The 72,089-nt window shown below is 33.2% G+C and overlaps 1 protein-coding gene across 1 annotated transcript; it reads right to left on the reverse strand.

Moving 5' to 3' along the window:
- Positions 1-18,134: 18,134 nt before the first annotated feature.
- LOC127734138 (uncharacterized) lies at positions 18,135-29,449 on the reverse strand. The gene is made up of 3 exons (XM_052243820.1): positions 29,386-29,449; positions 21,533-21,826; positions 18,135-18,515 (listed from the first exon to the last, which is right to left on the reverse strand). Coding segments are annotated over exons 1-3 (531 nt in total). The 5' UTR covers positions 29,387-29,449; the 3' UTR covers positions 18,135-18,279.
- Between the last annotated feature and the right edge of the window lie 42,640 nt (positions 29,450-72,089).

Here is a 72,089-nt window from a genome sequence, read left to right on the forward strand (position 1 = left end):
CCGAAATGTTGAATCGACGTTTAGTTATATTAGAAAATGACCATACATTGTTATATATATATATATACAACTCGTCTAAACATCAGCCCAACAATGTTATATCTGTAGATTTGTACACAGCCATGTTTCACCATCACTGCTGGTGATCCGATGGAGAAATCTGTTGTAGAGTTGTCACTGGTTCAGATGTACTTATATATATATACAAGTCTAAATTGAAAACAACGTTCAAACCTATGATTGCATTGGATAAAAACCGCAATTTTTTATACGTGTGTATGCAAAACAAATTTTCCAATAGACCAAATGAGTGAAAAAGTATATTTTAACAAAACGCATTTGACTAGCAGATCGAACAACTGATGTTCTTAAAGCCTGCTGACTGCCATTGGCGATTACCAAATAAATTTGTACACCATATCCGGATTATATACAAGTCTTAATTGAAAACAACGTTCAAACCTATGATTGCGTTGGATAAAAACCGCAATTTTTATACGTGTGCATGCAAAACAAATTTCTTGGTAGAGGGGTCTAAATACAGCACAAACAACATTTTCCAAAAGACCAAATGAGTGAAAAAGTATATTTTAACAAAACGCATTTGACTAGCAGGTCGAACAACTGATGTTCTTAAACCCTGCTGACTGCCATTGGCGATTGCCAAATAAACGGATCACAAGATGTAACAAAATAGATCTTATTATTAATTTATAACCAAACAGAAAACAATAAACTTGCGGAAAAAGATGGTATACCACAAACATGAGGTGCAAAAATTTGTACACCATATTCGGATTTCGACAATTAATGTCTCTTCAGTGATGCGAGGAATCGAAACGGTATTTGGAAGGCCATATATTTTACCTCAATTTAGGATAGACTCTTGAATTTTGAAGTGTCGAAATAGGATGAACGGATCATATAAACCCGAAGGCAAATATAATACAAGCCCAAACGAAAATATATAAACAAGTCTAAATTGAAAACAACGTTCAAACCTATGATTGCGTTGGGTAAAAACCGCAATTTTTATACGTGTGCATGCAAAACAAATTTCTTGGTAGAGGGGTCTAAAAACAGCACAAACAACATTTTCCAAAAGAATAAAAAAGTGAAAAAGTATATTTTAACAAAACGCATTTTACTAGCAGGTCGAACAACGGATGTTCTTAAACCCTGCTGACTGCCATTGGCGATTGCCAAATAAACGGATCACCAGATGTAACAAAATGGATCTTAACTATTAATTTAATACCAAACAGAAAACAATAAACTTGCGGAAAAGATGGTATACCGCAAACAAAAGGTGCAAAAATTAGTACATTATATCCGGATTTCGACAAATAATGTCTCTTCAGTGATGTTAGGAATCGAAACGGTATTTGGAAAGCCATATAATTTACCTCAATTTAGGATAGGCTCTTGAATTTTGAAGAGTCGAAATAGGATGAACGGATCATATAAACCCGAAGGCAAATATGATACAAGCCCAAACAAAAAAATATAAACAAGTCTAAATTGAAAACAACGTTCAAACCTATGATATATATATATATACTATTAGTTTATTTATTTAATCTGTTTATTAGAAGAAATGTATGTTTCTTCTGATCAAGGAGCAACTGCAATCTTCTTTGTCCGATTCAGCTGCCGTACAAACATCAAATTCTATTTGTTGCTATGCTTGCAAAGTTGCAATATAAAATTAAGAAGATGTGGTGTGATTACCAATGAGACAACTCTCCACAAGAGACCAAATCGGACACAGAAGTTAACAACTATAGGTCACCATACGACCTTCAACAACGAACAAAGCCCATACCGTATAGTCAGCTATAAATGGCCCCGAAATGACAAATGTATTTTAAACAATTCAAAAGAGAAAACTAACGGCCTACTTTATGTACAAAATAATGAACGATAACAAATATGTTACACAGCTACAAACGACAATCACTGAATTACAGGCTCCTGACTTGGGACAGTGGTGTAACAGCACAACACAAGAACAGACTAAGCAACACAATAATCGAATAACAACTATAAAAAACAGCAATAAACGACAACCACACAATTACAGGCTCCTGACTTGGGACAGGCACATATAAAATGTGGCGGGGTTAAACTAGTTTGAAGGCGCCATCCCCCCTAACCTGGGACAGTGGTATAACAGGTCAACATAAGAACGAACTGTAAAAATCAGTTGACAAAGGCTTAACTCATCAGATGGATACAAATACAAATACATGTAACAAAAAGACCGAGTGGACTTGGCAGGGTACTTATACATCCCCACAACAAAAAGACACTAAGTACAGATCTGAGAGTACTCGAAATTACTGACAGCTAGTTCAAAGCCAATAACAACTAATAAAAAGCATGCATCTAAGACTAAAATATCAATCAGTTCACATCCAACATCCAATAGATTAAGTGTAAAGATGTCATAAACAGTCAGAGAAAAACATGACCTTGTGCAATGCCAAGATACAGGTATTGACAGATTGTAGAGCCACGAACGTGTATATGTATATAAAAATAATATTTAGATAACAAAATCAATATTAATACCAATAAAAACAATATTCAAAGATCTAATTACAGTGTTGAATTGGTAACCTTTTAGAATAAGTTTATTTAAGGATATACACCTCTGAGGAGCCAAAAATTTCTAGAATTACACGTTTTTTCTTAACCTGATTTTTGGGTTTATATGACTGTAAGAAAGTAACTGATGAAGAAAATTTCATATGATGGTGCACTTTTCTTTTTTTTTTTGCTACAGCCATTTGAAAGTACCCATTTTTTTTTAAAGATTTTCCTATTTTTCATAAATTTTTACCCATTTTTGAGCTATTATCATGAAAAAAAATCACAATTTTACAATTAAACTTTAATTTTTTCATACTTTCACTAAAGATGAAGTGGACCAATCTGAATTTTAATAAAAAAAAAACTATAGGTTGGTGTTAATATTAGAAAGTTTTATAAAATTTTGTTTGCTTTTTCGTGTCAAATTGACCATGTTGTTAATTTTGTAAATTTGGAATTTTTCTCTTTTTTTTTAGAACAAAAAGCATGTTATTTCAACTTCTTTGTTATAAATAATTGAAAAATACATATCTAAGAATTTTGAAAAGAAAAAAATTGATATGGGATGTACATATTTTTGGTAAAATCATTTCTTTATACCCTAACCTATTTTCTCAACATTTTGGCTGATGACACTGACCAGATTGGTTATAAAATTTGAAAATTTTATTACTCAAAAACTACTTATTGTAAGTACACATTTTTTTCAAAGGGTTTAGTTTGATTATAAGATTTTTTTATATTCATTGATATTTTCCACTTGTATCACATATCTTGGAAATAATCCCCAAACGAGATTTCAACGAGACTGAAACCTCAGAAGAATACATCCTTAAAGGATCGTTAAGTTTACCCGGATCGTTTTTAAATTGCCGAGCTCGGTAAACAACATCTTCGTAAAAATTAGGATCTGCTATTCCGTTTGAAATAAGTTTTCTACAGGTACAACCAAACTTCAAAACCAAATCTTTATATCTATGGAAGAATTTGGTAAAGGTTTTAAGTAATTTGTGGTAACGAAATCCCTGACTTAATAATTTACCAGTAATACATAGATTACGTTCATTGGAATCCAAAACGTCACAACAGACACGTGCATAGCGAACGAGTTGTGATATATAACACCGTGAGATGGTGCCAAAGGAACATCACCGTCCAAAAAAAGGAAAATTAACAATAGAGAACGAAAATTCGTCCCTTTTGTCGTAAATTTCAGTGTAGAGTTTCCCGTGTAAAACTGAAATATCTAAATCTAGGAAAGGACAGTTTAACCGTTTATATTTGATTTATTTAAAGTAAGTTCCTTTGGGTAAATTTCGGCAGTATATTTAGAAAATTCTTAAAATAAAATTGAGAATGGAAATGGGGAATATGTCAAAGAGACAACAACCCGACCAAAGCAGATAACAGCCGAAGGCCACCAATGGGTCTTCAACGCAGCGACAAAATCCCGCACCCGGAGGTGGTCCACATCTGGCCCCTAAATAAAATTGTGTACTGGTTCAGTGAAAATGGACGTCACACTAAACTCCAAAACATATAAAGGAACTTAAATTAAAAAAACATAAAAGACTAACAAAGGCCAGAGGCTCCTGACTTGGGACAGGCGCAAAAATGCGGCGGGGTTAAACATGTTTTGTGAGATCTCAACCCTCCCCGTATACCTCTAGCCAATGTAGATTATTTAACGAAAAAATATCATCAAGATAACGGTAAGTGTTGTTGAATTTATCAATTAAATGCAATTTAGACGGGTCTTTACTGAGTTTGGTCATAAACTGTGATTCATAACATTAAACTATAACATTCATAACTATTAAAGGGGCGCAATTGGTGCCCATAGGAATACATACAACCTGTCGATAAACTTTATTGCTGAAACGTACCGGCAAATATTATCAAGGAGAAAATTAACAGCTTCAATCATCTCATCACACCTCCAGTAAGTATATCTAGCATCTTTACCTTTCTCATTAGAGAAGCAGGCTTTAAATGAGTTGCAGCAAATATATTTGCATTCAGATTTACCAAACGACCATTTAATTAAATAGGAAAACTTTTGTTTGTTAAGATTATGTGGAAGTGTAGTGTAAAGAGTTGAAAAGTCAAAACTGTCAACAGAATCAAAAGGACCATCAAAAGCACGTAATTTATCTAAAACATCCAAGGAATTTTCTCCTGAATTTTTCTATACAAATAAGAAAAAAGATGATATAATGGACAGATCAATATTGTTGTTCCATCTAGGAAGATTCATAATAGAAGAGAAATGAATCTGCATTTACAGGTTCGCAGTTAGTACCCATATGAATTTCGATAACTTGACGATATAAAATCTTGCCTGTTCTGAATTTATTACTTGTAGCTGTTTTATCATATTTACTGAGAATATGCTGTTAGGTGTCAGTAACGGGATTACATCAGTTGAACCAATTAATACATTTGCCTTTATTCGAAAGTTTTGAGATATTCACGCAGTGTTAGTGCTTATCTATTGTCAGAGGACCTATTATGTTGCCTTTACGAGTACTGTTTTGTTGACGTCTATTAATACATACCCAATTTGGTAATATCCGGTCCTAACAATAAATCGTTACAAATAAAGCAAGATTTGCTTGCTTTAATATTTAGATTTGGACAAGTATCATGTGTATGTTGAATTGTTCATGAGATGGATAAGAAAAATGGCTAAACCATGATATGACAACCAACCCACCAAACCAACAAATAATTTATAATGAAGATGTCCAAAAATTGCTCCAGCTTTGTTTAAATTACGTAGTTTTTAATTTTATTGTTTTTATTATTCCCGAGACCGACCTATTACAGTAACTGTTCATTTGGTACAATGAATGATTATTCTAAATCTACTCTGTAAAGTTGTTTTATAATTATTTTTTTTTCATCACCTCATACAATAATCATATGCATTCTTTCTATTAAAGTAGGCTACAATACATGAATGTATTATACACATGATCTACTTGCTACTTTGTAAAGTTTTCACTGTAAAATTCTGCAACACTCATCCCTTTTCGAAACTATGCTCGCAGGCTGTTATATGTGATCATATGTAGCAGATTGTTATGTGCGGTCGGTTTTGTCACAGTCATGCATTACGGAACATTCTCATTATGACCTTAGATTAAACTCTTTTCAGAAGCATGTGCGATTTACGTTCATCGTTGAAAAACGAATGTAGTGATCAAATATGGAGAAGTTTCCTCATCCCATACTTAACACACACACAATCATGTATCTTTTTTTGCAATAGTTTTAGTTGCTGATAAATTTGCTCACCGAATGCTGCCTATTTGATTGGGGACGCTTAACCTGTCAACCTCTCACTCCTTCGTATGTTCGGGAGATCAGGTTTTCTTATCACCACGATTTTGCCATTTCTTCTTCTTCGTATATATTTGGGTTATAAATATGACATATATATTTGGGTTATAAATATGACAGACTTTTTATGCAGCTAACTTGAATGTTTTGATCTTTGAAATAACTATATAGGTATTTAAATATGTACCACACATTTATTTGTATAAATTAATTCCACCAAAAAAGTAAGATTTGTGAATTGACGAACAAGAATTGTCATCTGCTCTATTCATCATGGGATTCAATGATAAAGACTTTCCGAAACATTATCTGTGATGCTCAATGTTCTCTCAATGTTTAAATTCTTGGATAAATCTGATTTTTCCTTATTAATTGTTTTCTTTCTAGAACTACTTAAAGTTACACTTACATGTAATTAAGTAATGAATGTCTTCAATTTTAGTTTCAGAAGAATTTTATACCGAACAAACTAAGTCCTGACAGAGATTCGAACCCAAGAATATGATCTGTAATCCATAGAGCTCTAACTACTTCAGCGTACAACTGCAAATTAGGAACAATGTACCGTATTGGTCTTTGATATTATGAATTCATAAATAACTATATGCACTCATGAATATCATTTTATCAATTTTTGGTTAAAGTGATTTTAACACAATGGTAAAATTTATATCTATTTAACATTACATTACTGGGGACAAAAACATTATGGTCAGATCATATGTTTTCGTACGCCATATGAATTCGTACTATGCATGCTTTTTCAATAAAATTGTGACATCACAATGCATTCTTAATAGCACGGCGAAAACCCATGAGACGAGGATAATCTGGACCAATCGAAGGATTGTATTGAAGGACAATAAAATCAGCAAAAACTAATGTAAATACATTTGTTCAAATGTCTTCACCAGTGGCGTAGCTTGAACCTCATTTCTAGTGAGGCAAATGAAGTTTAGGCCTCAGTGCGGGTCAATGAACGCAATGCTGCTTATTCTGCAGTCACAAATAAAAGAGGCTATGTGTTTTTAAATTTGATTATCGTCGAGTTGGAAATATACATGTACCATGGATACTGTAAACCAACCTATTTTCGCGGATACTTCATTTCGCGTTTCGCCCTTTCTAGCCCACTTCGCGGCGATTAAAGTTCGCGATTCTCAAATTTTCTTGATGTAGTTAAATACAGAAATATTCGAATTTTATATATTTGCGACGTTTTATATTCGCGTTATTTTTCTACTAGCTAAAGTCGCGAAAATAAATCGATTGCGAAAATTAGGTGGTTTGCAGTATTAAGAACTAGAAAGAAAAAAAAATCCAAATGGTAGGTTCTAAAAAAATGGATAAGCTGGTAGGGATGAAGGACTACTGCTGAAAAGATCTTATGTTGGATAGGGGTCCAATTATTGTCCTTCAACATGCCACATAGGGACTCCACAATGATCTATTGTAAGACTTCTTTAACGTGGAGAGAGCATGGCACACATTCCCTACACGAGGCATCGGATGTAATCTCTCCATTCTGACGAGGCGTATCTGCATATTTATGATTTCATTCCTCATAGCAAAGCAGATTCCACCCCTCGGTAAAGGTTTACTGCCGCACGGGAGCATTAAAAGAAATAAAAACACTGTCTTTATTATTAATTTCTTGCGTCCGAAGCGCATTTTGGATTTACCTTTATCAGGAACGCTAAAACCCGAAAATTTGAAAGCTAAGGATGTATATGACCAAAGTTGCCTTATATCTATACCGTACTCCACCCTTGGCGCCATTCTTATTCTGGATAAAAGTATGTTATCTAGTTATTTTATCATGAAAAACTGCATTTTTAAAAAATTAAAAAAAAGTTTAAAAAATAATTTATTTATGAGGAGGATTTTTCAACCTTTAACCTAGTGCAAAAAAAACTCATCTATATGCATTTTGAATCCTGATTTCCATCTTAAATTTTTTTGTCATGTTGTTTTCTCTATCTTTTTGCCTCTTTGATTTGCTACCCTTGTAACATAATTATAAGTACTTTTCTATGAAATCCAGATTTCAGAAATTTTATCATGAATTAATGTTATTTTTCAATGCGCATTATGTTGCATTTGAATGTATCATGAATTCTTGCAGCACAATAGTTGCCGATAACGTTTCATCGACCTTTCTTTCTAGAAAAATGAATGCTTTCAATTTTGAAGAAAGGTTCTACTATAATGACGACAGGTAGTGTTTTTTTTTGTCTTTTTAGGACATTACCGAAGGTGAAAGCATGCCTAATTACCACTAGACTGCGTCTGTCTGTCTGTCTGTCTGTTTGGGCTTCTATGAAAAGAAAAGATTTTACATTTCGTCTTCCGCTTCATAATGTTGGCTTGAAGTTGTAACGGGCAGGCAATTTTTACATCTGCCGTGCAATCACTTCCTCTTTGTCGATAGTTTATAGATTTCACAACATCTATTGTACAAGGAAAACTTTAATCAAACATGTCTTGACTTCCATGGAAGGAAACGATTTTATATTTGGTCTCCAGATTGATAATTATGAGTTGTAGCCTGTAATAGATTTTAACATCTGCAGAGCAGGAACTTCCTGTTGGTCTATAGTTTGAAATTTTACAAAACTCATTGTGCAAGGAAAATTTTCCTCAAGCTTTTCGTGGCTTTTATGGTAAGGAATGATTTTGTATTCGTTATGCAGCTTGATAATGATCAGTTGTAGCGTGTAAGCAATTTTAATATCTGCAGTTCAGCCACTTCTTGTCTGCCTGTTTGCACATTCATTATTCAAGGAAAATCTTCCTCACAGTTTTCTTGGCCTCAATGAAAGGGAATGATCACTGTTACCGCAATCAATTGCACGCAGCGACGCAGGACCAGACGTGGTGTTGGTTTTGTTATTAAAAAGGATATGCAGTAGTTCTTTACTCATGTTAAATAATAAGGATTTGAAATGTCGTGTATCACAAATAAAAAAGGAGGGACGATACCAACAACAAGATACCACCAACGACGTGGAACAGACAAATAATTATCCACCAAACAGTACATTTTCCCATTTTTGAAGACTGTATGGTGACATATATTTTAAATTTCTTACATATACGTCATTTGGTCTCTGTCGGATAGGTGTCTCATTGGCAATCATATCATATTGTCATATTTTTATAAGAAAGGTGAAAATTGAGCACGTCAAAACAAAAAAACACCAACAAAAAAAACAACAAAAAATAAAACAACCACGGGACTCTAAGTAGGTTCATCGGCAAGCGGGGTTGTGGCTACAACTAAAACACAATTGGCCATTTGGACACATATTCCATAAAGGTTTATCAAATCATGATGGCGTCAGTAACACGTGATGACTACAACTTTACCTTTAAGAACCACGGAAAGCAGCTCCATTGAAAGGAGCAATTCTCTATCTCGAAAATCACAATAAAAAAATGTGGAATATCTTATTAACTGGAGATACATACTCCATATTTAGGTACATGACGAATGTTTAATAATAAAAATAGTAAGATAACAGTCGGAAAATCGAAATCACCTCTTTTGTAGTAGGTTTAATTCTCAACCGTTCTGTCAATTTTTAGAAGTCAAGATAAGAAACAGACCTTACTGTTTATATGGTATCCCTTATTTAAATGCATAGCAATGGGTGCGATGAACATAGTCACCAAACTTTAGTTATTCAGTGAGAGAACAGCTAGTAAATATATATCTTTAAAGGGAAACGTGAGGGTAAATGTTAATGCTATTTACATTTACATTCTATTTTATTAGACTCTATATGAAGTCTGCGCCATACGACACATCAACCAAACGTCACTTTGATGTCAATGAAAAACAAGCATCTTTATGATGTCAGTTTTAAAGAACCTCTTGTTGAAGTGGTATTTGTTAGGTATCTTCCTTGCTAAAAGAAAACTAGATGCTCTAAAGAGCCTGTGTCGCTCACCTAGGTCTATGTACATATTCAACAAAGGACACTCTCATTGTAGACGAGAATAGAATTCATGACAAAAATCTCTTTTCAATATGTTGATCTTGTATTGCTGATTGTTTTGTCTGTTTAATTTCTCTCTGTCTTCTTTAGTTTTTGCTCAAAACACAAAAGAGGGTAATAAAATCCTCATTTAAGGACAATCACTCCAATGAAGAGTGGCAGTCTATATCGGCAAAATTTGACTTCTTTTTAGATCTTGACTTGCTGATCATTTTTGTTATTTAAAATATTGGTAAAAATTGATATTAAAGGGCAATAACTCCTATAAGGAGTCGTTGGACAATTTTCTCCATCAATCTTAATTGTAGATCTTGTTTTGCTGATCATTTTTGCTTATTCAAGTTTCTATCTATCTAATATAATTTTTAAGATATAAGGCAAAAACGCAAAAAAAAATTGGTAATAAACGTCATCAAAGGGCAAAAACTCTAATAACGAGTCGACTGAGGATTTCGATCATGGAACCTTATCTGTAGATCTTGTCTTGCTGATCATTTTTGCAACTAAAAATCTATATATCTATTATAGTTTTCAAGATAAAAGGCAAAAATGAAAAAAAAGTAAAATTTGTCATTTAAGGGCAATAACTCCTATAAGAAGTCCCCTAACAGTTTTGACGTAACTAGACAATTGGTAAAGCTCAACATACTGAACATTTCTATTTATTACGGTTTTCAAAATATGAGACAAAACTTACATTGTACCCCTATGTTCTATTTTTGGCCATGGCGGCCATCTTGGATGGCAGGCGGGGTCACCGGACACATTTTTTTAAAGAAGATACCCTAATGATGATTGTGGCCAAATTTAGTTAAATTTGGTCCAGTAGTTTCAGAGGAGAAGATTTTTGTAAAAGTTAACGGACGACGGACGACGGACGACAGACGACAGACGACGGATGCCAAGTGATGAGAAAAGCTCACTTAGCTCTTTGGGCAAGGTGAGCTAAAAACAGGATATTTGTATCTACGTTGACTCTTTTTTTTTTAAGTTGAACTAATTCAAAGTTTAGAAGAAAAAAACTTGTATAAACGGTAGAGAAGTCAAATGTTTAGAACCATCATATACTACGACGGTATTTTACGAAATTTACTCTTAATGGTAAAATGCCTGGACAGTTTAGCGATATATAAAATGCAGATAATTATCTCTATTAAAGAGTGCTGTGGTATTTTTTGTTTGGTAGACCTACAAGCCTTAAACGAAAGTAAATCATTAGAACTGTACAGATACATTGTATATGAACAATAATTTTTGCTATATATTTCATATAAAATAGATATAAGAAGATGTGATATGAGTGCCAATGAGACAACTCTCCATCCAAGTCACAATTTGTAAAAGTAAACCATTATAGGTCAAAGTACGGCCTTCAACACGGAGCCTTGGCTCACATCGGACAACAAGCTATAAAGGACTAGTGTAAAACCATCCAAACAGGAAAAACTAACGGTATAATTTATATAAAAAACGAAAAACACTTATAAACCACATCAACAAACGACAACCACTGAACATCAGGTTTCTGACTTAGGACAGGTGCAAACAAATGCAGCGGGTTTAAACGTTTTAATAGGCGCCAATCTTCACCCTAACCTGAAACAATAGTGTAATATCACAACATAGAAAGACACACTATAAAATATCAGTTGAAATGGCTTAACTCAATCAAAAGACGTATTAACAAAAACAAGTGAACATACACTGAACGAATAAATTTGATCTATGACACAATTTAAATACAAAATTAATAAAACAAAGGGGTTAGATGTAAATCAATATCAGAAAGACAACCATAACCTTGGACAAAATACCGCCAAATAAAATAACGTACACAAGTAAATAAACATAATTTTGTTGTAAGGTATACATGGAGTACGGAAATATTTTGTATACAAAATAAATAATTTTGTTGTTCATAGTACGAGAACAGAAGTGAAAATTTATCGTCATACCAAACACTTATCAAAGGTGGTATATATTAAAAATAGTGAGACGAGATATAACACTATTAAGTAAACATTAAATAACAAAAATGCATTACAAATTGTATCAACAGGTCAAATGAACACGAAAGTACGATTCGAGAGTACTCGCAGTTACCGAAAGCTAGTTAAAAGCCAAAAAACAATTAATAATAAAAAATCATGCATCAGAGACTAAAATCAACTAAAACACATCCCAGGGATTTAGTGTTTTAACGTCATGGACAGTCAAAGAAGACATGACTTGTGCAATGCCAAAATAAAAGTATCGACAGGCAGTAGGATAGTTAGGAGTTAACCTTTTAATAAATATGTATAATGTTATATATAGATAGAGTAATCTCTATATAGAAAATGAAAGTGGTTGTGTATTTATTTTGAAGGCATTTATAGTTGGATTTTTACAAATAAGGTGTTGAAAGACACAGAATTGTCTAAAAAAAGATTTGTTTATTTGGTCATTGTTTTATCTTCAGTTGTTTTTGTTTTCTCTTTATGTGAACACGTATACTATTTTTTCTCAATTTAATTTGGTTGAAATATATATATAGTAAATTTCTGAAAAGAAAATAATATTTGTGTTTATCATGAGAAAAATGAAAATGTTCTACAACAATTATACAACCAAAAAAACATATAAACCTGTGACATTTCCTCTTCTATTGGTACCAAGTTGCTTAAAATCAAACTTTAAAAAATAATTTCGTAGTTTTATATGAAATATATAGTGAAATATCCAAAGTGACGAATACTTATGACCACACTCTGTAGATCTATCGGACAGTACCTTATAATCTCAAACAACAAGATTAATAATAAAATTGCAAAAAATCGAACAAAAAGAATTAAAAAAAAAAACAAGATGAAACAGAACATTTTACATCATATATCAAATACTTTGTTTGAACCATTTTTGGTTCTTTCCAATGATTAAAACATTTGCAAGTATCCTTTTACGTAAAGTAAATTTTTACTATATTTATATTTTCAATTGTTTACTAAGTTTATATTTTCAGTTGCACGGAATTACAAAAACGTGTTGGTCATCAACATGCTGAAAGTCCCGTAGCACCAAAGTAATACATCATGGACTTACCCGCCAGAAGTTATATATTTTTACCGGGATTTCCACATATTGGTAAACCAAAATTGGAGGTATGGCGGTGTTCAAATCAACACCTTATTACAAATTTTCAAGTACAGTATAGTACAGCTGTACTTGAGAAGAATATTTTTGAACGATTGATGTTTATTGATATTGTTTTGCATATCAGCAACAAAAGATGTTGTATGAGACGATGAGTATATGATATAATATAAAATGAACATGAAATGGATATTAAGAAATGGATGATATAAAATGAACATGAAATGGATGATATAAAATGAACATGAAATTTATGATATAAAATGAACATGAACATTTTAGTCTTAGATGCATGTTTTTTTATTAGTGGTGAATGGCTTTGAACTAGCTTTCAGTAACTGCGAGTATCGTTAGATGTATTTCTATTTGTATCCATCGGATGAGTTAAGCCTTTTTCAACTGATTTTTACTGTTTGTTCTTATGTTGTACTGTTACACCACTGTCCCAGGTTAGGGGGAGGGTTGGCGCCTTCAAACTAGTTTAACCCCACTACATTCTGTATGTAGAGGCAACAGTAGTATACCGCTGTTCAAAAGTCATAAATCGATTGAGAGAAAACAAATCCGGGTTACAAACGAAAACCGAGGGAAACACATCAACTATAAGAGGTAAACAAAGGAACAACAGAAACACTGCAGTGCAACAAAAACAAACGCCAACATACATAGAAACAAACTATTTGATAACAACTGCCATATTCCTGACTTGATACAGGACGTTTTAAGAAAAAATGGTGGGTTGAACCTGGTTTTATGGCTAGCCAAACCTCGCGCTTATATGGCAATGTTAAAAAATATCGCTAAAATGACAACACTACGTGACAGAAATACAGCACAGACACACGCAAAAACACTTATGTGCCTGTCCCAAGTCAGGAGCCTGTAATTCAGTGGTTGTCATTTGTTGCTGTGTAACATATTTGTTTTTCGTTCATCATTTTGTACATAAATTAGGCCGTTAGTTTTCTCGTTTGAATTGTTTTACATTTGTCATTTCGGGGCCTTTTATAGCTGACTATGCGGTATGGGCTTTGCTAATTGTTGAAGGTCGTATGCATGTCATATATTCATCATTCCATGTGTAAAGATGGCCTCTTGGGAAAAGTACTTGAGAAATATTTATTACAATCCAGCTAAACCAGCGAGTTTTTCAGGGCCTGATAAACTTTACAGATTTGTTCGAAAAGATGGAAAATTCGTTCTCAGTAAATACAGGATAAGAAAATGGCTACAACGGCAAGAGCCATACAGCTTGCAAAGACCCTTAAACAGGTCGTTTAAGCGGAACAGAGTTATCGTAATTGGAATAGACGACCAATGGGATGTCGATTTAATGGACATGTCAAAATTTTCGAAATTTAACAGTGAAATTAATTTCGTATTGGTGGTGATTGATATATTCTCCAAATATGTATGGCTAAGACCTATAAAGGATAAAAAGGTGAATCCTTGGCGAATGCTTTGAAACATGTTTTTGTCAGAAGGAAGATCGTCAAGCAGAATAAGAACAGATAAAGGACAAGAATTTAGGTCTAGATGGGCAGAATCTCTCCTAAAACAGAGAAATATTCAACATTTATTTGCACAAAATACGAAAATTAAACTAATTACGTTGAAAGAGTGATCAAGACTATTAAATAAAAAATCATGAGATTTATCACCAGTAAGTAGTCTTATGACTATGTGGATAACTTACAGAATTTTACTAACAGCTACAACAAGACCTTTCATAGAACGATTGGCATTGCGCCAGATAAAGCCACCCTATCTAAAGAGACAAACCTGTGGTGGAAAATGTATTGACCAAAAAGAGTAAAACCTAAGACAAAGAATGTACGAAAACCTTTCCGTTTCAAAATCGGTGATAAAGTTCTGATTACATACATAAGAAATCCATTTACAAGGGAATACGATGAGAGGTGGAGCAGAGAGATATTTAAAATATCTCAAAGAATATTACGAGGTGGGCTTCCAATTTATAGACTTATTGATTTTCAAGACGAAGAAATATCAGGAACCTTCTACCAATCAGAAGTGCAGAAAGTGGATGTTTGGGAAGACGATATGTGGAAAGTTGAAAATATCCTCAAAACCAGAAGCAAAGGACCCAACAAGCAATACTATGTGAAATGGTTACACTGGCCAAAGAAATTCAACTCTTGGATTAAAGCTCGCGATTTATTTGATATTTGAGAGAGGTAACTATCCCGGAAAGACTAACTTGAAGTCTCGACAGTTTACACCCCTGCACGAAAGATAGCATACTGTTAATTGGCCTTTTCGTCACAGTGAGGTTCAATATACTGTTGAGTGATTATATGACTCTCTACTTCTTTTATCTCGATGTATAAAATGGTTAAGGTAATTTTGTTATGTAAAGACAACATGTGGATGGCTCTCCGACCCATGTCTGTCTAAATTGACGGGGATATTAAATAGTGTACATAGTATTGTTGTTATTATTACTAGTGTGGTACTGAAAAGCAGAATAAATATCATTAGGGATACAAAAACATAGAAGGAAAAAAAAATTTCTTCAAACACATACACTTAAGTCATGTATTAATATGCTATACATACAACTAAACGCGATAATCAAAATATATCTTCATGCCATAAAATATCATGTACTGTGTTACAACTCTAGATTCTACTGACGAGGAAAGGTAACACTAGGCCAGCGAAAGCTGAATTATTAGTTCAGTCTAGGTGGCCGAGTGGTCTAGAGCGCTGGACACAGTGCAGGCGGTTTTGTCTCGATATCCCAATAGCATGAGTTCGAAACTAAAAATTCAGCTTTCGGTGGCCTAGTGTTACCTTTCCTCCTCAGTAGAATCTAAGAGTTGTAACCAGTACATGATATATAAGGCATGAAGATGGAATTGATTGCAGATTAGCTAAGTATCTATCGTAAAGGATCGTAAGATGTAGTCACAGAAATAATTATTTTGATAGGTATATAATTTTGATTTAGACTTATTTATATATTATATATATAAATAAGTCTAAATTAAAAACAACGTTCAAACCTATGATTGCGTTGGATAAAAACCGCAATTTTTATACGTGTGCATGCAAAACAAATTTCTTGGTAGAGGGGTCTAAATACAGCACAAACAACATTTTCCAAATGACCAAAAAAGTGAAAAAGTATATTTTAACAAAACGCATTTGACTAACAGGTCGAACAACGGATGTTCTTAAACCCTGCTTACTGCCATTGGCGATTGCCAAATAAACGGATCACAAGATGTAACAAAATGGATCTTTATTATATATATATATATATATATATATATATATATATATATATATATATATATATATATATATATACACACTCAATGATTACGCCACGGACAGCAGCATATAACACGACAGATTACAAAGGGTAAAATAGGTATTTAAAAAATATCTGCACCTTGTTACTTAATGACCCATAAGACCTTGATAATCATACTCCTACACAATTAAAATATAATTTGCTTTTTGATGAACTAAATTTAATTACCGTAAATAATTAATTAACAAATAATTAGTGATGCAACACTGCATCATGACGTCATTATTAGGGAGTTTAACTCTGGGAGGTTAACTTCACTCCCATAGGGTTTGCATTGATAATTTTGCGCCAGAACCGGTAGGTAGGTAACTACTACCCCTTTTATGTTGAAAATCATAAAGCTATACAAATGTTTGCTTTTATTTTAGCCTTTTCGCAATTAGGTAGCTATGTAGTCTGCAGTAAAATATCTTAAATGTCTTAAAATCTATTTGAAGTTGGAATTTGGAGAGTGTATGTAATAAGATCTTTTTTTTGTACAATTTTACATATTTCCATAAATGAAAATGTTATTCTGCATTATTATATTGCTGTTTGAGCCATTTTGATACGTATGTTTCTCCGCCTCACTATTTTTTATATGTACCACCTTTGATAAGTATCTAGTATGACGATAAATTTTCACTTCTGTACACGTACTCTGAACAACAAATTTATTAATTTTGTAAAAAACGTTTACTTCCGTACTCCTAACAACAAATTTATTATATTTAAATTTACCTGTAAACTTTGTTTTATTTACGCCATTTTGTCCCAGGTAAGAGTTGTCTTCTTGACACTCATCTTACATCTTTTTTTATTACTACCTGTAACGTCTATGTTATATAGGCGCCTACGTTTTAATATTGTATTTATATTGTGTCATAGATCAAAATTATTCGTTCAGTGTATGTTTACTTGTTTTTGTTTAATTGTCTTTTTGATCGAGTTAAGCCATTTCAATTGATATTATATAGTGTGTCTTTTTATGTTGTAATGTTGCACTATTGTCTCAGGTTAGGGTGAAGGTTGGCGCCTGTTAAAACGTTTAAACCCGCTGCATTTTTATGCACCTGTCCTAAGTCAGGAGCTTGTTGTTCAGTGGTTGTCGTTTGTTGGTGTGGTTCATAGGTGTTTCTCGTTTCTCGTTTTTTTTTAATTTAAATTAGACCGTTGGTTTTCCTGTTCGAATTGTTTTACACTAGTCATTTTGGGCCCTTTATAGCTTGCTTTTCGGTGTGAACCAAGGCTCCGTGTTGAAGGCCGTACTTTGACCTATAATTGTTAACTTTTTATACATTGTGATTTGGATGGAGAGTTGTTTCATTGGCACTCATACCACATCTTCTTATTTATTATAACATTTGCATCGACGGACGTATTTAACCAAAAAATAATTAATATGTATCCGAAAAGCAATTTTAATTTTACTTCCTGTAATTTTTTTGATTTTTTGGACAAATACCAACAATTAACCAAAATTTTTCAAAAATGTGGTTCACTGAGAAGTTTATAATTTTTCATCCATTATATTGTTTTAACTGTCAAGTAAACACATCTTATGATATAGTTAATTTTTTGTAAAGATTAAAATGCTTTTGGAAAATGGCCCTAATAGTGTGAAGTAAATTCAGTAGAAATTGGACTTACTATTTACTAGAATGTAAGAAAAGATTTAATTGAATTCGATGAAACAAAAACAAATTAAGAAAATTTAAGTAATTTACTGTACGAATGGCATTAATTTAAAACATTTATTGTCTTTGTGCGTAAAGACACTTGTTACTAAAGGACACCTATTAAACAATACAATAAAAACTCATCTTTAGTTACTAGTTATACTGTTTGGTGAAATTCTTGTAAGCAACGTTGTTCGTTCATATATCATAGTTGTTTGTTGTTCACTGTTGTTCCGCTCTCATGTTTTTTTGCTTGCAATGCTACCTGGGCCATATTTGAGACAATCTCTCGACATTTTTGTTCTTCGTCTATTTCTAATACATATTTATTCACTACATCACCAACAATTTTTGAACAATCAATCTTTTTTCTATACAATGTACTATTAAATTCCCTTTTATCTACTAAGCTATCATGTCTTTGTTCAGAAATTTGTTGTCCTAAAATATAAATACAAATGCATTTATCTAAAAACATAAAGATGTTTATCTTGATGTGAATAGACAGTCTTTCGTTTTTATACCTCAGTGAAGCCAAATATGACACAGTATTGTTTACCACTAACGAATATCACAGGCAAAATTTGCTCACGTGAGTTTCACATTAATCTCACATGAAATTCAAATCAAACGAGCTTATACATGAAACTCGCGTGAAAATTTTCATGTGAATTTCACGTGAAATTTTTCACATGAAATCTACGTTAACTTTACCCAAACAAAATTTGGTATTTTTTATGATTTTAATTAAATTTGAAACTTTAGATGTTATTTGAATTACTTTATTTTAAAAGTTCACGTAAATTTCATGTAAAAATCAATTCATGTGATTTGCTATTTCTTTTTTTAATTTAATATTTATTTTTACTATCAATGTGCCACTCGCTGTAAAAAAAAAGATAATATGCAAAACACTCGCACTTTTCACCTGGAAATCCTCTTTTTATCAAATTTTAATATATTCTGAAGCGTACACAAATATCTAGAATGTCTGATATTAACAGTCGGAAAGCAAGCCCTTAGAAACGACCGTTGTTGCTAATTTCTTAGGACAACAATGGGACTTATATTAAAGCCCGCCATTCTGAAAGAGGGACGAAGAATACCAGAGGGACAGTCAAACTCATAGATCGAAAACAAACTGACAACGCCATGGCCAAAAATAGAAAGACAAATAGACAAATAATAGTATAGATGACACAACATAGAAAACTAAAGACTAAGCAACACGAACCCCTTCAAAAACTGGGGGTGATCTCAGGTGCTCCGAAATTGCGTTATCATAGTAAATTTCGCGGAAAAATTAAAAATTACATTTAGTGTGTTTGTTTGAAAAAGCAATGGCGAGTTCAGCTGTGAATATGACTGGATTAATTATTCTCTTTAAGTGAAATCTTTGACATTAACTTAAACAATAAGGTAAGGACATTTTATACTGTCTGTAAAGAACCTTGAATTTAAGATGACTGGAAAAAATCATTCATTGTTAATATTATTTTTTGTGATGAAGGAATCCTGCAAAAGTAAATGCAAATATGTATGTACAATGGAAACATAAAAGTCTTGTCCTTTGAACTTTAAACAATCTCTTTCAGACTTGCATTTTAATCACTCTTATTCAAAGCATTTTCATAATTAACATGTAGTGTGATTCATACTTGTGTTCTGAAAAATAATTATTGACTTTAATAGCACTCAGAAACTGCACTGAAATACTTTTAATATGCCTAAAATAGTTATTTTTTTTAAATAGACGAAGAACAATATGAGATCAAATCTTTCTCGTTGTTATTTATTCGCAAGTTCATGATTAACCATTCAAATAATTTTCCATTGGTTTAGGTTTTTTTTTTTACAATTTGTGTCCATTCAGTAGAACATGTATGGAATCAATGAGAAAAAATTTATTGTTAAACTAGTTTAACTATACACAGATTGCAAACCAATTTCCTTTAATTTCAAGTTATGAATAATTTACATTGAGAATACTTAGGCATCATTATTGCAAGGGAATTCAACATTTTAACCCTGTCTAGATCCAGTATTTATGCATATTTTGGCTAGCCCTGGCCTTAATGAAGTAGAAATTTATTTCTGTGTAAGTATTATTTGGTTACAGCAGTAAAAATATATACCAAAATATTAAAGTAACTCTTGGAATACACCTTATCGCTATTTGTCCGCCATTACTGGACATCACAAAGGTTCCCGTAAAATTTTGACGTCATAATACAAAATATCTGACGCCACAATGGAAAAATGATTGTTGTATGACGTCAATAGTTCAAGCGGGACAGATTCTCGGGTCAACCGGGACAGATTTCCAAATAGCGATAAGGTGTATAATACCCAGAGTAACATTTACTGTAATATTTTAAAAGCCCTATTTCAGTTCTGATACTGTTTTAAAAATGATAAAATATGTTTACATAATTGTTTTACATATGTCTGTGGTATAAAATTATATTTAGTAAAAAGATAATTAATTATTTTAATAATATTCACTTGTAAATAACAGCAGATGATGTTAAATATACATAATAGTACAAATAAGTTTGTTCATGAAAAGTGTCAACAAAGGGACGTAACTCTTAAATTACTATCGGAACCGCTTCGTCAGAAATTTCGACACATCGAAGTGGCACATTTGCGTATTACAGCGTATTAAGTGGCACAAATTTGACACATGCCAGTTCATAAAAAGCCTCATCACATATTTTAAATTCAGCATAGGTTCCCCAGAAGTTAAGAAAGAAATTTCAACTTATGTGTTGACAAAAATTGACGCGACGAGTGACGACCTGGGGTTTGAAGGCTTCGTATTCTAATTCAGTACGCTAAATCAAAACAATGTGTATGTTAGAACTTCTAGAAAGTATATACAGTTGGCATTTATAACGTATAGCATGCTTTGATTTCATTTGATATGACTTTTTGGAGGAAACAGACTCGTTTCAGATGAAGAAAAAATGACCAAATAATGGCCAAATATGGTAGTCACATGACTTCCATTGTTGTCCTAAGAAATGGGGTCAAACCGGGGGTCAGCTTTCCGACTGTTAAAGTTTGACGCTGGAAAAGGACATGTGAAGTCATGCTGGCATGTGCAAAAGACTAGATCAGAGACATATATACACATATATAGGCCTATACATTGTGTATATACGTCTCTGACTAGATCAACGATTCGCGGAATTTTTTATAGAACACAATGAGAGGGTTGATCATAAGAGAAATAGGCTTAACAACTTGTGAGAATTGGAAATCGTTGATATCATCCCTCGTTATTCAATTTAAATAGTAATTATAAACTATCAAGCGATATCCAATTCTCACTCGTTATGAAACATATAAGTAGCGTTAGTTTCTTTTTTTTGTGTACTAGTATATATAGGAGGGGGTACCAGCAGCTCGTTATTATCAGATAGCATTCGAAGAAACCTATCTTCCCTGCTTACCTAATAGATTTATAATTATTGCCTGATATTCCCGAGTTATCTTTTCAGCTTCAAAATAAATTTCAGAAAAAACGTCACAGAGGAAGCTGTATTCACCAAGTGATATTTTTCTTTTTAACGTAAGAGCATCAAAAACGTCTTGAAATTCTCTCTCCGGTTGTAGTATCTCACTTGGAAGGTGATGACGAAGTCGCAGTTGTAATTCTTTCATTTTGTCGGGCTCGCGTTGGAATATCCTTCTTAGTTGGATTATCATCACTGATTCTTTGTCCTTAGCACCACTTATATCAGACACTAAAAATACGTAGACTTAATTAAAATAAGAACATGATAAATATAATCATGGTTTTAGTACGTTTTAGAATTTGATACACGACGTCTACAATAGACAGGATGCTAAATGATGACAGTATCTCGCATTGTCCTTTAGGGTCAGGTTGGCTTATTGCCCCCAAAAAATCGGCAAGACGTTTATGTCAAAGCAACTGATCATGAACGACGATATCTTATATTTCCCTAATTCGTTTCAGGCAGACTTCATAGCTTTATATACGGTGTAGGTTTTGTTCTTTGCTGAAGGACGAACGATGACCTAAAGTTGCTTACACCCAAGTCATTTCAAAATTGGCGGATATTTATCTTATTGGCAATCATACCACATCTTATTTTTATTTTCATACAAGAGCTTCCCAGGAAGAATGAAAACAAGTTGACTTTGTCCTTTGCTTCAGATCCCGTTATATAGATAATGCTACCTTTCACTTTATGATTCAATGATGGTTACTTTTGATCGCATTTGTCCCATTGAACTTAAAGGAGATCATAGATATAGTCTTTTTCATTTCTCTTTTACAACATTACAGCAGCGTCTGCTAACGGAATATATATCCCTCAGCTTATATGATGTTCCATAGAGGGCTTTAATTGCCCACTACATGTATAATTTTCTTGATAGAGTATTGCTGCTTAATGATGCTACCTACCGAAAGGGTCAAAATGGTAAAGTATACCTTTATGGAAGCCATCACAATTTAGTTGACCAATATGAAATATCTGTTTCGCATATTAACAACGAATATGCTCAACTTGTCACAATCACTATTCCGGCCGCTTTGACTCCAGTGTGACATAATTAAATGTGTCTTGTAATCGAATGTGTACTCAGGAGTCGGCATGAACATTTAATTTTTAAAATGGTTGCTCAATAAGCAAGTGGTTTTCTGGACATTTTGTAGGTCAAATAGACAGGAACCTAGCAACACATACAACAAATAGTTAAGTAAAAAGAGCAATGTGGGAAGTTATCGGACAAATGCAAACTCCATAAACAGAATAAATATGCTAATACTTCACTTAAAGTAGTTGCTTACCAAACAAAAACCAAAAATAAGTTGTTTGATTGACTGTTGGTTGCATAAAGACTATTGCAAAATAGTACGCAGCCACTTAAGACAAGAACCAGCCACATCCTGCACAACCAAACGATTGCTCTTCTACCAAAATTCTATCACATTCTTGTTTGTGTACTGGAAATACTAATATGCAATTTTATATATATATATATACTACCCTTACATATTTTTACAATACAATTAATTTCTCAATATATTCAAAACATACCACAAGAGTAGCTTGGACGTTAGAGTATGACAACCTTGACTATATGGTGGTCGACAGTTAAACCTTTACTAAAATGATACCTTTGTTCTGCGCATTACATTTATAAAGATAAAACCACGTTTTTATCACATAAAGAATCCGAACAACCACTCTTAAGCCCGGTTGTCACTATCAAAGTATGTTTGGTCAAAGATCACTTTGACCAGGTAAACTTGGTCTAAGTCATCTGTTATCACTATCAAAGATTTTCATCAAAAACTTGGTCAAAGTAAAAACTGCATTGTAATTGGATAATTTCCGTCCAAGTCCATTCAAGTTAAAAGAAAAAAAGGATGAAATTCTATTCCATCTAAGTCCGTCAAACTTTTCTTTGATGGTTGTCACTATAAAAAAAAACCATCAAAAACTTTGACCAGAAAAAAATTTGTATAAGAAAACTTTGATAGTGACAACTGGCCTTTAGGAGGGGGTTCATATTCGTGGTGATATAATGTAAAGCAAACTTTGTAATATATCTACAAAGAAAGTAAAAAAAAGGTAAGCGTTTTCATTTAAAACTAAACGTGTTAGTTATAATTAAATAAATAGATTTCGATTGTTAAAATTCTATTCGTTCTGTTGGTTGTTATAGTCGAGCATTTGTGGACCTTTCCTTTTGTAATTACTCGTCTATGTTTAATGCTGTTCTATATAATTTTATAACATACAGAAATATACTTCCTTGGAAGATTCTGAGAATCAAATTAATGTGACAAAGACATTCACTTTATTAAATTTTATTTTTTGATGAAGATCAATTTAAAATTTTAATGGTTTTCTGATGTCAAAATTTAAAGATCTCCTTTGGGTATATAATGTATATCATGTACATAATGGTTTTCTTTGTCAAAATTTAAAGATCTCCTTTGGGTATATAATGTTTATAATGTACAATAAATAATTGAAATCACACATCATTGACAGTCATATTGAATCACCTAGTAATATTACACATTTATAAATCGCATTAATTTCTGTTTAACAAAAAAAAAATAATGTGTTAACTTTCCGTCTGACAATTTTTTATTTTAATCTAGGTCAGATTTTATGTTAAACTGAATACTTAAAAAAGAGTAGAAGTGAAGAAAAAATAATAATACAACAAACAGCCCAAATTTAGCCTTATTAGTAATAACCTACGTAAAAATTTCATGTCTAATTATTTTGTAGTGAATGCAAAATTTTTTGGAATCAATGTGTTTCCGATGTTGAATAGCGGTACCTAAATGTCTGTTTATGGAGTTGCATAAGTTTAAAAATGAATAAGCTCCCAAACAAGTGTTAATTTCATTTAATTGGACCATACTAAACTATACTTGGTACATACATGTATGAAGGGAAGTTTTTTTTAAAATTAGTTAAACATGTACATGGTTTTTACACTTTTATGACAATACATGTGAAAGACTGATTAAGACAGGCAGGAAAAGCCTTAAACCTAGGTAGGCACTTATGTTTAGGATAGATAAAGGCAACAGTAGTACTAGTATACCGCTGTTCGAAACTCATAAATCGATAGAGATAAAAACAAATCCGGGTTACAAACTAAAACTGAGGGAAACGCATCAAATATAAGAGGAGAACAACGACACAACAAAAACACAACATTAAAATATAACACACACAGAAACGAACTATAATATAACAATGGCCATTTTCCTGACTTGGTATAGGACATTTCAAGAAAAAAATGGTGGGTTGAACCTGGTTTTGTGGCATGCCAAACCTCCCGCTTTTATGGCAACGTCAAACACAACACCAAAACGACAACATCACATGACAGGACCACAATACAAATAAAGGGGAGAACATATAGGACAAAGAAACACACGAATAATAGCTAACAAAAGGTACTAGGCTTAAAATTCGATACGCCAGACGTGCGTCTCGTCCACACAAGACCAACCAGTGACGCTCAGATGAAAAAAGTTTGAAAGTCAAAACAAGTACAAAGCTGAAGAGCACCGAGGACCACAACTTCCAAAAAGTTGCGCCTAACACGACCAGGGTTTTCTGCCTGGGACAAGAACATCCTTATTATTTAGAATAATTTATAATTTTGCAAACAGTAAATTTTATAAAATGACTATATAATAGATATACATGATAAAACCGAAGTGGGGACTAACTACAGAATAAAAACGGATACATTACATAAAACAACTTAATCCAACACATAAAAATACACAGCCGAGTTAGCCAAAGCCTCAACGAACAAAGTGACGTCACATTTGAAATTCTAAAAAAACACACAAAGTGACGTCACATTTGAATTTGTTAAAATATTTCCCAAAAATAAGATAGGATTAGGATTGATTCAAGATTAGATTTGTAATACTGACATTACATTTATTAATAACAATGAAAATTACAATACTTATTAATATCAAATTGTGGTAGTAATTAGATAATTAATTGTATTATCTAGCTATGTCGGTGTTTCTTCTGTATCAAACTGTAAACCAAATATATCGTATAAATTTCGTTGAACCAAACTAAAATCTAATAAATGAAGGGGTGATTAATTATCTTTACCATAACACACGAATATAACAGAAAAGACGTTAAGACATTTGACAAAATCCGACGAGAATAAAAAATATAACATCAAAATTAAATACATGAATTTGGGATAGAAAAGTACCGTGACACGTCTTATAGCAATGCGGTTTCACACTCAGCAAAACAGCCACAATCGGGAATAAGTCACGTTCGGTAATTAAAAGATCAGACGACGTAATGACAAACCACAATCTAACACGTGGTAAAAATGTCCTTAGTTAGTTTGGACAAAGACACATCGTATGGATCAACCAATTCGTGATGGTGTCCGTAAAATTTACGGAGTGTCATTTTTAATCTGTCCTCCTCTTAACTTTGTTGGAGCAGTTTCTGCGTAAGGAGCACACTCCTGTATATGAAGTCCGTATAGTGTGAACAAGCACGAGAATAACGTATCAATTGAGATATGTAAACACCATACGAAGGGGCAGAGGGTATGTTACTGCTGAGAAATGGGAAATTGATAATTGGGAAGTTGAAATCGTCCCGTTTATCATAGATTTTCGTGTGAAGTCGTCCATCTGTGTCAATATTAGGAAAAGATCAAGGTATGAAGCAGTCCTTCTAGTACCAGTAGTATCCTTAATTTCAAGTTCACTGGGATATATGAGATGTAAGTATTGGCTGAAATATGGGTTCTTCAATGATAGAACATCATTAATATATCGGAAAGTAAAATTAAAGAATTTCGCAAGGTGCTTTTTCTTTTTGTCTTTTAGAAGGTTCTGAATGAATTCTGCTTCATACGAGTACAAAAACAAATCGGCCAGTAGGGGTGCACAATTAGTTCCCATTGGAATACCGACTGTCTGTTGAAATATAAATCCTCCAAACTCAACAAATATATTGTCCATCAAAAGGTCCAGCATTTTGATAATATCACCTTCAGTATATTTTCTGGTAGATTCAGTGTGGTTTTTACAAAATATGAATTATTGTAACTCAAAACAAGAAATTTGTATCTACGATTCCTATTTTTATAGAAATAGCTCTGTTTAATGAGATGGTGAAGTCGATCTTTCAACTGAGCATGGGGAATAGTAGTGTAAAGCGTAGAAAAATCAAAAGTCTTTATGTTGCTGCAAAATTGCAAAGATTGTGATCGAAGATTAAGCAGTAGATCTTTCGAATTTTTGAGAATCCACATCTGGTTAACACCACTGGTAGAATATATCTCATCACAATATTTTTGAAGCCCATCTTTAACTGTAGAAAGAATAGTAGTCAGTACTTTAGAAAGATGTTTAGTCGAACATTTTGATGACACAGCTATGTATCGTTCTTTATATGGAGTTTTGTGTAGTTTTGGTATCCAGTATAATGATGGTAAATTTTCTTCGTTTTCTTTGATGTTGATACCAAAAGAAAGAAGGACAGATTTGTGATTTTGTAAAATTTCGTCCTTGGTAAATGATGTTAAAGAATATGTAGGGTTACCAGTAGTTCTATTTATTCCAAGCTCTGTTGTGAGACATTGCAAATAATGGTTTTTACATATGAAGACAATATTATTGGAGGCTTTATCTGCTGGAACAACGACATATTTGTCATGCAAAGAGGATAAAGCATCCACAACATCCTGATTTTTGAAAGGGTTAGTAACTCTTATATTGCTCATATTGCATCGTAGTTTTTGAATGCGCTTCTGAATGCATGATCGAATAGCTGTGATCCATTCAGACAAAGTGTCCAGTTCTGGACAGATATTCCTGAACATTTATTCTAAATATCTTTTTCTTAAGATATATTCAGGACAAGAACAAGTTAAATAAAAATCAAGCAAGTATGTTCTGAAAGGTAGTTCGGAATTGTTTAAAGAGGGGAAAGTTTGACTGTCATTGGAAAAAAGACCATTTTGATCAACAACAACTTGTGTTTCTTACATCAGGTTACCTGGTCTCACCTTCGTTACCCCTCGCCACTATCTTAACACGGGACATAGTAATTAATGGCGTATTGAGTCTCATGTACTGTAAATTAGATACTCTACCTTACAAAAAGATGGATTTTCATCTGACAGTACTACTGTACAATAACGGGCGGGACCGAAGAGAGTGAACATTCACATATTTGTTAAAGATATCGAGTTTTGCGTATGTGATATCAACAAACTCGACCACATGTTATTTGGACAGGAGCAAGATAAGTTGACCACAGGGCAGGATAGAATGTTATTGTTCTCTGTTGAAAAAAACCCAAAGCAATTCAATTATGACTTCATGTCTTTGATCCGTCAATAATGCTTTTTTGCGTTTATATGGCGAAGCAGAAAGACATTTATGTTTTGTTGTTGATTCTGATCATTATGCCATATCATATATGAGAAACAGTATAACAATTTACATTTACAAATATGTTGAATGAGTTTTAACAGAACTTTCTTGTTTTTTGTTTCGTTTTAAAAGTTATTTCACAAGAAATTATAATTATTGATACACACAAACAAGTGATAACTAGGTTAATACATGCCTTTTTTCATATCTGCCCTGTTAGTATCCAATTATCTGCCAAGTGTTTATCATTCGTATTTCTATGAATGGTACTTATAATCGAATGACTTTGATAAAGTTTACCTCTCTCTATAGAGGTTGGATTGTGAATACATATTTGCTATAGACTTTTTTATCAATTAAAAAAAAACTGAAAAAAAAAAAATAGAGTTAAAATCTTTCAGCACTGACGGGTATGCCTATTCTTATTTCAGTACATTTGGATAAAATACGATTTAATATGTTATTTCATCTGGCATCGAGTCGACGCAGACGATAATTAAAAGTGAAAACTTATTTTATTGTTATCATTTAGGTTTTCAGACAGGGTCTGTAAATAATAATAATGAAAATTATATAAAAAAAACAAAACAAAAGACTGTATATTTTTACGAAAGCAATAGACAAAAACATATGGTATTTTCTTTCCTATGAAATATATTTCATTATTTCATTCGTTAATTGAAAGAGGCAATTTGTAGCAATACAAAGAAATTGTCCACCAGCTAGTCTTATCGTCAAATATTACAGTTATAACAGTGACATGCGTTCTTTAATCACTGATTGTATCTTTAAAAAAAACTGCTATGTGTCTTCGTTTGTATTTTTGTCTGTCTGTGGGAGAGAAGGAATTGACAGAGTGTTTTTGAAATCTAGGAAGAAATGCATGCGAGAAGGGCCACAGAGATTGCTTCTAAATTATCGACGACTGTAGTGCAGACCCAAGTAATATATATAACGGTTCGATAATGTACTTATAATAGGATGAATAATGCGGAGAAACATGTTATTATAAAAAGGAACCTTTTACGTCTCTCTTCCTGGGCTTCAAAATAGTTTTCTAATATATGGTGTTGAAAAATACCGGTTTTTTTTAAAGAAATATGTCAATCTTCCATACTTGTTATTTGGCAATAAAAATGCTTATCACCGTCTTTTGCATGTTCTAACTAGTTTAACACAAAAATATATCCAAGTGCGTGCTTAGTTGATCCAGTTGAAAAATAACTCTCAGTTATGAAACTATTATTCAGTTTTGCGAAGCCGGTAAAATCATGAAATGTATTTAGATTGTTGAAAAACAACCAATAATAATATAAAAGAAATGAAACGAAACGAAACGAACAAAATAGCCTTACTTACTTGATAAAAAATTCCAAAAACATCCGCTTGCAAAGGAAAGTTTATAAACCTAATTTCGGAATAAAAGACACTACTGTGGTATTTAATTTTTACAATATACAATAAATGAACAGGTAATTAAGAATATTCAAACATTCATTGTCGTCAAGGATGAACAGAAAACAATTTATGTTTTACCTGCTTTAAAACATTTAACTTTACTATGGTTTGGATGTAATGGAGTCGACTGTAGAATATCAAGGTGCTCAGTCTGAATTGCATGTAAAGTGTAAAAATACTCAGCTCCAAGCTACTATTGATTTTATCTTTACAGAGATATCGACACGTTCATGATATATTGTTACATTAGAAAACGTGAAAATCCTTGTAGAAGCCCTTGCAAAAAATCAATGTTTTGATAAAGGATTTCCAGACAGTGGTTCTAGACTCAATTATTTCGAAAACGTTAAGAAAAAAATGACGATGAACAAAGAATCAAGAACTACTTTAATAACATGGCTTATTAATAATGCTAATATATGTAAGTATTGTAAATTAAGACAATAGTAGTTTAACGATGTTCAAATCTAATAAATCGATTAAGAAGATACAAACCAAGGTAACAATACATAACCGAGGGATCGCATGAACCCCAAAAGGAGTAAGACCGGGGTTGTCAACAGGGTAAGCGTCTCCTGCTATGCATGTATTACCCATTGTGAAAAAACAAATTCAAAATGTGACGATCGGTACAATTACAGATCAGACTATTCTATTATCTTAGGATCTGACATCATGAAACATGTCGCTAGTGAGTTGAGACACAGACAAATCGTTTCGGACAATCAATTTGTGATGGTGATCGTAAAACTTATGTATCGATTTCAATCGTTCTTCCTTATAACTCTGTTAGAACAGTTTGTGTGTCAGGAGCACACCACTGTCAACGAAGTCCATATAGTGTGAACATTCACGAGCGTAAAGTATTAATTGAGATTTGCAAACTTCCTCCTATGTTACTGCTTAGAAATGGGTAGTCAATTTAAATGGTACATGGTATGCAGCAGAAGTGCAAATTTATTGATCTGAGGAAGACACCATTACAGCTATATTTCGAAGGAACTTGGATTTGCATACAACAGAATCGTCCATCTGTGTCAATATCGAAAAAAAGATCAACACATGAAGCAGACCTTCTAGTTTTGAAAGTATCCTTAATCTTAAGTTGACTGAAATGTGTGTTATTGATTGACATGACATATTTAAAATACCTGAAAGTGAAATTAAATAACTCTGCAAGATGCTTTTTTCGTTTTGTCTTTGAGTAGGTTCTTTGTGAATTCTGCTTCATATGAGTACAAAAACTAGTCGGTCATTTTGGATGCACATTTAGTACGAATTGGAATACCGACTGTCTGTTGAAAGAGGACTTAAACCTTCTATTTAAAAATGTGGACATGTTGTATGATTTCCAATGAGATAACGGTCCACCAAAACACCAAAGGACTTATCAACTACAGGTCACAGTACAACCTTAAAATCGTTACTTAATTTACGAGCTCTATAAACGACAACACCGTACAAATTTAGATGTGAAATCCCGAATTGCTATATTTGTACAGCTACAGTCAAACTTTCTTGTACAGCTACAGTCAAAATTTCAAAGCAAATAAATCTCTGTTTGACAATTTACCATTTTTACATAGATTACGTATTCATTCAAGTAAATATAAAATGTCTGTACTGACACAGGCATATCGAACGAGTTAGGATTGCAGAAACGAAAAGAAGAGGTCTATAGAACATCAATGTTCAAAAAGGGGTTTTTCAAGTATAGAGTTTCTCTTGAGAAACAGAAATATACGAAATAAAAAAAGACAATTATTGCTTTTTATATAAGATTTACTCAAAATAAGTTCCCTTGGGTCAATTTCTGTAACTGTCGGACACCCACTTCCTGTTTTCCGATGCTTTGAACTGCGAGTGTGTGTTTGCTCGTTCACTACTACGCGTGCATAGTTGTTAAATTTTCGATTAAATGGAACTTGATCTATTATTCAAATGAACCACTTACCAACACTTTGTAAGAATAATATATTTATGTATTTATGCAAATTAAAACATAACTAAATATGTATTCTTTTCAAACGGGATGTATAAAGACACACCCACGTTCATTTTGATCTATAAAGAGGTTAAACTAACTATCTTACTGTCTGTCGATACATTTATTTTTGGCATTGCACAAGTCATGTCTTCTTTGACTGTCCATGACGTTAAAATACTAAATCACTGGGATGTGTTTTAGTTGATTTTAGTCTCTGATGCATGATTTTTTATTATTAATTGTTTTGGCTTTTAACTAGCTGTCAGTAACTGCGAGTACTCTCAAATCGTACTTTCTTGTTTATTTGACCTGTTGATACTAATTGTATTGCTTTTTTGTTATTTAATGTTATTCAGGGTTATATCTGGTCTATATACCAGCTTTGATAAGTGTTTGGTATAACTATAAATTTTCACTTCGTACTATGAACATCAAAATTATTTATTTTGTAATAATATTTCCTTTCTCTATTGGTACTTTAAACGTATACCTAACAACAAATTTATTTTCATTTTCCTGTGTTTAAAGTTATTGCAAATGGATGGTATTTTTGTTCGAGCATATTGTTTTTCTTTAATTGTTTAACATTTCTTACCGATATAACATGTTACTTTTATTATTCTTCCCTTAGTTTATTTATTTTGTATTCAAAATTATTTATTTTGTAAAAATATTACCTTTCTCTATTGGTACTGTACAGGTATACCTAACAACAAAATTATTTTCATTTACCTGTGTTTAAAGTTATTGCAAATGGATGGTATTTTTGTTCGAGCATATTGTTTTTCTTTAATTGTTTAACATTTCTTACCGATATAACATGTTATTTTTATTATTCTTCCCTTAGTTTATTTATTTTGTATTTACATTGTGTCATAGGTCAAATTTATTTGTTCAGTGTATGTTCAATGGTGTTAATATGTCCTTTGATTGAGTTAAGCTATTTCAGTTGATATTTTATAGTGTGTCTTTCTATGTTGTGATGTTACACTATTGTTTCAGAAAAAGGGTGAAGGTTTGGTACCATTAAAACGTTTAAACCCGCTGCATTTGTTTGCACCTGTCCTAAGTCAGGAATCTGATGTTCAGTAGTTGTCGTTTGTTGATGTGGTTCATAAGTGTTTCTCGTTTCTCGTTTTTTATATAGATTAGACCGTTGGTTTTCCCGTTTGAATGGTTTTACACTAGTAATTTTTTGGGGCCCTTTATAGCTTACTGTTTGGTGTGAGCCAAGGCTCCGTGTTGAAGACCGTACTGTGACCTATAATGGTTTACTTTTATAAATTTTGACTTGGATGGAGAGTTGTCTCATTGGCACTCATACCACATCTTCTTATATCTACCTACCAACTTTGGCCAATCACATCCGTATGGGACACGCAACGCAGGAAATGTGCCTCACATGCCTGCACGAACGAATTATTATCATAACAGTTTTCTTCCTTCTACTGTCCGTCTTTGGAACGAGATTCCAATTAATATCAGAAATTCTTCTTTATATATATTTAAGAAATATTTGAAGAAAACTTGGGTTGTCCCAAAATATTTTTAAAGTGGTTGTAGACTAGGACAAATTTTGCACACTAGAATTAGAACTGAGAGCAGTGGTCTGAATAACATTGAGAATGGAAATGGGGAATGTGTCAAAGAGACAACAACCCGACCATAGAACAGACAACAGCAGAAGGTCACCAACAGGTCTTCAATGCAGCGAGAAATCCCGCACCCGGAGGCGTCCTTCAGCTGGCCCCTAAACAAATATATATACTAGTTCAGTGATAATGAACGCCATACTAAACTCCAAATTGTACACAAGAAACTAAAATTAAAAATAATACAAGACTGACAAAGGCTAGAGGCTCCTGACTTGGGACAGGCGCAAAAATGCGGCGGGGTTAAACATGTTTATGAGATCTCAAACCTCCCCTATACCCCTAGCCAATGTAGAAAAGTAAACGCATAACAATACGCACATTAAAATTCAGTTCAAGAGAAGTCCGAGTCTGATGTCAGAAGATGTAACCAAAGAAAATAAACAAAATGACAATAATACATAAATAACAACAGACTACTAGCAGTTAACTGACATGCCAGCTCCAGACTTCAATTAAACTGATTGAAAGATTATGTCTTCATCATATGAATATCAGGCACAATCCTTCCCGTTAGGGGTTTAGTATCATACCATCATAACATATATGAGAAGAACATAACCCGTGTCATGCCAACAACTGGTTTTTAAATAAATGTGTTTAGTGCCGATGCAAAGACCCTATAAGTGAATCAATATTAACGCCAAAATATGCAATCTTTAATGACCTGACAACAGTATCGTAACTATATCCCTTCTTAATAAGTCTATTTAAAGGTTTTGTTAGCTTCAGAGGTGAATACTGACATTTTTGTGCTTTATAAAGAATATTTCCATAAAAAATTGGATGTGAAATACCTGAACGTATAAGAAGTCTGCATGTTGAGCTATATTTACGAATGATGTCCTTATACCGATGATAAAATTTAGTAAATGTTTTGACTAGTTTGTGATATCGAAAACCCTGGTGTAATAATTTTTCAGTAATACATAAATTTCTCTCGTTAAAATCTAAAACATTGTTACATACACGAGCGAATCGTACAAGTTGAGATATATAAACACCGTAAGATTGTGACAAGGGAACGTCACCATCTAAAAATGGATAATTAACGATAGGAAATGAAAAATCATCTCTTTTATCATATATTTTAGTATTAAGCTTTCCGTTAATGATATAGATATCAAGATCGAGGAAAGGGCAGTGGTCATTGTTAGTATTAGCTTTATTTAAAGTAAGTTCAACAGGATAAATTTCTTTAGTATACACACTGAAGTCGTCATTATTGAGAGCCAAAATATCATCCAAATATCTAAAAGTATTATTAAATTTGTGTATCAGATGTTGTTTCGATGGGTCTTTGCTGATTTTTGTCATAAATTGTAACTCATAGCAATACAAAAAAAAGGATGAACATTTGTATAGAAAAAATTTAGTTACTGATCCTTTTGCAAATGTAGACAGATTGAAACATCTGAACACTTTTTATTGCGTTGTCCGCAATACCAATTACTTAGAGAGTTTATGCTGAGTAACTTGTCATGTCAGCCTAATATACATAACTTACTGTATGGTAATCCTTTGATGTCCGACATTGAGAATTCTGATAACTTTCTCATTATTCAAGATTTTATTCTTAAAACAAAGAGATTCGTGTGAATTTCATATACATGTATTGAGATATATAATTATGTATAAATTAAATTGTCGTTAATTTATATTTATATTTACACCTGTGTAGTTTGATAGCACTGTAGTTCAGTTGTGAATTTGGTCAACAAATGCTTCTTATTCAGTTAAAAAAATATTTTTGACGCCATCCATCTATTATTATATTATATGGGAGAGGAATTTGTAAAAGTGAAAATTCACTTGTTTTCCAATCCCAATAAAATTGTCATTTTGTAATGTTTACGTTATTATTTTCTAAAATAAAATATTGTTTACACTAATGTATAATCACCAAAAAACATTTCATTCGTTGATCGTCGATCGAAAACTATGAATGCTAATTAACTTTCGAGTTTTGTTGCCTCATTTTGTTGCCGAAGTTAATATAACCAATCATGACCTTGATAAACTATCAACACAGAATCATGGTAAAGCGATGTTTGGTTGTTTTTGTTTAGATTTGTTTGGTCATTTGTTGATCAATCTTTGTCATGATAGTTGCTAAATGTCTTAGTGTAATATTTTTTTCTTCTTTCAGAATCGGTTTAAACTATCTTTCTTCCATATTAGTTAACTTTTTATTCCATCACGGGATTTTACTTCGCACTTGCGTTGTGTGATTGCCGAATTTCTAACGATGTCTCATGGTGAAGGTCACTGCATACGGAAAAGGCGAATTATATAAATTACGGGGGAAGACAATAATTCAATAGCAGTACTTTTTGGAAGAATTGGATTGAACAAGGGTTTTCTTTTATGCTTATGTACACGTGTTTTATAGTAAAAATTATCAATTCAAGTTTATAAAAGAAATTCATCTTTTTTTTTTTTATCAAATTTGAAACATCATACGACTTTTAAGAAAATTCGCCCTGCTAACCGTACAGATAATATTTTCAATTAGTATAAAGTGTCAAACAACAATATTTTATGTGGTAATTTCAAGTGAACTATGATAAAATAGATTAGAATATTTATCTCGATGCATGTCAATTTTACTTAATTTCAGCTTTAAAAATTTTATTTTTATGACTTGTATGCATGTTTCTTCTATAACAATACGTACTTTATTAAATCAAATTAAATGGCCCGTTTCCGAACATATACATATACAGTATTTTTTAAGATATATTACATTGAAAATAAATGAATAAATAACTATCCTCCATAGAAGGTGGTGTTTAAAAATAAATAAATAGAATTAGAACCCTTTGTTATAAATAAAACATAAACTACATCACTATTGCATGTATATTTAGTCACTGGATTGCAAATTTTCTCTTATTTCTAAACAAGTACTAATAAATCTTTTCACTGATATATTAACATTTTCAGACTCACTGGACATATTAAAAAAAACTGCTCCTTTCTTTTAAATATAAATGAGTTTTTACATCGAATGCATGCCTCCTCAAAAATAAAATCCTTTCCTTTTCATATGCAGTTCATTCCATTAAAAAAAGAAACTCGTCTTCAACCTGCATATTTTTACACTACCCTCAAAATCTTTTATCTTTATCGATTCTTTTATATCGACCTTTCTCTTTAGCGATTTTTCTTTTTTAACATTTGCATTATCATCTATAGTATTTTTCCATTAACTCCCATATCTACCAATCAAAATATGTTTAACCCATTTAATATCAAAACATTTTATATCAACATCAATACATCTTCAAATATTTACAATACTAGAATTCCAAGATGACTTATTACATTTGTGAGTGTCCATACTTGTGACTAGCGCTTGTCTTAACAAATGACCCTCTTCAAAACCATTAATTCATTGTAATTTTTTTTAGAATTGAACAAATAATGTCTATATGCAATGGAGTACGACTTAGCTGTCCCATAACAGCTAAATGAAATGATTTTTTAATTTACCCGATAATGTATTTGTAGAAGTTACCAATTTTTTTCCTCAATTTTAAAGAGACTGTCTGTTCGACATTTCGAAAATTTAAAAGTACAAGTTCCTCAGGTTTCTGAGCCATATGTTAAAATCGGCATTATTGTGTGGTCAAAGATATGTAAACAACTATCAATTTTCGGGATGTTTTCACCGAAAGCTTTTTAACTCCCTTTGATACAAATTATATCGAGCCATAGAAAAACTTCCAGAAGCAGAAAACATAACACATAAATATTTATAATTTCTAACATTTTCAATAGGTTCGCCATCAAAACAAAAGTTACATTTAATCATTTTACCACCTTTGTTAAAAATCATAAGTTTTGTTTTCGTAAGATTAACCTGAATACACCAACTTTTACAATATTCTTCTAATTTATTTAAACTTACACCCCAGTTCTATTGTTATACTTCATAGTTTCTATTTCTGAAACAAGTGTAAATTGAATAGATCTATTGTTACGAATAATAATGGATTATGACCACAGGGTGTAACGAGTGGGGTTTCTGGAAACCCCTGCTTCTACATCCCACAAACAAAGTCCATTGTTATTCGTAACAATAGAAATTGATTATTTTTTAAATAGCATGAACATAAGAAATAACTAATAGTGTTCACTACAAATTGTTTCATGATATTAAAAAAAAAAACACATTTTAGGAAATTCCAATAAGCATCTATTTGGAATTCAAAAATAATTCTTTAAATAGTCGTAATTTTGCTTGAAGGTAATTTTTTTTATCCCAGCCATATGTCTCTATTCTAAAGCATTGATCTTTAAAAAAATGGGGATTCTAACTCCCTTACCCCCCCCCCCCCCCCCCGGTTACCCAGTGACCGATCCGTGATCAATGCATTTGAATGTTTGGACCCCCCTTTTTCTCTTGAATTGGGAACCCCCGGCTTGATCATCCCCTGATTGCCCCCCCCCCCCCCCCTCCCAAAGGGAGTTCCTAAATATTAAATATTGTATGTTGAGCGTGTCTGGTAGTCGGGTTTCTAATGCAGACACACATATCCCTTAGTATGTTCGAATATGAATGTTTGTTTATTCTCGAGAAGAGGGGGTTGTTTTTGATAAAATCGTAAGATATAAAATACAGTTATGATTACCTTTATTAAACTGATACAGGTAAGTACTTTGGGTTATAATATTGCCTTTATCTTTAGTCTCTTCTACCAAATCCAACGCTTGCCACAAAATGTCGTCCGTCTTATACCCGTCCATATTGACAACTGTATACCAGGAGCATGATGTATTTTTTGTTTGTAATAAGAATACACGTAACACTCAACCTTGACCTGCTGATCCATATTAGCACATGGATTTAACGGGAATATGCAAAACAACTTTACATTCGTAAAATATACTCACTTGTCAAAGTTTGAACGAAGATAACCATAGAAAGGTTACTAGTGGGGTTTCATGTAATAAAAAAATATTCTTATAAATCATGGTTTGATATTGTCAATAAATATGCTATTGGTTTTTTTTTCATTTAATAATCTATGTTAACAAATATAGGGTTTAGAATGGGGTGTAAGTTAGTTATACACCTCGGGATACGGATATAAAAATAACCCCTATTCCAATGTTTTGGAGTTGTAACAACAAGGCTTCAAGCACTACAGAATTAAATGCTTTCCTAAAATCTACAAAACATGTACTAGTATATAAGTAAATTTTGTTTGCGATACACCTTTCGATTCTTCAAAATTAACATGTGATCTACTGTTCTTGATTTTTTCTGAAAACCAATCTGTGATTCAGAAATTACATTAAACCTAGTCAAATAACTATCAAGTCTATTATCAAGAATAAAAATTAAATAATTTTCCAATACAACTCATAATAGCAAGACCTCTATAATCAGAAGGATCATATTTTGAACCTGATTTAAATATTGGTATAATATACCCTGTTTTCCAATGTTTTGAATACAAACCAGTGCATACTAAACTGTTAAATAGTTTTTTGGTTGTAGGTATTCCTATGGGCACCAATTGCACCCCTTTAATAGCAGACTTGTTCTTGTACTGTTATGAATCAGTTTATGACCAAACTCAGTAAAGACCCGTCTTAATTGCATTTAATTGATAAATTCAACAACACTGACCGTTATCTTGATGATATTTTTTCGTTAAATAATCAAGAATTTTCTAAATATACTGCCGAAATTTACCCAAAGGAACTTATTTTAAATAAATCAAATATAAACGGTAATAACTGTCCTTTCCTAGATTTAAATATTTCAGTTTTACACGGGAAACTCAACACTAAAATTTACGACAAAAGGGACGATTTTTCGTTCCTTATTGTTAATTTTCCTTTTTTGGACGGTGGTGTGTCTTTGGCACATCTTACGTGTTTATATATTACAACTCGTTCGCTATGCCCGGGTCTGTTGTGACGTTGTGACGTTGTGGATTTCAATGAACTTAATCTATGTATTACTGGTAAATTATTAAGTCAGGGATTTCGTTACCACAAATTACTTAAAACCTTTACTAAATTCTTCCATAGATATAAAGATTTTTTTTTGAAGTTTGGTTGTACCTGTAGAAAACTTATTTCAAACGGGATAGCACATCCTCATTTTTACGGAGATGTTGTTTACCGAGCCTGGAAATTTAGAAACGATCCGGGTAAACTTATCGATCCTGTAAATAAACGTATTCTAAAAGGTTATCAATTCAACAATGTAATTAGATCTTTGAGTATTGTTTTTATTGATATTAATATTGATTTTGTTATCAGTAAATTAAAACCAAAAAAATATTATTGTTATATACATATGCACATTCATGACTCTACAATCTGTCGATACCTGAATCTTGGCATTGCACAAGGTCATGTTTTTCTCTGACTGTTTATGACGTATTTACACTAAATCCATTGGATATTAGATGTGTACTGATTGATAATTTAGTCTTAGATTCATGATTGTTTTTATTAGTTGTTATTGGCTTTGAACTAGCTGTCAGTAACTGCGAGTACTCTCAGATCTGGTATTAGTGTCTTTTTGTTATGGGATGTATAAGTACCCGTCAACGTCCACTCTGTGGTTTTGTTAGATGTATTTCTATTTGTATCCATCTAATGAGTTAAGCCTTTTTCAACTGATTTTTATAGTTTGTTCCTTTGTTGTACTGTTACACCACTGCCCCAGGTTAGGGGAGGGTTGGCGCCTTCAAACTAGTTTAACCCCGCCATATTGTATGTGCCTGTATCAAGTCAGGAACCTGTAATTCAGTGGTTGTCGTTTGTTGCTGTGTAACATATTTGTTTTTCTATTATTTTGTACATAAATTAGGCCATTAGTTTTCTCGTTTGAATTGTTTTACATTTGTCATTTCGGGGCCTTTTATAGCTGACTATACGGTATGGGCTTTTCTCATTGTTGAAGGCCGTACGGTGACCTATAGTTGTTAATTTCTGTGTCATTTGGTCTCTTGTGGAGAGTTGTCTCATTGGCAATCATACCACATCTTCTCACATATTTACATAACATAGAAGCAGAATTAACTCACTTCATTTGAGAATTTCGTTTGAAACGCAATCCAATCCAGTAGATTTACCATGCTTTAATGCATGTATTGCTTTGTCTCTTCTTTCTCTGTAATTTTATAATCAAGCTCAGAATAAGTCTGTCTTTGATCTAAAGTACAAAGCATGTTCTTAAATGCTAGTATTTTTTGCTTCATATTTTGAAAAGACCGTATTCAATTCTTGAAAATGTTTTAACCACTCATCAGCTGAAACTATACTATCACTTGACAATTTATTTTCATCTTCATATTTTTTTTTTAAGTTTCCAATATTTTGATGGATTTTTTCGAATAAATTATCCAACTTTTGAATTATTTCCAGCTTATATTGCTTATACTGTACCTTACATTTTTCACCATATAATTTACGAAATTCAAAGAAATTTCCTAGTATAATTCTTTTGGTATCTTACTAGCATTTTACTTTTGTGATCTAATTCTATACGCATACTACTTTTAAAACACTGATCAAAGCACGGCTTAGACTTAATGCCTTTACGTCTGGATTTTGTTTTCCTTTTTAATAATTTGTTAGCTGACATTTTTTAAATATCATGTAACGAATGTAATGCAGCTTCCGCTTCACTTTGAGACTTAGTTTGAATAATTTGAAAATCTTGAATCTTAACCTTTGTCTCATCAGACCTAGGAGCATTGATAAACAATTCGAGAGATATTGTTTCCCATTTGAATTTCAAAGGGAAATCATCCAACTTCCTTTTTTAACAAATAACATGAACTGAAGCTAAGTCTTACAGAAACTTTTGCATGATCTGGCAATCTAACTGTGTTGGATCATCAACATGAAAATACAAAACATTTTCTATAAAATCCTCAAAAACCAAACAGTAGTCAATTACACTATTACCATTATATTGGTAAGATGTAAATTTACTTTGGTAATCTCCAAATGTTCTACCATTCAATATACGATTTCGACTTGAAAAACACTGTTACATCTCAATATTAATTAAAAAGACAACATCGAGTTCAAATACAATATTTATATATTGTAAACATGTAATTAACTTTTCACATCGAACAACAACCTAATTTACATTAAATGTTTCTTTATCTTTGAATGTTAAACATATTAAAATAATCATGAACTTTATGTGTTCTACAGAGGCGACTTTATGGCCATAGATAAACAGCACTAATTAATTGCGACAGTTCTTTAGAGTTCTTTCAGATGCTAAGAAAATATTTAAGATAAAAAGTGTCACGGTCAAAGTTCTTGTAATGTCTAATACACAAATAATATCAAAATTAGCCTTTTAACATCTCCCTTTTTAAGAGAAAACACTGTTTTCGAAAATTAACTTTAAAATAAAATAAAAGGCATTGCTCCAATTTACATAGCTGTAACCAAAACAATATAGCATAACGCTTACAGTCAATCTTTGTTAAATTCTTGATAAAGCATTGTTTTTTTATCCTCGACGATAACGTATAACGAAATCATACGTCTTTGGCTCTTTGTCTTCTCTTGGTTCAATCAGACAAATGGATTATGGTCTGTTTCGACGGTAAAACTTGAATTAAATAATTAATATCGGAACGATTCGATAGCCCAAATAATTGCCAAACATTCCTTTTCAATCGGCGTTGCGTAGTGTTGTTCTCCCGGTAAAAGTTTTCTGCTAATGTATGAAATCGGATGTTCATTTCCATCAATATTCTGACTCATTACAGCACCTAATGCTGCATCACTTGCATCGGTTTGCAAAAAAATGGTTTGCAGAAGTCTGGAGTAGCAAGTACGGGTGCTTCTGTAAGAGCACGTTTTAAGTCCTTGATCGATTTCACACCTATTTCGGTCCATGCTAACTTATTCGGTTTTGTCCTTTTAGTCAGATCGGTCTATAACGGAGCGGTAATTTCGGCAAAGTTTTGAATGAATTTACGGTAGTAATCAATCATTCCAAGGAAAGATCTTATTCCTTTCTTATCTTTAAGAAGTGGAAATTCTAAAATGACTTTCACTTTAGATACATCTGTAGTAATTTGTCCATTTCCAACTATATGTGCAAAGTCACACTTTGACGGCCTAACAGTTAATCCCTTTTCACGCAAACGCTAAAACAGCTTTCTTGAATGATATAAGTGTTCTTCCCACGATTAATTCAAGTATATGATCGAAATAAGCAACTACATTGTTCAACGGGGCGAGTAATATACCGACCATACGAATAAATGTTGCGGCACTTGTTTTCATGACAAAGGACATAACACGAACACTGTCCAAATGGCGTTAAAAATCTATCTCATCCTCTCCTGTAAATAATCCACGAAGTATGGCCATCGGACCTCTCACAGGCCAACCATACAACAACCCAAACGGCGAAAAGCGAGTTTCTTCATGCGGGCCTTCCAGATACGTGAATAACGCAGAAGGAACCAATTCATTCCATTCCTCGGTAAATTCCGTGCACAACTTCTTGAGCATAGACTTCAAAGTACCATTAAAACACTCGCATCTCCCATTCGACTGTGGTCTGTATGGAAACGTTGTACATCCTCGGGCGCCTAATATTTCGTACAAATCAGTTAGCAATTTACTCTTAATACTAGAACCTTAGATCCTTTTCCGCTGCCACCATTTATTATTAAAATAAAATGCTCCGCTAGACGCAGCTGGATACGACCGCAGAGTTCGAACCTTGAACAGTTGGGACAACTAAGGACACTACATTCAAGCTTGATACAGCTCTGAATTTGGATTGTGATTAAATATTTGACACATCATAGGTTTCTGTCACAGAATAAATGAACTGAAAAATTTGAAATTGGATTTTTACCTATTATGGTCTAATATTCAAAATCTAAATACACGGTTAGATTCAGCACATCCAAGTACACCAATAATTTAATTTATTTATTTGTTAATGGACAATATTAGCTTAGATTTTAAAGGGGTTCGCTTCATAAAAAAAAAATGTATATAAAACATTCTGAAAATTAATTTATACAGAATAACAAACAAACCTACCACGAAGTTCTTCAAAAAATTTACGAAAAATAAAAAAACAATATTCAAAATATCATTCATCATTAATAGTGTCTTTGAAAAATCTATAAAACTTACCTCTTTTCAAAATATCTTATAATGAATAGTAAATTTCAAACCATATTTATGCATAGTTTCTAAAATTAGAATATGATGCTATATCTATTTTTAATTATGAAAATTATTATATTAAGTGTAATACCACCAAATCATAGTACGTCACATCTGGTTGCATAAGAAAAGCACCCATTATTTTTTTATTTGGTGTTTCTATAGAATATTTTGGAAACTTGAGGTTACATGGTTACTAAAGCTTGTACACAGGAAAAAAAGGGGTGAAAATTTGATTGGTTAACTTCAAGTGACAGTTATTTTCTTATATGCAATGAATTGTTATGTGAAATTTTGTCTATAGTACTGGACATGATAAACTTTACTCATGTCAAGTATTTCTTTATTTGAAACAAAGATAAATTCTGCACAAGTTTTTGAAAAATGCAAATTTAACAAAGACTAATAGGGGAAAAACAATGGTAGTATTACACCTATAATGGGAAGCTGCACATGCACCTTTGACCTTGTGTGTACTCTCATTTGTTAATAAGTGAAATATTACAAAAATGAAATATTCTGAGTGGATTGAGTCTCAAAAACACATTTTATGACAAAATTGCCTTGAAATAGGACTCTACCATGAATATTAGTAGACAGAACAAGCCATACTCAGTGTTTTAGGGAGCTTTTTCTGACTTTTTCTCCTTATTTCTTATATTTTGTTATGATAGAAAACTTTTTCCTAAGTAATACTTTAATAAGTATAAAGTTATTAGTAAATGAAATTGTTTTTGAAGCAGTAACAACAAATTATTCACTAAAAGGGAATCTTTTTATGTCCCTCTCTGGAACGCGGCGTAAATTTAAGTTTTACGTAAAGACTTATTGAAACCTCCATGGAGTCAGTAAACTTTTATATATGGATAGATCATTCAGCTTGAATACTTCAATTACTCATTTATTACATATTTCTTTCATAAATGAGTGAAAGTTACCCCAAAATTTTTATTTATTGGCCTAAAAAGTTGAAATTTTGAGGAAATGAGAGGTATAAATGGACCAAAAGGGACCTTATAATGAAGACAAAGAGGTCCATTAGTGGTATTTATCATCCTAGATTTATCATCCTAGAGTCATCTTTTGTATCATATTCAACTGTTTGTAGGCAGATGAGATAATTATTTGATCATTTAGTGGTCCACACTATATTCCATTATGATGTTTTCGAAGAAATTTTGCTTGAATTGCTGTAGATGTCGTCTTACATTATACTATATTTTTCTCAAACTGTTGAACTGATTATGACAAAACTTGACAGTAATGCTTGAAATAAGCAGTATTACAAAGGAAAAAAAAACACATTCAGTTTATTCAACAAAAAAGTCTTCTTTAGGTGTAATACCACCAAATCAGTACGTCACATCCGGTTGCATACGAAAAAGGGTTGAAAAAAATATATCCTTGAATTTGACAGTTGTAGGAAATTAATCCTACATTTCATTGCAGTAAAAAAATTTCTGAGTCATAAAAATATATCTTGGGTGTTTCAAAGCACCATTATTTTTTTATTTGGTATTTCTTTAGAATATTTTGGAAACATGTTTACCAAAGCTTGTACACAGGAAAAAACGGTGACAATTTGATTGGTTAACTTCAAGTGACGGTTATTTTTATACGACCGCAAACAGTTTTTGCGGTCGTATATTGGTATGACGTTGGTGTCGTCGTCGTCCGAAGACACATTTGTTTTCGCATAATAACTTTAGTTTAAGTAAATGGATCTCTATGAAATTTTACCATAAGGTTTAATACCACAAAAGGAAGGTTGGGATTGATTTTGGGGGTTATACTACCAACAGTTAAGGAATTAGGGGCAAAAAAAGGGCCAAAAATAAGCATTTTTGTAACTTCCAGACAATAACTTGTGTGTTTAGTGTATGGATCTCTCTGACATTGTACCACAAGGTTCCATATCACAAAGGGAATGCTGGGATTGATTTTGGGGGTAATTGCCTCAAAATTTTAGGAATTAGGGGCAAAAAAAGGGGCAAAAAACAAGCATTTTTCTAGTTTCATGACAATAACTTGTGTGTAAGTGTATGGATCTTTATGAAATTGTACTACAAGGTTTCATATCACAAAGGGAAAGCTGGAATTGAGTTTGGGGGTAATTGCCCAAAACGTTTAGGTATAAGGGGCCAAAAATAAGCATTTTTCTAGTTTCCAGACAGTAATTTGTGTTCAAGTGTATGGATCTCTCTGAAATTGTACTGCAAGGTACCATACCACAAAGGGAAGGCTGTGATTGATTTTGGGGGTAATTGCCTCAACATTTTAGGAATTAGGGGCCAAAAGGGGGCAAAAAACAAGCATTTTTCTAGTTTCAGGACAATAACTTGTGTGTAAGTGTATGGATCTTTATGAAATTGTACTACAAGGTTCCATATCACAAAGGGAAAGCTGGGTTTGAGTTTGGGGATAATTGCCCTAAACGTTTAGGAATTTGGGGCCAAAAGGGGGCGAAAAAACAAGCATTTTTCTAGTTTCCAGACAATAACTTGTGTTCAAGTGTATGGATCTCTCTGAAATTGTACTGCAAGGTACCATACCACAAAGGGAAGGCTGGGATTGAGTGTGGGGGTGATGAATCATAAGGGGGTTCAAAAAATTTGGGGGGGGGATTTTTTTTTCCTTTTTTTAATTTTTTTTCTTCCTTTTTTTCCTTTTTTTTTTCTTTAAAATTTTCCATTTTAAGTTGGTTATTTCTGATTTATATATAAAAGCAAATAATAATGATATGGTTTGATTTCATCAAAAATTGAAATATTGGGGTTCTTTGATATGCTGAATCTAACCGTGTATTTAGATTCTTAATTTTTTGTCCTGTTTTCAAATTGGTCTACATCAAGGTCCAAAGGGTCCAAAATTAAACTTATTTTGATTTTAACAAAAATTGAATTCTTCGGGTTCTTTGATATGCTGAATCTAAACATGTATTTAGATTTTTGATTATGGGCCCAGTTTTCAAGTTTCAAGTCCGAAGGGTCCAAAATTAAACTTATTTTGATTTTAACAAAAATTGAATTCTTCGGGTTCTTTGATATGCTGAATCTAAACATGTATTTAGATTTTTGATTATGGGCCCAGTTTTCAAGTTTCAAGTCCGAAGGGTCCAAAATTAAACTTTGTTTGATTTCATTAAACATTGAATTATGGGGGTTCTTTGATATGCTGAGAGTTTTGGTCCCAACAGGAATGCTGGGCCAAAAAAAGGGCACAAATAAGCATTTTTCTAGTTTTCTGACAATAACTTGTGGAATGGTGTATGGATCTCTCTGAAATTATACCACAAGTTTTCATACCACAAAGGGATGGTAAGAATTGGCTTTGGGGGGTTATGGCTCAAACCGTTAAGGAATAAGGGACAAAAAAGGGGGAAAAACAAGGGTTTCCAGGTTAATGGACAATTACTTAAGTACAAAACATAATTTAAAAGCAGTGTAAGGTTGGTAATTCAAACTCATTTGAATATCTCACCTATATTGCTTTTAAATTATGTATACTAGTATTGGAAATTTGCCAATAACTTTAGTATTAATAAATTCCATTGGAAATTTGCCAATAACTTTAGTATAATAAACTCCATTGGAAATTTGCCAATATAAAACGTTGCTGGTGAAGGTTTTTTGTTTATTTTTAGCCTTGACAATGATGTCATTTTCTATTTTAATACCTTTATGATGTATTTAAATGGGCTTTTATGGTTACAAAGGAATTTAATTTTAGATATTACTGTAAAATGTTGCTGATTAAGGTTTTTTGTTTATTTTTAGCCATGACTATGATGTCATTTTCTATTTTAATACCTTTATGATGTATTTAAATGGGCTGTTATGGTTGCAAAGGAATTTTATTCTTAGATATTACTATAAAATGTTGATGATTAAGGTTTTTTAATTTTAGCCATGACTATGATGTCATTTTCTATTTTGATACTTTTATGATGTATTTAAATGGGCTTTTATCTAGGTAAATTAAATGTCCCATTTCAAGTTTTTAAGATCTTTGACCACATTTATTTTGTGTCAGAAACCTATATTATGTCAAAAATTTGATCACAATCCAAATTCAGACAGTATCAAGCTTGAATATTGTGTCCAAACTTGCCCAAACTGTTCAGGGTTCGACCTCTGCGGTCGTATCAGGCTGCACTCAGCGAATCATTTTATCTTAAATGCAATGAAATGTTATGTGAAATTTTGTTTATAGTACTGGACATGATAAAACTTTACTTAAGTATTTCTCTATTTGAAACAAAGATAAATTCTGCACAATTTTTTGAAAATTGCAAATTTAACAAAGACTAATAGGGGAAAATCAATGGTGGTATTACACCATTAGTTTGAATTTGGATTCTGATTAAATACTTGATATAGAATAGTTTCCGACACAGAATTAATGTGGTCTAAGTACTTAAATAATTTAAAATTGGACATTTACCAATTAAGCCTTAGGAATTTTACAGGAAAATGTCACTGGCATCACCAAATTTGTCTTTTTTCATGATATGACGGACGTAATTATACAGAGTACAATTTCTTATTCTTTTTAATTGAATTCAGACTTAATGAAAGAGTTGTGACAAATTTCCCCTGTATACATAATGTCTTTGTTTCATTCACAGACTAAAATTCTGAAAGTTGGCAATGATTATTGTATACTCACATCATATTTCTATATAGAATTGGTCGCTAAATTTTGCTATTTTGAAGTCATTTTGAGTTATAAATCTTAAAATTGTTTTTGTAAATGTATTAAGGGACTTCACAAATTAAAATGCAATTATATGTAACAGGCAATTTACAGCTTTAGTTTCAACATAGTTTTGGTTTTGGTTATGAATATCTTTCTATCACATTTTAAAATAATTACTCATCATTTGCCAAATTCTGTAAAACTTGAGGTTTTGCGCTATCTTCATTCATTTAAAACTTGGTCTACTGATAAGAATTAACCATCTATACTACTAAAATAACGATTTTATACTTGCCAACTTTTCAAAATCTCCATAATGGTCCTCTTATATTGTCATAGGTGTTTATGATCTACTACTATATTGTTTGAATGAGTGTGTATGTGCTTAAATACCCTTTTAATTCATTTGAAAGGCTGTTTTGAGATGTTCAGTTTATATAATAAAGAATTTCAAAATTAAGGTCAACACCTCTCATGGGGGATATCTCCAATAAATCGGGATGGTAGGTCTGCAATTCGTTAGCCGGCATGACGTAAAAACGACGAATCAAAGAATTCAATTTTATGTCGCAGCAAAAATGGAACACCAAATCTATCGCCAACTGGGTGAAGATATAAAGTCACCAAACCACAAAGACTGAATAGGAGTGGTTTTATATTGTGGGCCATTTTTTGCATAGTAAATGAGTCGTCCAAATAATAACTTTATTATAAGTATCTGTAAATACAAAATTGTAAACCAAATTTGTTCCGATAAATACGAACAATATGCATAACTGAAATATTCACATGCAACGGAGCTATAATCTGACGTTTACTGATATACCAAAATGCGGCCTTCAAGCCAAACTGAATACTATATTTGAAATACTAAAATATCTTTGCTATAATTGAAACATTTAAACAAGACAAAAGAATAAATAAATTTACAAGTATCTGTATCGGCGACTCTCATCATCCGCCCTTCCTGATATATATTGACCAGTGACTAAATTCAAAAAGTGCTTATATTAGTATATATATATATATATGGTTAGTATTGCCGCGCTTTAAGTTCATGCATAGCTCATGCCATTTGAATATAAATATATATCATTTAAATATTAATTTAGTATCGCATTCACTTTCTATAGTTCTAATTTAAATACTCATGCCGTGATTTAAATGTTCACTCAGTACTTGTTATAGCCGAACATAGCGTACAAAGCTATAGTCTGTTTCTAAATACGCAGCGCAAAACCATTTGCCGTCAATCGTCAAGTGGAATATGAATATGAAATATGAATATGATATGAATGTGAAACATATAACACTGAAAACACAAATAACATAAAACGTCTCTTAAATGGAGCAAAATATATTGAATACATATATCCGGTGACACACACCCCTTCAGGCCTCCAGAAAGTTTCGTCTCGAAACTAATATATCAAACCTATGACACTTATGAAATTTGGGCAAACTAGATGCGCATGCGGAAAACGCCTGTATACCATATAGCAATGACCAAAATTCAGAGCATTTCAATATGATTTACATACAAATAAAATATCAAAAAGTAAAATAAAATTAACAATATTTTCCCTCAGAAAATATATTGAATACATATATCCAGTGACATTTATATATGACTTTATCAGATGACAATACGAATACTAAAAATCCAGGCTAAAATAAGGCATAAGTACTTTAAATCAGTCACGGACCCGCGATGTCGCGGGTGTGTTCTAGTAATATTGTAAGATTCTCAAAGTGCACTCATTCAGCTGTGATACTGTTTCATTAATTAAAAATTGACATACCTATTGAAGTAGCCCTATTGTGAAATAAATTCAGAGGTATTGGTACCACCTGTTTGATTTCAAAGTCAAATCAATCTTTGATATGAATTTTGCACGTGCAAACGCATGAACTCACGCAATAGATACTTGGTCTTTAAAAAAAGAGAGAGGAGTCTATGTTATATATGTCAAGATCTAAAGTATTAAAATTTTCAGTTTCGTTCTTTATAATGTTAGGATTTGTACGCATAGATATAGTATAAAAGACTTCTGGGTCTGCTTAGCCTGCCAGAGCACATGGGATCTCCCCGTTTTTTGGTGGGTGTTGCTAAACGGCGGAAACGGAATACGGAACGGAAATGGAAAATGAATCGGAAACGAAAAGAAACATTTATATGGACGGAATATGAGAAAAAAAAATGCTAAGAACTACGGAAATCGATAAAGACTGAAAAACAAAAGCACACAACAAGTATGTCGAAAATATGAAAATACGGAAAGTAGCAACCCGTTTTGGAAATACATAACAGCTTTGAAAAAAGGAATACCACCACTACAAACAGCCCTTTACGGCAGAAAAGGACCGTGACAAAGCAGAAGCATTGAATAATCATGCAGCCATCTAATGCTTGGTTCAAACTTTCAGAGTCGTCTCGCAACATGCATATAACAGACTTCCTAAAGGTTCCACTGAAACCATCGCAATTTAGGTCATCTGAGAGCGAAAACATGAACATATTACGCCGATACTTGCCGATTTACATTGGTTACCCGTCCAATACAGACCACAATACAAAATACTTACTTATGTGTACTGTGCTTTGAATAGCATTGGCCCTGTTTACATTCGGGAACTAGTCAATTTACACGTGCCAAACCGATCTCTCCGTTCAAGCTCTACACAACTACTTACCGTTCCAAAAGTGCGTCTCTTGAACCACAACATAAAATATTATCGATTTCTCTAGAAGAAAATCATCTTGATCCCAAAATTCACGAGCAGATTTGGAGAAATGCAGAGTCGCTTGTTAATTCTGGTTTGGTTAAAAAAGCGCCTGGTGTCCGAAACTGGTTCATGGTTGTTAGAAAGATCATTTTGTACGAATTTTAGAAAGCGGAAAGGTCACTTGCAATTGTGAAAATTTAAAACATTTAAGCATATGCTCAAATTTACTGGTGGCCTCTGAATGTGCAAGACAGCTGCACAAAACTCAGTCGGCACCTAATCTTCAAGAGCTGTCAAAAGTTAATATGCCAAAGCACCCACAAAGAAAGCCGAATCAAAAACAACGATCAAATAAAAGAAAGCCTGCTAGAGACTTCGGTTCAAATCCTAACATAGTGCCAAGTGCATCCACGGAGGACTTGGAGAGTGACAACGGTGGATATCACATAAAATTTCTGATTGGTACACAGATTCGTTCTTGTTATGGCTGTGGACAGCCAATTCGATTGCCGCCACATATTACACAAGCCACCGTATGGCATTGTATGTTTTATTCAAAAGAAGTATAGAACCTTCAGCAACTTAAACTCACACTTCAGCACCAAAATGTTCATTACCACTGTAGATTACAGTGTATTTTAAAAAAACACGAAGACTTTGACAAAAAAGTGAAGTCTTCGAAGTCATTAACACCAAACCTCACAGCATTACATCGTTCTTATCTTGACGCAAACTTTATCATGGATTACCAATTTTGAGTTTGTTATTGTATACTTTCATGACTTCAGGAGTATTATTCTTTTCAGTAAAGCATCGGAGGTTTTAAAGCTACATTATTTTGTATTTTATTTCCGTCCCGCCTGATATCAAAGTCTAGGAGAACCAGGCATAAAGTAATGATTTTCCAACGTTAATACCAACTAAGTATTTCAGTATTGTAATCGGTTGAGGAAGGCATTTTGTATATAGTGAGTGATTTTGTCAAGAGTTGCATACAAATATAGTGCATCCAAGTTTCTATGTCTAGTTCCGATGTTTCATATCTGTGGTTATCAATACTTGGTTATACCATCGGGTTTCCCTTATAGTCCGGCCGATCGGTGAAAAAATTGCTCAAATAATGAGGAAAGCACCAAATTTTGCATGATGGTACATTTTTGTGTAATGAGCAATATTAGCTATGGACCCACTCTCAACATTTAATATGGCGGCTTATTTCAAGATGGCCGCCATACATTCTAAAATATTTTCCAGTATTGCTCAAACCACAGTTGATTTGATGCTGGAAGCACAAAATTCAATATATTTGAATGATTTGGTGAACTTAATAAGATTTTGTTTTGATCTATCTTTGAAATTCAAAATGGCGGCTATTTTCAAAATGGCCGCCTTGAAAAATAAGCAAATATTCATTATTGAGAATTGACCTGAATTTAATCATTTTATTAAAGTATAGTGTCATTTAGTCTCTGTTCCAGTTCTATCCTTTTGATTTTGCCTGGCTTGTCATTTCATATACAAAGTAGTAGCTTTCGTAAAAAGCTGCAGTAGTAGCTTTCGTTAAAAGCTGCAATATTTTTTTGTCTTGGGTCACACATAAAAGCTGTGATTTGAGATTTATCTGCCGTAAGATATTATTCAGTGTCTATCTTATTTCTTGGGTTGCAATATTTTGCAATTTGATATATTATACTGTGATTTGAGAACTGTATAAACACATATCAGTGAAATGGCAGGAATTGAGGACAACAAGGACAAGAACATTGAAATGGAAGAAACTGAATCACTTGGGGATATGGAGAAACCCACAGCTGAAGATACTTTAACAGAGGACAAATCAGAAATGACTATTCAACAATTGTACCAAGAATTTTTAGCAGATAGGAAATATAATGCCCAAAGAACAGCTGAATTTGACCGCAATATAAAACAGAGCGAAGCGTGAATTGATAAAATATGTGTTGGTCTCATAACGATGCAAGCTGAACAGAAAGAGGCAATGAATATTAAGAATGAACAGATGGGAGCAATATCTCAGCAACTTCAGCAGTCTGAAGACCGGATAGACCACAAGGCTAGTGGTAAGCGCTTGTCGGAATTGACGGTCAGACCAATGAAATTCAATGTTGTAGTGAGACCGATGGACAAGCTGACAACAACCGAGGAAGGAGACACAGTTCAATTTAAAAGTGCATTTGAACAGCAGGGTACTTTCCAACAAATGGCATCTGTTGTAAGTGAATTAGTGGACAAGCGAAATAAAGAAGTTAAAATTCCTGCAATGGACACATCATCTAAGCCAAAATTTGACCTTAACCAGTACAACGCAGGTACACCAAAAATACGTAACAAACTCCCTGCCTTGGGTCTTTCCCCAATTTGTTCGCATGAACCATCAACCGCACCAACTCTGTTGAAGGCAAATTTGGTGTCTTCACCTGAAGTCGGAAGTCCTATGTCAGGGCCCATGGCCCTGCATGAGACAGTTCAAATTATTCAACAACAACCTCCATTTAAGAACATACTAGAAACCTCTAGCTCTGATCAAGGATACCAGCAAATGGCTTATGTGTCTTCTTACGCACACTTACTACCTACAATGAGTCAATCATATTTGGTTTAGAGCAGCACACCATTACAGAAACAATTGGCTGCAAGTGGATCCTATCAAGTTTCTCCAATGCTGACTGCAGTGCCTTCTAACAGTACCATCCCTGTCGAGTCAATGGCAAATCCTCCTCCTCCCACATTTATGACTCCAATTATGACAAACTCGTCAGCTCCTGGAGCTCTAACAGGCTTGCCACAACAGCCAGCTGACTCCACTGACCGATCCAGGAAAGGGCAGAGGAAACCAAAAGAGCGTGGCAACAGCTCTTCTCAGACTCCTCTCTGGAGAGAGAATATACCCGATGGCATGAAAATTCCGGTGTAAGGGACCGGAGCCGATGCCCACAGCTCCCAAAAATGCAAATATTCAATGAGAGAGGATCCATAACTTGGGAGGCGTTCATTTACCAATTTGAACGGACTGCCGGTAGACGACAATGGGAAAACAGGGAAAAGGTGTGTAGGCTCCTAGATTGCCTGGCCGATGTTGCCTTGGAGTACGCTCGCAAGGTAAACACAGATGATGATTCCAAGGCCTTAAGAAAAGCATTGAAGCAGCGCTTCAGCGAGAAAGACGATGAGACCAGATTGGAACCGAAGCATTCCTCCGAGGATATAAAGACAAAGATTCTGCAAGGCATGTAATAGAGAGGAACCCAGAAACGATCAACAAGGCGTTAAAACAATTGATAAACCTCAATAGCCAACCAGATGGCGATATATGGATAAAAAATTGCCAATTATGCCCATCGGCAAGTCTTCTTTGCTGATGGCGCAGTATCACCGACCGATAAAGGGAATATGAGCAGCCCTTTGAAAAATGATGTGCGTAATCTCACTCAAATTGTCACAAAACTAGCTGATGTTATGCTTTCAACTAATCAGCGTAACCGTGGATTGGCCGATCAATATAACCTTGGGCCTTCTGATCAATATAATCGTGGAAGATCACCAGATCAATGGAAGATCATCTGATCAATATACACGTGGAAGATCCCCTGAGCAATATAATCGCGATAGATCGCCAGATAGAAATACATCCAAGTTTAACGCCTATCGACCAACAACACCCCCACCAAGCCAGAGATCATATAGTCCCTAAGGACAACGGTCACCATCTCCACGGAGAAACTCCAGAAATCTCGGTTATTTCAGGCAACGGTCACCTTCACCAGGATACAGAGCAAATCAAAGCGCAATCCCAACAATGGAGTCTTTAAAAAGCAACGGGTCGGGCCAGTAGGCCAACGCCGACTCCCAAGTCTATTGGCCATGAAACATCACCTCATGACAAAACCGAACAGAGGCCCACGTCCTCGTCTGATATTGTCATCAGACGAACCATTGGAAAAAGCCTAGCAGTACGAGGTACTCTATATGACCAGAATGTGAGCATGATTGTGGACACTGCTGCAATGATAACATTAAAGAATGAGAAATTAATTCCAGCAGATAATGAAGATTCGGAGACCATAACGTTACGTGGTTTAGGTGAACAGCTGGTTACTGGGAAGATTATAAAGAACCCCTCTCTCGACATTGATAGAGTAAACATACAATGGGATGTGTGCAAAGCGCCGTTAACAGACGATGTTATACTTGGGCTAGATATTTTGGACACACTGGGCGCAGTGATAAATCTGAGTACTCCCACACTTACCATCAACAACAAAGTGATAAATACGGCATTTGTTAACAGTGGAGGTGAGATTTCAACTCAGCAAGTTTGCAATTGCATAAAACGAACCATCACAGTTTCGCCAAACTCTGAAATGACTGTTACCATTAAAACTAATAAAAGTGCTGACCAGGAATTCATTTTAGAACCATGCCCGCTGACTAGTTGCGTATTGGTTTCGCACGTAGTTGGAAAAGGAAATAGTTGTCCCTTAACCATTTTAAATGATGGCAATCGTCACATCCGCCTGAAGAAAGGTACACCTATTGGTTACATAGAATAATTTGACGACATAGTGGGTACGGCAGATGAAAACCCGATAAGTGACGTAAGACGTGGCATTGAAGAGACACAAGACAAGGTGCCATCGGCACTGCCTCAAAGTTCAGATAAGTTACCTAATATGCCACCACATTTAACCGACCTATATCAACGTTCAATCGACTCACTTCAACCTATTTCATTCATTCCATTAAAACTCAAAGCGATCAAAGAACAATTACAATAACATGTTACATATTGATTAACATTTTGATTTTCACTATTTGTTTTTGTATATGCAGCCATATTTGCAAATGTATGCGTTCTAGAAATAACCAAACTATTTTATTTATATTTTAAAATTAATTGATAACAAATTCAAGAACATGAAGACCATTTTTAAAGAATCATTACTTTAATTTCCGTATTATATAGAATACCTTGCGGACAATCTTAAAATATTTATAACGTTTTTCCGCCATCTTGAAAACGACAGCCATATTGGATTTTTCTGAGTGGGTCTATAGCTAAAATCAAAGGGTATACAACCAAGAACTACTGTGCAAAGTTTCATGCTTTCCTCATCAAGTGAGCAATTCTGCTCTATATCTGCACCAATCAGCCGGACTATTACGTTTTCTTGCCATTATACAAGAAAAGATAACAGGATGAATCACCAATGCAGAACACCAAAACAAGATATACCATACCGCCAACAAACACATATATCAGGATATCGAGACAGACTGACTTGGTACAGACAAGACATGTGGTGCACATATAAAGGCTTGAAGTCAATACCCCTCAGTTCTGCTCTAATGAAAAACAATACAAAACACGACGTATAACAGATACATTAATTTATATATCTCGGATTGTATGGAAAATTGTTTACAATTACAGTGTGTCATTGAAGTGCTTCTACAGACACAAAAATAAACATGAAAGGGTATATGGTACGACAGACATATGAGACAATATCCCACCACCAACGCTAAGCTGTACAAAAACATTGAAACAAACAGAAATAATCCAATTAACAAATATAATACTTATGGACAGGGCAGAAAGATATTTTCTTTTGGTTCTTAATCAAATATATTACAAACCTGGACAAATATTTTCAGATATTTTACTTTTTCTTTAGAAACACTTTTCCATAAGATGTCCACAGTAACTGAATTATTTTTTAATCGTAGACCCGTTACTTGGTAAAATGGAACAGGCTGTACGAGTTTATGTGTTAAAAAGAAGTTGGAGAATTTTTTTAAAATTTTTGTCTATGATAAAAAAAAACAATGTGTATATTTATTTGATAAAATGGTTTATTAAAGTTATTTCAAGTGACGGGAAAATTCTGAAAATAATCGTGAGAGTTCGTATAACCAAGCAAGATGAGAAAACAAATGAAAAGCATTTTCCTCAAAAATAATTACTCCACGACCTATCTTGAATCGAGACGAATGTCCATCGTTGAAGGCCGTTTGTAGATTTGTTTGTGTTGTTAGGTTACTGTCCCCACATTTCTTTTTATTAATTGATTTGCTGTTTGGAAAATCAGAAAAGTCAAAACGACTTCAAAACATAGGCTAAACATCTCCTTTATTAATTTCAATAATTTATGCTTTCAAATTTTTTTCTCAAATTTATTCCTCGATCAAAAAGAAAAGATGTAAATTCTTCCGTTTCCGTATCCATTTCAGTTCCGTATATCGTTTCCGCCGTTTAGCAACACCCCGTTTTTGGTGGAGTTCGTGTTGCTCAGTTTTAAGTTTTTTATGTGGTGTTTGGTGGACTTGCCATTCTTTTCTGAGTCTTTTTTTTTTTTTGCTATAGCATTGTCAGTTTCTCTTCGTCTTGCGATTTTTGAATGTCCTTATTGTATTTTCTGACTCTTTTTATAGTTGTATAGGAGTTTTTCCTAAATCAATTTACTAGTAATTGAAATAGACAAAACTCGTAAATTGTAACTGGCTCCGTTCAGTGGATATTAATGACATAACATTTTGTAAATGAATAAAAAAAAAAGCGCAAGTCATATATATTTTCGTGCCTCCTGAATGCACCTGTGCTAGTTCCCCATTCATATATAATCCAACTGGTCAGGTTATTACTTGTGCTCTAAACATTGTCAATAACACTTCTCTGCAAAATGTGTTATCCAAAGGCCCGAAATATCTTGGGCCTTAATCCATCAATTTGAAACATAACTTCACAGTACTGATGGATTCAGTCAAAGACTATGTCAGGTAATGGGTTGAACGCGAGAAAGAAGACGTAGATACTATTTCAGAATGGATTAAGGTTGTGAGGTCGTTGATACAAATCATAATTAAAACACTGAATGGGTCTATGAATACACATGCTACATCAATCTTTAAAAACCCAAATGTTTCATAATACCTGTCCTACCTTCATGACAAATATGTTGTTGTCCCCCAGATAAAGCCCCAAACAACATCGTTTTTGTGTGTAAATCACATTACATAAAGTGCTTGATAAATGAATTAGGTATTGATAATTCATTTGAAAACTCAACATATACCCCAAAGTCACTTACCAAGGAGGAAATCCAGGATAATCATTGTTCTGTTCTATGTTCCGCGAAATTTCAACCAAAGATGAAGAACTGGATCTTCCTTCACTGTATTGGATACCTAAATTACATAAGCGTCCTTACAAACAACGTTATATTGCTCGGTCTTTCAAGTACTCCACGAAACCTCTTTTTAAATTATTAACATCAATTTTATCAGAAATCAAAACCGGGCTTCAAAGTTATTATGAAACTACTTATTCTAGAGGCGGCGTGAATCAGATGTGGTTAGTAGAAAATTCCAAAGATCAGCTGGAGTACATAAAATCTAAGACTCTTTCATCTTGCAATAGTATTGAAACATTCGTATTTTTTACTTTACACAAGTATTCCCCATTCCAAACTAAAAGACAAATTGAAAGATTTGTTCCTGCTTTGTTTCATTAAAAAGAATGACCAACGTAGATACAAGCATCTTGTCTAAGGGAGGGATACATCGTACTTTGATTCAAACAAAAATATTCTCTAAAACTGACATTATCAAGATGCTTGATTTCTTGTTAGAAAACATATTTGTTGTGTTTGGAGGACGTGTTTTTCAACAAACAATCGGCATTCCCATGCGAACCAACTGGGCTCCTCTTCTTGCTGAATTGTTCCTTTATTGATATGAGGCTGACTTCATACAGGGGCTTCTTATTAAGAATGAAATGAAGCTTGCATTATTCTTTAACTTCACGTTCCGCTATATAGATGATGTCCTATCACTAAATAATTCAAAGTTTGGTGACTATGTTGAACGCATCTATCACAACGAACTTGACTAACATCTAGAAATTGACAAATAGGGTCTGTTGAGAACAAAACTTTACGACAAAAGATATGATTTCAGCTTCCCAATTGTGAACTTTCCATTACTATATGTAGCAACATTTCAGCAGCGCCTGCATATGGAGTATATATCTCCTAGTTGATACGATATTCCAGGGCTTGCGTTTCCTACCATATTTCCCTTGGTTGCTGCTCACAAGGAAGCTATTAAACCAAGAGTTCCAAGTGGTGAAGTTGAAATCCTCCCTTCGAAAATTTTCAGACGCCGTCACGAGTTGGTTGACCGTCATGGAATATCTGTTTCACAGATGACGACGGATATGTTCCAATCGTTGTAAACACAACCCCGTTCTCCGTTTTTCCGATTGTGACCTACCGAAGTAGACTTATCACCGGGTTTGTACTTACATGAGTAACACGACGGGTGCCATATGTGGAGCAGGATCTGCTGACCCTTTCAGAGCGTCTGGGATCACCCCCAGTTTTTGTGGGGTTCGTGTTGCTCAGTCTTTAGTTTTAATGTTGTGTTTTGTATCATGTTGTTTGTCTTTTGGTTTTTTTTTTAACCATGGCATTGTCAGTTTATTTTCGACTTATGAGTTTGAATGTCCTTTTGGTATCTTTCGCCTCTCTTTTTTTAAAGATAATTAAACATAACAATGTATCTTCATTTTTATAAACTAAATCGTGCCAAAGGAATAAAAAGTAAAATAACAAAAATACCGAACCCAAAGGAAAATTTAAAACGGAAAGTCCCTTAACAAATGGCAAAATCAAAAGCTCAAACACATCATTCGAATGGAAAACAACTGTCATATTCCTGACTTGGTACAGTCATTTCCTTATGTAGAAAATGGTGGATTATTATTAGCCTAATTGATCTGCATTAGCTTCAATGGTAGATCAGATGAACCTGTCAATGATATTTACCTGCTCGTGTATTAAAGACTAAGCCTACAAAATCCAAACAATTTTACAGCGATGATAATGAAACCTTCTTTGCCTGAATTTATTTTAAGTATGATTGCCAATGAGACAACTATCCATCAGAGTTCAAATGAAGTGACGTGGAGATAAGCTTTATTGGACATCAACAATGAGAAAAACTTAACCGTAAAGTCGGCTATAAACAGCTCCGACATAAAAGAAAATCAGTCTTTTGTGGAAAACTCGCACATCGAAATATTAATAATCATATAACTTTTTAACACTGGATTCGGATGTGGATTGATAGCAGTATATATTTTTCGTGAAGGTTAATATAATTCAAAATTCAACTGACGTTGCAATTTCAACTTTGACGTCAATCACTTGCAGCCCATGATTTAGTGGAATTAGAACATGGCTTTGTATCCAACGCAAAAGAAGAACGTCATATTAGAATAGTTAATTTTATGTGATATCTATTGATGATTGTAAGCACATCGTACCCATATATATTTATTTTTATCTAGCTTTATACTTAAGTTACAAGCATCAGATTCTTCAGACACACATATGATGCATACAATCTGGATATTTTGCAGGATTTCTATTTTCCTAAAAAAAATACCTGTATTGTCGGATGTTGTATAATGTTGTCTTAAATCTATGCAAGATATTTTTCTATTTTCTATTTGCAGACTGTCCAAAGTTCGAGCAGAAGGAAAAAATTGAAGGTATAAAAATATTATTGGCACCGAAAAAGTCTAAACCTGACAAATCTAAGGCAGTAGAATGGTTTAAAGAAATGTGTTTAAAACCTTTATTTGATACAGAAATACCTGGAATTAAAACATTATCAAAATCAATATTGATATCATGTAAACATGAACATGTTGAAATTAGCAAGGTTCTAGAAGATGATCTAGAGAAACGCTTAGAAGCTGGAATGAATCAAAGAGGTACGTTATTTAATGAGATAACAAATCACTGTACCTTTACAGTGTTAACCTCCTCCCCCCCCCCCCCCCCCCCCCCCCACCACCACCACCAACCACCCACACACACTGTATTCAACTATCCTTTTTAAGGAAATATATACTTTAATCAGCTTGACTAATTTATAGTTTGTTTTCCATTTTAGAAGATGATGTGAAATATTTGTAAGATGTACTATTTTAGCACTGACCTATGTCATGCCGTTTTACTATTTATTCTAACTTCAAGATATCTAATAAACTTTATAAGATATCTCAATAGTTTATAATATATCAGATATCTTATAAAGTATATAAGATATCTTTAAACTTTATACGATATCCTATAAAAACAAGATTATATAAGATATCTTATATGGATTTTGCTATGTGGCCATCTTTTTTTTTTAATCTTCAACGAAACGAATTGCTGTCATATATAGCAGTGTTACATTATTGCTCACGTGGTAGTTTTATCTGCCAGTAAGATAAAAATACATCTAGAAATTGACAATGATGGTCAGTTAAAAACAAAACTTTACGACAAAAGAGATGATTTCAGCTTCCCAATTGTGAACTTTCCATTTCTATGTAGCAACATTCCAGCAGCGCCTGCATACGGAGTTTATATCTCCCAGTTGATACGATATTCCAGGGCTTGTAAATCATATCATGATTTCCTTGATAGAGGGATGCTGCTCACAAGGAAGCTAATGAACCAAGAGTTCCAAGTGGTGAAGTTGAAATCATCCCTTCGAAAATTTTACGGACGCCATCACGAGTTGGTTGACCGTTATGGAGTATCCGTTTCACAGATGACAACGGATATGTTCCAATTTTCGTAACGACAATCTCGTCCCCTTTTCCCCAAATGTGACCTACCGAATTAGACTCATCACCGGGTTTGTACTAACATGAACAACACGACAGGTGCCAAATGCGGAGCAGGATCTGCTTACCCTTCCGGAGCACCTGAGATCACCCCCAGTTTTAAGTGGGGTTTGTGTTGCTCAGTCTTTGGATTTCTATGTTGAGTTTTGAAAGAGTATCTTCAGAAATACTGCGAAACTGTTTACTCGCGTAGTGGTATTAACCATATGTGGATTCTAAAAAACTCTCAAGAACTTCTGGATAATTTAAATCTCGATCTTTCTCTGAAATTAATTCTATCAAAACTTCTGATTTTTCAACCCTGTATACCACCATTCCCCGTGTGATATTGAAAAATCGTCTAAAAGAAATAATCCACAATGCTTTTCATTAAAAAAATGGTAGCATATGCTATAGATTTATTACTTTGGGATACCATTGGCATATTTTGTTAATAGTGAACAAAAAGGTAAAAGATGCTACACAGAGGAACAAGTGATCAGTATGCTAGAGTTTCTTATTTGCAACATATTTATTGAATTTGGAGGTAGGCTTTTTCAACAAATTGTCGGCAGTCCTATGGGAACGAACTGTGCGTCTCTCCATGCCGACCTCTTCTTATTTTCATATGAGTCGGAGTTCCTTCAGACACTTGTCAAAAACAAGAAGATCAAAGAAGCCAGATCATTTAATTTCACATTCAGATATATTGATGATGTTCTTTCCATTAACAATCCAAACTTTTCTGATTGGGTTCCATTAATATATCCCCCAGAACTAGAAATTAAAGAAACAACAGACACGGCTTAGTTCGCCTCAATTTCATACTTATACCTCGAATTTGACATAAACAGTCATCTCAGAACCAGAATCTATGACAAACGAGACTATTTTAATTTTGAAATTATCAATTTCCCCAATCATAGTAGCAATATACCAACTTCACCTGCAAATGGGATATACATTTCCCAACTCATTCGGTATTTAAGAGCTTGCAGCTGCTACCCAGACTTTAAAAAAATAACTAGTGTCTGAGAAGAAAGTTGATGAACTAGGGTTATGTCAAAGAACGTCTTGTTCTTTTTCTAAAAAAAAGTTCATCGGAAGATATGGAGACTTTGTTGATAAATATTCCTTATCAACTTCACAAATAATACATGATGGTCTTGAAATAGAGATTCTAGGTACCTTCGTTGTTTATCATCTTAATTACGTGTTATAGTGTTAGTTTATTTGTCTTTGTAAATTATTAACCTTTACTATTCAGTCCAATTTTGGTAATATCCTTTTGGCGTGGCTCGTACTTATGCATCCTGCCAATAAGTTGTTGTGCTGTGGTCATTTTTTGTATTCTTGTCTTTCATTTTGCTTATGTGATTTGCCTATATTCCATTTTGTTTTTCTTTGTTGACATATTTGTTTGTTTTTATAGTGATTAAGATTATAACACAATGTTGACTGCTGTATCCCTATTTTGACACTTTAACCTATTATGTCTGTTTGTTTTGTTCACACAGTGTTGTCAATATAATGGAATTTTATGCTACTATCATACAAGTGAGAGGTTAAGCTAGCTATAAAACCAGGTTTAATCCACCATTTTCTACATAAACAAATGTCTATACCAAGTCAGGAATATGACAGTTGTTTTCCATTCGATTGATGTGTTTGAGCTAATGATTTTGCCATTTGATAAGGGACTTTCCGATTGGAATTTTCCTTGGAGTTCGGTATTTTAGTTATTTTACTTTTTGTGTACTTTTGTTTGTCTGTTTGTCTGTTTGTCTTTTTCTTTTTTAGCCATGGCGTTGTCAGTTTATTTTCGAGTTGTGAATTTGAATGTCCCTTTGGTATCCTTCGCCTCTTTTTTGCGGTGATGTCACAATCATAAAAAAGAAGACAAAGTATAACTAGGGCAAGTGGAACATATGCATGATCACCTTTGACACAGATATTCAATAACGGGTCCATTAAATCAGGATTACGTGCGTACCACTTCCGAGGACTTCACAGTTAAGAGTCAGATAAGAATCCTCAACTAGGTTGATTAACACCCTTATAGGCAGTGTTCTTCAGAGTCACCAAAACATCATTTTCCATTTCTTGATTTCTTTTTACATGTATTGCAATTTCTTTGTCCTGGCTTTTAATAAAAGTGTAGGAACCTTTGATAGAGATGTGACATAACGTTCCAGTCGAAACACAAAACTGCAATCATATATTTTTGATTTTTCTCTACATTTTACGGTTTCTGAATGACAGCTATGACAAGGTTTGAGCTCAAAGGTGAAAATCAATTTAAAGATCTCATGTAATGGAGAACATTGGAGAAGATTTAAATGTAATGATACACGAAATGTGGTTTTTGCATAATGACCACTTAGTATACAGTTGAGCCTTTGAGGGGATTACCTATTTCAGGTATATTATTTTCACACATTGCTTACCATTGGTATATTTCAATAGCTAGCCTCATTCCTGTCAAATGTTCAGTATGTTAGCACCAAGAGAAACTCATTCATTGACTACAGTGGATTAACTCTTGGATATTATCAGCTGAAAAAGAGGCAGAAAATACCAAAGGGACAATAAGTCGAAGAAATTCCAATAAATAGTAAGACGAAAAGACAAGGAACACACTACACGGGAAACTGAAGCCCCGCAATATCGTATCGACTGTGAGATATATACTCCATATGCAGGCACTGCTGAAATGTCACTTAATAAATGGAAAGTTCACAAAAGGAAGGCTTAAAACATCTAATTTGTCGTAATGATAGACCGAATCGTCTTTTGCAAATTAAGCCCTTAAAGGAAAGACTATAATAAGTTTATGTCTATCAAATATCTTGTGCCTCAAGATCCTTACCAATTTTAATTTTAATTTTCCTGCACTTTTTACTATTTCTATGTTAAATTTACGATCAAAGAACAGTTTTAAGTCTATTACTATTGCCTTCATCTCTTACTTTTTTTTTATTTCAATTAAAAAATACATTTTCATCTACCTTTTGCTTAGTCCTAAACATCAAAAGCTGGATATTCCTTAGCACATGTAATCACTGTTGGTTTGGTAGATAAGTGGTGGCTTTCACGATTTCGTCTACAAAACCACAGAGATGTTTTTTTCTGGATCACTTGATACAAATTTCCCTATTGTGTCTCCTTTTTCAAACATCGGACTTAATCTTTGTCATATCAAAACCCCCAGTTCTGTATTACTTATGTTTTTTCTTCAATTTAATAAATTAATCAATATTCGATTAGCAAAACTTATAAACGGCTGTGATTTGGTATATCGAGATAAATAGATAGTGAAAGAATAAGAACAGGTGGTCAAGTATTACAGTAGGATCGTGAAGGGAATAGATAAACTTATTTATTGATTTATAAGAGTTAATTTTGAAAAAAAAAATAAAACTATGAAATACTAAATTACTGTTTTCTGCATAATGTCGTCATATGTTAATGTTTCAAGTGACTCAAAATTATTTTGCAGTTACTGTAGCTTAATCAGAAAGCGGCTCAAAATTGACATATTTGTATAATTTGATATTTATATCGTGAAAGATCGGGTACTAAATTTTGTGATCGTTAAAGATCCGGTGTCGTGTATTTTTTATTGCACAAATTATTGAATTAGTAAAACAAGGTTGTATTTCCGTATTGCCGAGACTGAGCAATGAAAATCTGAATTAGGCCATACGAATGTTGGAGACAGGAATACGTCAACGTGTTGTCGTTTGACAATTTCAAGTTAGAACTCATCTTACTGTCCTTGCAACACTGGTACAGACAGACGTGTTTGTTATTGACCACCAATGACTAGATCAACCTGTAGATACAACACCACGTCAATAAAATCTCATTATGCAACGCCATTGTGAGCTGATTCACTCCATAAATGTTTCAAATATACTGAAATGCTATAGAATCGACTGCCCAAAAATAAGGCATAAAGTTTAAACCCCATAATATCAAAACAGACTGTAATGGTTAAGACAGAGGCCAAATCCAATGGAAAAAACAGAACTCAAAACATGCACAAAAGAATCGGTTGATTTCTCTGTCAATTGTTTAGGCGTTGGTTACAAGCAGTCATTGTCTTCGACGGTGATATATCCATTGATACTACATGATTTGAACATAAAACGCGACGTCATCAATTCAACTTTCGAACTGCAAACTTTATTACTTAGACAATGAAGTAATGAATGAAATTTATGTTTGAATATTTATAAGTACTGCGTATTTGAAAATGAAAATTAAAAAGAATAATCTAGTGTTGCATTTTTAAAGTCAGTCAGTATATATTATGCACTTGGTAGAGCAAAAGACTAAATTTTAATGACTTTTCCGCTTCACCTTTTGTTTGGGAATTATTATAATCTGTTATGCTATGATGGTGTTTTGGCATGCCATTTGGCCTATTTTTGTAATGCCATTTGGCCTATTTTTTTAATAGGACCATGCTGACTAGTCCGTGGTGCCCTAAATCAATTACTGTCTTGTCTGTCCGTCAACATTTTAATGTGGTTATTATGAGTCAAGAATGCCTCATCTGTTAGGAATAATCTTTATGAACAGTATTTATATCTTTAATAGAAACATTCTTGTCGATGTTTTTTAATCAAAAAAAGGAGGAACATTTTTAAAAAAAAAAAAATTTGGTTTAAAAAACACAATCATTCTGAGAAATATCTTTTTGAGCTAGAATTTCAGTGGACAAAGATAATTGATTCCAGGGAATTCAAAGCGACATGTGAAAATTTCGGTTATATTGTGGTAAAAACCTTTTTTTTATTTAAAAAATTAACAAATTATGATTTGCTAGGATTTCAATAACAATTTATATTTAGGTATAATATGGAATCCCTAGGGTAAAATTTTCAAACAAAAATATTTTTCATTTAAAACAAATCACAAATTTAAGAAACTCTTTCTATTCTAGGACTTGATCGAAATTAAAAAAAAGTGTGTTATGCTATTCTAAACTGATTATCGACGTCCACCGACTTAAGCTAGCGACCACCAACGTTAACAATAATAATAAGTTAGAGAACCATTTGGTGATATGTCTGAAAATCACAAATGGACATATTAATATTACAACGTTCTACTTTAAAGAAATTTGTAGCTACCAATGCAATGCGTAATATATCGCTTTTTAATGTTTAATTCATTGACCACAGATGTTTTTATTTGAGATAAATAGGGGACGGAACAAAATATGAACACTTTTTAGAATGGAAAAAGTAAATTAATTTTGTTGAAGTTTAATTTTGGATATCAGTTCTCTAACAATTTACTTGATGAGCGTGCCTGCTCAAGACGAATAATATAAATCAGTTATGTCGAGCCAGTTAAATCAGATTATATAACTAATTGATAAATTTTATTATATTGCATCTAAAAATATGTATTACTTGAGTATACATTTTATACAAATCGAGATATTCATTCGTTCCTTTTGCCCCTAAATGCTGTCTTTGCTCATAATGGCTTAACCATGGCTCAAGATTCAGAAGTGTAAATTAGAGCTGAATATATAATAATGTTAGTGCAGAAGTGGATTCAAATATTTGAGTAATTTACGGTGAGATAAATAAAAAAAAAATTAAAAAAAAACAAAAAAAAACACTTAACAAGAAAGATGCTACATGTGTGTGCGTTAGAAAAAAAAATATATAACGACTTTCCATACACTCGGTATCCTCAAATATCGTGTATTTCCTTAAAACCCCCAACACATGCCTATTTTTCTGTTTATGAATGGAAAATGTCCGGAATTACATGCTGTAGGAAACTGCTCTATGCTATGAACATGTGTTTTCTGTCGAAATTCTACGTGGGCTATTTTGATATAAAAATAGGAAGATGTGTATGATTTCCAATGATACAACTCTTCATAAGAGACCAAATGACACCGAAATTGACAAATGTAAAACAATTCAAACGAGTAAACAAACGGCTTAATTTATGTTCATAATAATGAACGAAAAACTAACAAAGATTTGATTAGTAAATTTGGCTGTACCTGTAGAAAACTTATTAAAAATGGTATTTCACATCCTAATTTTTATGGTAATATTGTACTAAAAGCGCCTTTAAACAAACTTATTAGTAAAGGTTATCTTATTAATGTTGTAATAAGATCTTTGAATATTGTTTTCATTGGCACTAACATCGATTTTGTCATCAACAAATTAAAATATAACTAAATTTGTATTCTTTTCGAATGGTTTTGGTGGATGTATAAATACACATCCACGTTTATTTTCTATTTAGAAATTGTTTTATCTATACATAACATCATACATATTTATTATAAGGTTAAATCGTAACTATCCTACTGCCTGTCATTACTTTTATTTTGGCATTGCACAAGTCATGTCTTCTTTGACTGTCCATGGCGTTAAAACACTAAATCCCTACCTGGGATGTGTTTAAATTGATTTGAGTCTCTAATGCATGATTTTTTATTATCAATTGCTTTTGGCTTTTAACTAGCTTTCAGTAACTGCGAGTACTCTCAAATCGTACTTTCGTGTTAATTTGACCTGTTGACACAATTTGTAGTGCATTTCTGTTATTCAATGTTTACCTATTTTGTGTTATATCTCGTCTTGCTATTTTTAACATGTACCACCTTTGATAAGTATTTAGTATGACGAAAAAATTTCACTTCTGTACTATGAATAACAAATTTATTTTGTAAAAAATGATTCTGAACTCCTAACAACAAAATTATTATATTTAAATTTACATGTGTACGTTACTATATTTAACGCCATTTTGTTCTAGGTTAAAGTTGTCTTTTTGACATTGAAACATCTTTTTTATTTATATTGTGTCATAAATCAAACTCATTCGTTCAGTGTATATTTACTTGTTTTTGTGTATTGTCTTTTTGATCGAGTTAAGCCATTTCAATTGATATTTTATGTTGTAATGTTGTACCACTGTTTCAGATTAGGATGAAGGTTGGCACCTCATAAAACGTTTAAAAATGCTGCTTTTTAATGCAACTGTCCTAAGTCAGGAGCTTGTTGTTCAGTGGTTGTCGTTTGTTGGTGTGGTTCATAAGTGTTTCTCGTTTCTCGTTTTTTATATAGATTAGACCGTTGGTTTTCCTGTTTGCATTGTTTTACACTAGTCTATTTGGGGCCCTTTATAGCATGCTTTTCGGTGTGAGCCAAGGCTCCGTGTTGAAGGCCGTACTTTGACATATAATTGTTTACTTTTTACACATTGTGACTTGGATGGATAGTTGTCTCATTGGCACTGATACCACATCTTCTTATTTATAATATGTTACACAGCAACAAACGACAACCACTGAATTACAGGCTGCTTACTTGGGACAGGCACATACATAATGTGGCGGGGTTAAACTCGTTTGATGGGGGCCAACCCTCCCCTAACCTGGTACAGTAGTGTAATTGTACATCATAAGAACAAACTATAAAAATCAGTTGAAAAAGGCATTACTCATCAGATGGATACAAATAGAAATACATTTAACAAAAACACAGAGTGGACGTAGCAGGGTACTTATACGTCCCCACAACAAAAAGACACTAAGTACAAGTCTTAGAGTTCTCACAGTTACTGACAGCTAGTTCAAAGCCAATAATAACTAATAAAAAAATTCATGCATCTAAGACTAAAATTTCAATCAGTACACATCCAACATCCAATGGATTTAGTATAAAGACAAAACATGACCTTGTGCAATGCCAAGAATACAAGTATCGACAGATTGTAGAGCCATGTGTATATGTATATAAAAATAATATTCAGTTTGATTTTAATTTACTGATAACAAAATCAATATTAATACCAATAAAAACAATATTCAAAGATCTAAATACAGTGTTGAATTGTTAAACTTTTAGAATAAGTTTTAGTTTATTATTACGACATGCAAAGTTAATTATTACTAATGTAAATTTTCCTTTTCCTTTTAATGCGTCTTTAATAAAGCTATAAAAAACTATATAAGACTAGGACAATGGCTATTTTTTCACCAAAACTTGGCAAAATATTAGCCATAGGAAACTGTACACAAATACGGAAAAGTGTGCCCATACTCATAATTGGAAGGTGAATTAAAGTTTGGGTCGCCGAGAAAGTCTACAGGCGCACTTTCCCACCCAGGCATTCAGGATCAAACAGGTAACTTAAAGATATGGAAAAAATAGCTTTCAATCTCCCCAACGTTGGTCAAGAACTTTGCCGCAGGGAAATGGAAGGAATATAGTAATTCCTGTCTTCATGCCTTTGCTGAGGAGTAGGAAATTTAGTATGTTGTTGTAAGCTCCCGGTGCACTATCCAACTCGGGATGTGCATGTTTGGTTTTGACACAGTGCCTTAGAATTCAGGTGCATCACCCTAACAAAATATTTAAACCAATTAAAGAACACAGAACATTCAATAAATTCGGAATTGAAAAACAAGTTTTATATCAAATAAAGGTAGTAACGCATGTTTTAGCATGTGGTTTCGCATTTTGGCTTCTGTGAACTTTTCAATATGAAAGTTATTGTGCAAGAAAATTAATTTTTCAGATACCAGGAGAATACTAAAGCCTTTTTTCTTGTTGACACTCAACATATTCATAATCATTTTTCATATGATCATGAGCAAAAAATGAGCAAAAAATCAGATTGATTTTAATGTGATCCCTTGTTTAGATAAATGTTTTAGTCCTAAACGCCACGTGTTAAGCAGAGAAGCATCACATATAAAAAACAAATGGTGTCACGCGTTCAGGGATCGTACCCAAGACCTCCTGCAACTAAGCGAGCACGCTTCCGTGAAACCAGCGAGGAGATTAAATGTGAAAAGAAGGAGGTGCGACATTGAAGTTAGTACTAGTAAAGTTGTACGTTGCAAAAAGTAAAATAACAAAAATACCGAACTCCAAGGAAAATTCAAAACGGAAAGACCCTTATCAAATGGCAAAATCAAAAGCTCAAACATATCAAACGAATGGAAAACAACTGTCATATTCCTGACTTGGCACAGGCATTTCCTTAGGTAGAAAATGGTGGATTTAACTGGTTTTATAGCTAGCTAAACCTCTCACTTGTATGACAGTCGCACGGAATTCCATTAAATTGACAATGTGTGAGAAAAACAAACAGACATACACAGGCAAATTTGGCTCGTGAAATTCACCTCAAACGAGCTTATACATGAAACTCACATGAAAATGTTCGCATGAATTTCATGTGAATTGAGGATTCATGTGAAATTTTTCACGTGAATTTCGAATGAACTTTACAAAAAAAAATGTTTTTTTCATGATTGTAATAAAATTTGAAAATTTAGATGTTATTTGAATAACTTTTATTTGAAAAATCACGTAAACTTCATGTGAAAAAATCATGTGATTTTCACCTGAAATTCACGTCAGTTTCTCATTAGAGTTTTGTAATTCACGTCAGTTTCTCATTAGATTTATGTGAAACTGATATGAAATCAGTTCACATGAGTTTCACGTATAAGCTCGTTTGAGGTGAAATTCGCGTGAATTTTACATAAGATTCACATGAATCTAAATTCATATGAAATTCACGTGAGTGCAGTTTCCCTGTGTAATAGGTAAAAATTTCCCATGAGATTCACATGAATCTAAATTAATATGAAATTCACGTGAGTGAAGTTTCCCTGTGTACATGTAATAGGTAAAAATTTCAGAAACTGGGGTACAGCGGTCAACACTGTGTTATAATCTTTATCACTATAAAACAAACAACTATGTCAACAAAGAAAAACAAAATGGCATATAGACACTCTATAGACAACGCACATACGCAAAATGAAAGACAAAAATACAAAAATGTCCATAGCACATGGCTGGATCTATAAATAACGAGCCATGCTACATGTAAAAGGATATTACCAAAAATAGACTAAACAGTAAAGGTTAAAGATTTCAAAGACAAATAAAAAGAACAATACAACACGTAGTTAAGGGGATAAACAACGTCAGTACCTATAATCTATATTTCAAGACCATCATGTATTTTTTGTGACGTTGATACGGTATATTTATAAACAAGGTCTTGGTATCTTCCGATGAACTTTTTTTTAAGAAAAAGGACGAGACGTTCTTTGACATAACCCTGAATCATCAACATTCTGCTCAGACACTGCTTTTATAAAGTCTGAATAGCAGCTGCAAGCTCTTGAATACCGAATGAGTTGGGAAATATATATCCCATATGCTGGTGAAGTTAGTTTACTGCTGTTAAGGGGAGGGGAGGGATTTATCATTTCAAAATTAAAATCGTCTCGTTTGTCACATATCTTTCAAAGGTGGAGTTTTCCGTTGACGGGAAGTGGTTCCCATATTGGTCGTTGTCTTTTTTTCTGCGGCTGATATTTTAAATTATAATACAATTATAGTAGCTTAATATCACATATACTACAGAGAAGTTTTTAATACTGTTTGTTACATGTATTTATAGCTGTATATCGGCTGTAAGCTGTCAGATTTCGACCTGTGTATAGATTGATGTGTCTTCCGACTTGGTGGCCGTTGGTCGGTTCCCTGTATATAGATAATGTGAATAAAACTTGTTGATAACTGTAGTAATAATATAATAGTAGTTCTGGTTATTAGTGTTCTTCACAGGTTTCACCTCTGGCAGA

Source organism: Mytilus californianus, unplaced genomic scaffold (genome assembly GCF_021869535.1).
Source record: "Mytilus californianus isolate M0D057914Y unplaced genomic scaffold, xbMytCali1.0.p SCAF_3, whole genome shotgun sequence".
In the NCBI taxonomy this organism is placed as follows: Eukaryota; Metazoa; Mollusca; class Bivalvia; order Mytilida; family Mytilidae; genus Mytilus; species Mytilus californianus.

Excerpts from the sequence above, each read along its gene's own strand:
- LOC127734138 (XM_052243820.1), bottom strand. Across the intron at positions 18,516-21,532 it reads AATAATTATAAATCTATTAG|GACAACAAATTTCTGAACAA; the intron begins GTAAGCAGGGAA and ends TTTATATTTTAG.